Source organism: Acinonyx jubatus, chromosome E4, assembly GCF_027475565.1.
Source record: "Acinonyx jubatus isolate Ajub_Pintada_27869175 chromosome E4, VMU_Ajub_asm_v1.0, whole genome shotgun sequence".
NCBI classification, from domain to species: Eukaryota; Metazoa; Chordata; class Mammalia; order Carnivora; family Felidae; genus Acinonyx; species Acinonyx jubatus.
Window position 1 is genome coordinate 2588608 of NC_069395.1, and position 67406 is coordinate 2656013.

General features: G+C 57.3%; 3 protein-coding genes and 1 long non-coding RNA gene across 8 annotated transcripts in view; 1 reads left to right on the plus strand and 3 right to left on the minus strand.

Annotated features, from left to right (window-relative positions):
* Nucleotides 1-2136: 2136 nt before the first annotated feature.
* LOC128312995 (uncharacterized) lies at nucleotides 2137-5486 on the minus strand. The gene is made up of 2 exons (XR_008293055.1): nucleotides 2575-5486; nucleotides 2137-2327 (listed from the first exon to the last, which is right to left on the minus strand). It is a non-coding gene; the product is annotated as an uncharacterized LOC128312995 (long non-coding RNA).
* Nucleotides 5487-5492: 6 nt separating this feature from the next.
* On the minus strand, nucleotides 5493-10382 carry ETV3L (ETS variant transcription factor 3 like). The gene is made up of 5 exons (XM_027048465.2): nucleotides 9663-10382; nucleotides 9294-9531; nucleotides 8935-9121; nucleotides 8485-8605; nucleotides 5493-6128 (listed from the first exon to the last, which is right to left on the minus strand). Exons 1-5 carry the CDS (start codon nucleotides 9718-9720, stop codon nucleotides 5650-5652), a joined length of 1083 nt encoding a protein of 360 aa, XP_026904266.1. The 5' UTR covers nucleotides 9721-10382; the 3' UTR covers nucleotides 5493-5649.
* Nucleotides 10383-27171: 16789 nt separating this feature from the next.
* On the minus strand, nucleotides 27172-41802 carry ETV3 (ETS variant transcription factor 3). 3 transcript variants are annotated; one of them, XM_053209212.1, is made up of 6 exons: nucleotides 41704-41802; nucleotides 39800-39858; nucleotides 38941-39178; nucleotides 37583-37698; nucleotides 36670-36882; nucleotides 31754-31880 (listed from the first exon to the last, which is right to left on the minus strand). In XM_053209212.1, exons 2-5 carry the CDS (start codon nucleotides 39843-39845, stop codon nucleotides 36686-36688), a joined length of 597 nt encoding a protein of 198 aa, XP_053065187.1. In that variant the 5' UTR covers nucleotides 39846-39858; nucleotides 41704-41802; the 3' UTR covers nucleotides 31754-31880; nucleotides 36670-36685. The 3 variants fall into 3 exon arrangements, with proteins under 3 accessions (XP_026904212.1, XP_026904213.1, XP_053065187.1); XM_027048411.2 differs by lacking the exon at nucleotides 36670-36882 and having other exon boundaries at nucleotides 27172-31880; nucleotides 41704-41801; XM_027048412.2 differs by lacking the exon at nucleotides 36670-36882 and having other exon boundaries at nucleotides 27172-31880; nucleotides 39800-39855; nucleotides 41704-41799.
* Nucleotides 41803-65938: 24136 nt separating this feature from the next.
* The window catches only part of LOC106988850 (uncharacterized), a 4926-nt gene continuing 3458 nt past the window's right edge, over nucleotides 65939-67406 (plus strand). For 2 of the 3 annotated variants that reach the window (XM_053209215.1, XM_053209216.1), the window contains exon 1: nucleotides 65939-66444. In XM_053209215.1, coding sequence (XP_053065190.1) covers nucleotides 66372-66444 — 73 coding nt within the window. In that variant the 5' untranslated portion in view covers nucleotides 65939-66371. The remainder of the gene's footprint in view (nucleotides 66445-67406) is intronic. The other variant, XM_053209217.1, reaches the window with a different exon arrangement.

The window sequence follows — 67406 nt, forward strand, 5'->3', positions numbered from 1 at the left end:
CCGGAGCACCTGGAGGACAGAGGACGACCTGGAGCACCTGGGGGATGGAGGACGACCGGGTGGGATGGGAGAGAGTGAGGCGTTAGGGAGCCGCTGCCGCCGGCCTGGGAGCTCCGGAAGAGGTGGGGTGGGCCGGGGTCCCTGCCGGCGCAGGGGTCTCTCCATCAGCCCTCAGCAGGGGAGTAGGGGTGAGTGGGACGGGATGGCCGCACAGGCCTTGATACGCCGGCTTTGCTGTTCTGGTGACTCAGCCACCCGATGCCTGGGGACCTGGGATGGCTGGACTGCTACCCACCCCCGCCCCCCACTCCCTTGAGGAGGGCTGTTTGGGGCTCACCTGCTGGGAGGCAAAACCTCTGGCCCAACCGCAGGACCCAGGGGCTGAGGCCAGAAGCACCGGGCCCTGAAAGAAAAACAAAGAGTGCCCAGTAGCTGTTGTGTTAACATTTCAAATGGAAACGACAGCTCTCAGCCCCATAAAGGGAGGGCTTCTTTTTATATTTTAATTTTTTATTGTTTTAATTTTTTAACGTTTATTCATTTTTGAGTGAGACAGAGAGAGCGCGCGCGCGCACACGAGCAAGAGAGCACAGTTGGGGGCGGGGCAGAGAGAGGGAGACCCAGAATCTGAAACAGGCTCCAGGCTCTGAGCCGTCGGCACAGAGCCCAACACGGGGCTCGAACTCACGAACTGTGAGATCGTGACCTGAGCCGAAGTCAGACGCTTAACCGACTGAGCCACCCAGGCATCCCTTGGAAGATTTTCTTTTATTTGAGTTTTTTTTTTTTAATTTTTAACGTTTCATTCATTTTTGAGACGGAGAGGGAGAGAGCATGAGCCGGGGAGGGGCAGAACACAGCCGAGCTGTCCCCACAGAGCCTGACTTGGGGCTCAAACTCAGGAACGGCGAGATCATGACCTAGGCCGAAGTAGGACACTTAACCGACTGAGCCACACCAAGCGCCCCCCAAAAAGATTTTATTCTTAAGTCATCTCCACACCCAGTGTGGGGCTCACACAACCCGGAGATCAAGAGTCCAACGCTCCACCGACAGAGCCAGCCGGGCGCCCCTAAAGCGTCTTTTAGATATTGTATTCGTACAGATTAAAAACAGCGAGACAGCGGTCAAATGTTCCATTGCCCTCACCGTTGACTGAAGACCCACCGAAGACGACGGCAGAGATGGAACAGACTTCTCTCGCTGAGACGGGTGGGCCCCGTCGGGGAGAGCCCGTCCTTTGCAGTTGAGTTGACACTCTCGGCTGGCCTGGTGGGGGGGGGGGGGGGGCGGCACGGGCCGTGGAGCCCGCTGCCAAGTGCACTCCGGCTCGGCCCTGAGCTGGCTGGCCCGTCTACACCTGATGTTCTCATCCGGGAAGCGTGATGACGATCCCCCCGCCCCCCGCCAGCTGCCGTAGGCCTCGCGTGAGACACAGCACGGTTCCTAGCGAGTGGTGCGGAGACGTGGCTTTCAAAACTGTTACAACCCTTCCTGAGGACGGTTGGGCGGTGCGAATCTAAAGCCATTCAAATGTCATGGTTTTTGAGTCAGTAATTTCATTCCTGAGGAGGTATCTCGAGGAATTAATTCAAAAAAGAAAAAAAAAAAAACCAAGGCAACTTGGGACAAAGGTTTTGAAACCATTGTATTTACAAAGCAAAGAAAGAGGAACAACCTAGAAGGCCAGGGAAAGGCTGATGCTTAAATACACGCCGGGGCCGCGTGACCCAACGGTCGGCCGTGGCGAGCGGGCCAACGTGAGCTCCGAGCGCGCGCGGTGAGCTGTTTATGAAGTAACACGCAGAAAAGCGATCACGGACTTGGGATGTGTTTTGGTGACTTTACAAGCCGTTGGCACATGTTGCCTGACTGTGTGCGGGGATTAGAAACGCCTCCCGGGGGCGCCCGGGTGGCTCAGCGGGTTAAGCCGCCAGCTCTTGATCTCGGCTTAGGTCGCGAGCTCACCATTTGTGGGTTCGAGCCCCCGCATTGGGCTCTGCGCTGGCACTGTGGCGCCCGCTTGGGATTCTCTCTCTGCCCCTCCCCTGCTCGTTCCCTTCCTGGAAATAAGTAAATAACTCAAAAAAAAAGTCATTAAAAAAAAAGAAATGCTTTAAGATTTACTTTTAGGTATTTAAAAAAAATTTTTTTTTTAACGTTTATTTATTTTTGAGACAGAGAGAGACAGAGCATGAACGGGGGAGGGTCAGAGAGAAGGAGACACAGAATCGGAAACAGGCTCCAGGCTCTGAGCTGTCAGCACAGAGCCCGACGCGGGGCTCGAACTCACGGACCGCGAGATCACGACCTGAGCCGATCACGACCTGAGCGAAAGTCGGACGCTTAACCGACTGAGCCACCCAGGCATCCCTTAGAAGATTTTATTTTATTTGAGTTTTTTTTTTTTAATTTTTAATGTTTTATTCATTTTTGAGACAGAGAGAGACAGAGCATGAACAGGGGAGGGGCAGAGAGAGAGGGAGACACAGAATCCGAAACAGGCTCCAGGCTCCGAGCTGTCCGCACAGAGCCCGACGCGGGGCTGGAACTCACGGACCGCGAGATCACGACCTGAGCCGGAGTCGGACGCTTAACCGACCGAGTGCCCCGGGCGCCCCACAAAGTTGATCTTTAAATTAGGTGTCGAACATTAGGAAGAAGCTTGCCCCTCAGGCACGCCACGCTCGGAGCTCCCGCGGTGACTGCCAAGGCCCCGTCCCCTCCCCGGTTCACCCGAAGACCCTCCTCCTTTCTCGGCTCCCCCCTGGCGTCCGGGGCTCCGACGTTCACAGAGGAAAGTATCTCCAGGGCGGTTACCCGAGCCACAGGCAGCACGGTGCTCGGCGCGCAGCAGGTGTTTAAGCAGCGTTTGTTGAGTTACGTACGTACGTACGTGTGCGTACGTGTGAGCGCGCACACGTGTGTGTGCACGTAACACCCGCGGTCCTTGAACGTTTGCCCCCGCTCTTGGGCAGGGTCCTCATTAGGGACGAAGAGGGGGAGGGGAGGGAAGGACCTCACCGCCACTGACAGCTCAGGGCAGCAAATGACTCGCTTTTGTTGTCGAATCCCACCGCGGCCATAGTAAAAATCACGCAGGAACGACGTAAAATTTCCTTCTCCGTAGGTAATACACTCTCGTTTCTACGGGATTCGGGGGCGTCTTAAGCTCTCAGTCCACGTGATTGTGGTGAGGTGGGATGAACAGTCCCTGATACCTGGGGGACTTTGGTTTTACACGTGGCCCCTCCACACGCGTGACTTGGGGCAGGTGTCTTCCTCTCTCGCAAAGGTCCCTTCCGGCTCCCAACAGTCCAGCCTTCGTGAAGCTCGGGTTTGTGATTCCTCAGCCTGCCCGAACCCACGAGTGTCCCTGTTTTTGGTGCGACGGAGCGTCCAGGAGGAAGGATGGTTGGTGCACTGACTTTGCGTGTCTCGTCCTGGTTCCCGCTGCTGCTGGAGGAGGGCCGAGTATCCACTCTGTGCCCTTCCGGCCACAGGCGGCCAGGGAGCGTGAGGTCCAGGGTTGATGGCTGTACTCGATTGTCCCAAAGGAGCTGCTCACCTGCTGTCTGCTGTCACATGAGGCCTGCGGAGCCTTTGGGGGCTCCTCCGTGATCAGCCAAGGGGGTTTGAAGTGGGAGGGTTTCACAATGTGAAATTGCGAATCCCTAATCTGAGAAGACCCCAAGGTGCCCCGTCACCTCACACCTAGTCCTCCCCCGACGCCGGGCGTCGGTGGAGGCCCTGGCCACCAGAGGGCGCTCTCGCACCACGGAACCCTCGTACTTCCTGCGCTGGCACAGCGCAGGGCCCAGCTTTGCCAGAACATCTGGACTCCCTGAAGCCACCCTCAACCAGGGACGGTTTCCTCCCCCGGGGGACAGTTCACTGCGTCTGCTGGGGGCGGGTGCCGCTGGAGGCCGGGGATGTCCTAAGCATCCTGGAACACCCAGGACAGCTTCCAGAAGGGAAGACGAGGCAGCCCCAAATGTCCGCACTGCCAAGGTTGAGAAAATGGTTTATGCAGAGCAGAGCAGGGCACGCGCCCTGGGAGTTTATGTCCTCTGGACCCGCTGTGGCCGTGTCCCGGGTTCACCCACCGTGTGCCCTGCAGAGGGTACATGGGGTCCTCAGTACGGGACCCTGTCGAGGCGGGGCGGGGGGGGTGGGGAGGTGGCCTCTCTGAACAGGGCCCAGGCCCCATGACAGCGCGAGCCGGTTCCTTGTGTCAGAGGAGACCTGCTTTGTCTCCCAAACCGGGCAGGGTGAGGGGCAGGCCCGGGGCTGGTGGTTCCTCCTTCCCGCTGGGCTGGGGATCGGCCTGCGCCTTGGGAGCAAGTGAGAAGCGGGTTTTCACGGACCCCCCGAAAGCTCCTGGGAGGGAGACCCCGGGCCTGTATCCAGGGTTCCCCGGGGTGAGGGCCTGGACCCGCCCTGCTCTGGGCCTCTCCTCCCCCATTCCGTTGGAGGCCACCACGCATCTGCCGCAAGGAAGGACAGCAGGTGGCAGAAAGCAAAATGCGCACCCCCCCAAGCCCAGTGCAGACACACACACACACACACACACACACACACACACACACACACACACGAGAACCCCTGTGCCTCCTCATATCCTAGACAGGAAGTGGAGACAAGTCTTAAACCTGTAATCGGTGGCCCAGAGACAGGAGAGCAATGCGGTTCACTGGTCTTGGCTCCTGGAACATTCTGCCCTGTTGGCTTTTCCTTCATTGAGCAAAAGCCCCTCCCTCACACGGCCCCCTCCCCTGGCTGCCCCATGCTTCCTCAGCTCCTCTGGTCATTCTGAGGGCTGGGGACAGACGAAGGGCCCCCTTCACCCGCTGCCCCCTTGGTTCTGCTCACGGGTCCACGGCAGGCCCCGCTCTGCTCGGGTTCTGTCCTTGAGGCTGGTCCCCACGCAGCACAGGTGGCTCCAGACCACGTCGTCCGCCAGCTTCTCTCTCTGGGGGATGATGGCAGCACCCTGTCCCCTGCCCCCCCTCCCATGAGAGCCTGGGGTGACGTGTAGCCCCACAGCAGCTCAGGGCAGCGGGGACGCGGTGGGACGGTCAGCTGAGCGTGGTTGGCCAAGGTTGTTTTATTTGCGGGGAGAATTACAGAGCTGAGGAGGCCGGGTCCTCCCTGCCCCACTGCCTGGCGTCTTGGGGAAATGGTGGCTGGTAGGAAGTGCCCGCGCAAGACAGGAGCTCCCAGGGTCACAGAGACCAGAGGGCCGAGGACGAAGCGCACGGAGGGGCAGGAGAGAGACTGGGGCCTCAGCCCGGATGAGGGGGCAGGGGCTCCCCAGATGCTCGCTTTCTCAGTCATGTGGGCAGGTGGGGCTGGGGGCGCTCAGGCGACAGAATCCGTATGCTCGTCTCCTTTGAGGACAGCTGAGGTTAAGGATGCCTCCTTAATCTGATTCATAATTTGGTGGGAGGGGAGGAGAGGGGAGGGTCACCCTGCCTCAGTCCCCATCCCCCGGCATGCCCCCCACCCCCTTTTGTCCAACTCCTCCCCTTCAAAGCCTCCTGCAATTGAAACCTGTTTCCAGGCCGGGGAAGGTGCAAAGCCAGAAAGGAAATACACGGGAGGAGGCATGGACTTTGGGGGACTCCCCACTTCCCCTCTTCTCCCCAGTTAAGGAGGATCCAAGGGCCACACTGCCTTGAAGTTCTCCAGATGGGGGGACACGGGGCTTTCGTCCCCGGCTTTGGGTCTGTGTATCTCTGAGGAGAAGCCCTCCCTGGGGTCCAGGCGTCCCTTTGCCCCCATCATGGGATAGGGCTTTACCTCCAGCCCCGGGGGCCTCAGGGGCAAAAGCCGGATCCTCTCGCCGGCCCCCTGTCCCAGCCCAGCCAACAAGGGGAGCCCCGGAAAGTGGTGGGTCGCTGGGGGGCAGCCGGGCCCTGGCAGCAGGGTGTCTGGCTTGGAGGTCCCCGGGATCAGCCGCTCTGGGGGGACAGGGGGCAGGAAGGGCCCTGAGAGGCGGGTCCAGTCGGAAGGGAGGGAAGGCAGGAGAGGAGGGGCCAAGGAGGCCAGACCCAGCAGCTCCTCTCGGGGGCTCCCCAGAAGGCAGCAAGGGCCAAGCTGGCAGGGGGCTGGGAGAGAGCCAAGGCCTGGGGAGAGAGAGAGACAGAGAGACAGAGAGAGAGAGGGAGGGAGGGTCAGGAGGGATCTCCCTTCTCCACCTACTTCCTATTTCCTTTTCCTCTTGCTGGAAACTTCCTTTCCCTGCTGTGCCCCATCCTGTTTCCTTTGCTTCGGGTCTATTCCCTGGGGGCGAGACAGGTCAGCCTGGGGGTCCCCCTTGTGGCTCCCGCCCCTCTCCTCCTGGGCCCTTGGCCCGATGAGCGTGGTTACCCCCAGAATGTCTGCGCCCCCGGCTCTGTGCGCGCCGGAACCGTGCCTGTATCGCTGTCCCCTGGACCCGCCTGGTGCCTCCTAAGAGCTCAGGACGAGCGTGTGGGATGACTGGGTGAGGACACTGCTGGAACTCAGTGAGTCCTGTCTGCACTCTCTGTAGCGCAGGGCTCTGGCTCTAGCCTGTGGCCCCAAGCTTGTCCCTGAAATCCAGGCCCCGGTCTCCTCATCTGTACCGGCCCCTCTGCTGGCGAAGGTCAAGTGGGAGGCCAACGCGTGGGGGGCCCGGCCTCGCCTTCTCGGCCGGCTGGGCCCTGGCCTGCTCCCCCAGGATCCTTCCCTCCGCCCCTCCTTCCAGATCCTCCGGCCCTGCGGGCATCCTGCAACCCGGCGCCCAAAACCCCGGGGCGGGGGCCGGGGCTCGGGGCGACTAGCACAACCTCCTGGCACTGTCCTTATTTCCAAAAGCCCAACTCCGACCCCTCGAGTCCTCTCTTAGCAAGGCCACATCATCGAACTAGAAGAGTAATATCATCACATTGGTGGGGCTGTAGTGAATGAAAACCGGAAAGGCGAATTCGTTATTATTTAACATGCCCGACGTATTCGGAAGGAACGATGGTTCTGAAGTCGGACCCACGAAGGGAAACCAGTGGACAGGGTCCTGCATGAGGCAAAGGTGACCCCGAGCCGTCCCCCGGGGTCACTGCCCTTCTCCCTGGGTCTGGGGCTGCGTCCGCCCTCGGACATCAGATGGGGGCTGAGGAGCAGGTGAAGGAGACGGTCTGAGTGTCGGCGCCCCCCCCCCCCCCCCCCACCGCCACTCCCAGCACCGGGCCTGCAGCCTCTGCCTCCGGTTCGCAGGCCTGGCTACTTTTCCACCCAGAAGCATCCTCTCTTGGCACCAGTGCCCGGAGGGGAGGTGGGGTGAGGGGCCTGCACAGCCTTCAGATGACTTCAGCCAGGCAGCTTGTGTGTGTGTGTGTGTGTGTGTGTGTGTCCCCACAGAGGGCAGGGAGGTGCAGACGGCCCACTCCAAGCTGGGGCTCGCCGGGGACACTGTTTCCCCCTCGCGGTTCCCCAAAGAGAAAGCTCCGTGTGGGGCACTTCTGGAGCCAGGAGGGGGGTGGGGGTAGGAGCACAGGGGTGCCGTGCAGGCGCTGTCTCTCTCCAGGGGCCAGACCGGTGGCCGAGCGGGTCCTAGCAGGCCCTGGGCCACCCTCGCCCACAGCCTCGGCTGCACCCTGGGGCCCAGAGGTGCCTGGCTCTGGGGACAAGGCTAAGGCCCGGGGTCTCTCTCCCGTGAAGTCGCCCGGAGAGGAGGGGCAGGTCTGAGCCGTCTGTGTGAAGCCTCCGGCTGCTCAGGCGTGTCCGTGATCTTCCTCACGGACAGTCTGGTTTTGTCACTTCGCTGTTTACAGCCCTGGGAGAGCTGACCTCTGCCTACATTTCCACCCACCCCCCTGGGATCGCCAGTGCTGCCACGCTGGCCTTTCCTAGTCCCTCTTTCCTGCCCCGGGGCCTTTGCACACACTGTTTCTCTCTGCTTGCCGTGCTCTTCTCCCTCCTCCTTGTGCAGAGCCTCCTTCTCCACCTGCCGCCCGTGCTTTGTTCTGGTCCCGTCATCCTCCGCCTAGATGGTCCTCCCAAGCCTGCCGGTACCCGCCTCACGCCCCCTCCAACCCAGCTCCACCCCTCACTCTCTGACCACGGCCACTCACTGGGTCCCTCAGCGCCTCTACTCTTGCTCACAACTCCCTGCCTTGCACACGCCATTCCCTCTGCCTGGGCATTTTCTGCACCTGCCTCACCGGGGGCAGGGGCCTCCTCCTCCGGGATGCCCGCTCATCTCTGCATTCCCGTAGCGCCTGGCGCTTCCCTGAGTCTCTCCACACCACTTGCTGACTGTCCCTCCTCTACTCCCTTCATTCTCTGAGCATCTTGAGGGCCGTCCAGCCCCTCTGAGCCCCCACACCTAGGGAATAGCTGGGGCTCAGTTTGTTGAATGAATGAATGACTTTATTTTCCCTGTCTCAAGCCTCTGGCCCATGGGCTCAGCCAGGAGGGTCCCACTTGCAATCCCCTGGGCCCTCCCCGGGCCCGAGCACTCACGGGGGGCACCGCTGCCGCTCCCCTTCTTATCCTCAGAGGCCTCTGGCGGCCCTCGGGGGGTCCGCTGCCCGGCCAGCTGCTCCACTGTGGCCCAACGGGCGAGCAGCGCGCTGTGCAGGAGCTGGGGAGGGAGAAGCAGGAGTGAGGGTGGCGTGGGCTGGCCGGCGACCTGTGTTCCCCGGTTCATGCCCAGACTCCTCCCTGAGACCCCGCCCCCTTCCCTGGGGTCCTCCCGCTGGAGGGGTCCCGCAGGAACCACCCTCGCCCCCAGGTGCAGGCTGCACCCCCTGAAGGTGTTTCAGGGTGATGGCCCTGCCCCACCCCCCGGGGGCGCTGGGGGACCAGAAAGCAGTGGGAGAAAACCACTGGCCACTGCTGGGGCCCCCGAGGCGGAGAGGAGGGCTGGGGTCCTCCTGGGCGGAGGGGAGGGGGGGCCGCCTCCGTGCCTACCTCGCCGGGCGTGCCCATGGGCACCAGGGCTGGCTGAAACAGGGCAGGGGCCCCCAGCAGCAGGGGGCAAGGTGGTGCCCGCACCTCCCACAGAGGGTAGTTGACGACAATCAGCTTGCTGAAGTTGAACTTGTACGTGAACCTTTTGCCTTTGGTCTTGTGCAGGATCCTCTTGTTGTAGTAATACCTGTGGATTCCGAAGTTGAGAACGCAGTTGGGCCGGCCACGCCCCTCCCCCCGGCCGGCGAGCCTGGGGAGCCCCTGGGCACCCCACCAGCCTGGGGGGGGCGGGGCTGCCAGCACCCACAGCCCCGTCTTTGAGCCCTGACCTCTCTGGCCGCCTGGCCGCCCCTTCCCACCTGAGGGCCCGGCTCAGCTTGTCGTAATTCATCTGCGGTTTGCACTTCCTGCGGCCCCAGAGGCGGGCCACCTCGTCCGGGTCCTTGATGACAAACTCGCCGTACTCCCCCTGCTGCCAGGCGATGACGTGGCGGAACTCTTCCTTCTGCAGCAGCTCCAGGATGAAGTGCCACAGCTGGATCTGCCGGGAGCCTGGGGACGACTCGGCTTTGTAGGCCCAGTCCGGGAAGGCCAAGCCTGGGGGGAGGGGCGTGAGTGCCACAGCGCTGCGGGGGGAGGGGGGCAACCCCGCCCCCCGGGGCCGCCCCTCTGCGGCCGGGCCTCGAAGGGCGAAGGGCGGGCGGGCGGGCGGCCTGGCAGAGGCTCACCTGAGATCCAGGAGCTGCCCGCGACAGGGACGCCCTGGGCCCCGCAGCCGCAGTGCATGGTCGCCTCTGGGGCCGCGAGGGCCGCGTCTGGGCCTGGGGGAGCCGGTCACTGCTTAGGAGGGAGGCGAAGAATGAGGGAAAGAAAAGAGGACAGAGAGGAGGATGACAAGGACGAGGGGCCCTGAGGCAGGGGACCAGGTGGCAGGCGGGAAGCTCCCCCACACGGAAGGCAGGGCCCGGCCTCCTCTGGGGACGTCCTCCCCGGCCAGGGGCAGACCTGGGGCTGGGACCACTTATATGGATGCAGAGGAAGGCAGAGGGTCCTATAGCCTGCCCCCGCTGGGGGATTTAGACAGGACGCGCTCTCCTCTCAGGGCTTTAATAGGATTGGAGCTTTCCCCAAGAGAAGACCAGAGAAAATGTGATTAATCGTGGGCTCTTCGTAAACCTCGAGCGGGGGCAGGCGGAAGATACGCACACCCATACCTTTACGGAGCCGGACCCGCTGCAGGCGTCGGGCGAGCAGGGGGTGTGTGCTTCCTGCTCTGTCTTCCTGCTCTGTCCCCAGCGAGCCCCTGGCCCAGCAGACGCCTGGCGCGTCGCAGGTGCCTGGCGGTGAAGTGCTTGGCGGTGGAATCCGCGTGTGGGAATGAGGCTGTCGACGGGGTCTGTGTGCTTGTGTCTGTCTTCGCCTCCGAGTGGTGGCTCCCCGCCGTCAGGGGCCCCAGGCCAGCCCAGCACGGGCCCTGGGCTCCAGCTACTCTGTAAATATCCGTGGAGTTACTGAACCCCGGCCCCCGCCACGGAAGGAGGGGTCTTGCTGGTTCCCAGCGTGGCCCAGATGGGGAGAGGACTCGGGGGTGAGCTCCCTGATGCAGGCCACGGGAGGAGAGCACCTGTCCCTGTCCCAGACCTTCCAGATGGAGCTGAGGCCGGGCCGAGGGCTGGCTTCCCGTCCCCGAGGGAAGATGACCCCAGAGGCGGAGCGCCCACAGGGCCTGGGGAGATGCAGGGTGTGGGCCCCGCTCCAGGGTAGGCGTCACCTGTGAGGTCAGGACCCTGTGGCGAGGCTTACAGGACCTGGCTCCGGGCTCCGTCTCGGGGGGAGGGGGGAAGTCGGGATGGGGTGAGCCCTGCTCTCAGCCAGAACTTACTAGGCCGGCAGGTCTGGAGGGCATGTGAGGGCTTGCCTGGAGTGGCCTCCTCACTTTCCAGACGAGGCTCACAAAGGGAAAGCCACCCGACACACAGGCTCAGCGGCCACACCTCCACCCCTCGCACACGGCCCCCGCTCCTACGCCGTGTCGTCTTGAGACTTAGAACCCGCTGTCTATAGAAGTGCTTCTCAAACACCAAGGCGGAAGAATCCCGAGAATCTCTTCAGGACGCAGATTCTGATTCGGAGGCACTTGGTGGTACCTAAGACTCTGCATTTCTAACAAGCTCTTCGGTGACACCGATGTTGCCGGCCTGCGGACCCTGCTTTGAGTAGCGAGAGCCCGCGGGGTACCCCGGGAGTTGCTGGGGGTCAGGACGTCAGACACCTCAGCTGCTGAGACCCTCCCTGCCCTCTCCACCCCTACCCCCGCCCCAGAGGTCATCTGGTCTCCTGCTTTTCCTTTCCCAGGGGACAAGGCTCCAGGGGGTCAACCGACAAACCAATGGCCCCTTGGGGGCAGGTGCTCCTGGGGGTGCCCGGTCTGGCTGGAGCAGAGGGCACCTCCGGAAATGCCGGTGGATGGTGGTGAGGGGTGCACGCCGCTTGGGGTCTTCCCGCCCAGCCTTCCGCCTCTAAACTGACAGCTGACATTCTGGAACTTTGCCCTTTCCCGACCTCCCCCGAAACAGAAGGCCCCCACCCGTCTCCCACCCTCCTCCCCCGCCTTGTCCGTTGACAAGTTCCTCCTGTCTAAACTCAAGCGGGTTGGGATCCCTTCCACCTCACCTTAGGAAAATGGGTTGGGAAATGGGGGGGTGGGTGCTGGGGTGAGAGGTCCCAAGGGAAGACTGTTCCGTGGAGGGAGCGGTAGCCTCCTCCAGCTGCCTCCCCCCACCCCCCCCCCCAGTGCTGCCGGACCCCCACAGTGCCTGGTCTGGAGGATTGGAGACCTTAGGATAGCTTTAGGATCTGGCGCGAGGAGAATGATGAACCCACCACGGAGGGGGTCCTCAGTGTGCCCCGCCCCCAGCCGGGGAGCCCACACGCCCCGAAAGCTCGCGGGAGTATCTCACAAGATGGAGCTCAGAGGGGTCGAGGAACTTCTCCAAGGTCACACAGCTCTTAAGCGGAAGCGACAGCAACACCTTGATTCAAGATGTGTGCTATTCCGCCACCCAGGGAGGCGACCGACCGACCGACACCCCGCCTCTGGCCCCCAAAGGGAGAAAACCCCAAATACAAAAACCACAAGTGGCATCAGTGGGTGAGGTCAAGCCCCACCCGTCCCCGCCGTTCCCCATTTCCTGGTCTCCCCCATGCGTGTGGGGGTCCCGCCAAGACCCCCGGGTCTCTGAGGAGCTTGCGGCGGGGATGTGGAAGTCCTCGCTGCTGGCAAATCCTTCCTGACGGCCCCCCTCCAGCCCCCCCTTTTGCCCTGGGCCCCGAGGAGCTGACCCGCCCTCAGACGGTCGCGGCCTTCGTGCTTCATCTCGGTTCCTTGTGCTCCAATTTTACCCTGCGGCTCTGGTGGTGGTGACCCCAAGGCCGGGGGAGGTGACCCGCTCTGTCCCCCGAGCCCCCACCCCGGGCCCCCAGCTCCCTCCCTCCCGTGTGGTGAGCTGAGCTCGCAGGGCTTGGGGGGCCCCCCTGCCCGGCGGCTCTCGCAGCCCCTACAGCCCCGGCAACAGTGGGGTCTCAGAGGGTCAGCGTGGAGAGCTATAAATCAAAGAGGACCATAACCCAATCTGGAATGATCAGAGGGGCTGCTGTTAGGCGCTTTGTGTTGTTTGAAGGCTCGTAGCCGTGAGCGATTATTATTGTCACCGCCCCCGTCATTCTGGTTACTGATAACATGGTCGGTCTCCTTGGCTAATACGAGCGCTCGTTACCACACAGGTAGGTTTTAGGTCATTATTTAACAACGCGATATAGAGGAGCCTGGTAACAACGGAGAGCGGGCCTTAAGCCCCACCTCTCCCCTGTAACCCCAAGCAGGAGAGCTGCCCCCCCCTTGCCACTCCCCTAGGGGGGTCCCCAGGCGGCCCTGCTTCTCCGACACTTTACTTCTCTGGGCTTGGAGCCAGAGGAAAAGTCCAGAGCAGATCTTATCTTTCTGAGAGTTTAGTTACTAGAAACGGGCCCTTGTTGTGTCACAGCACCGGGCCAGCCCTCTCTTTCCACAGGTCCTGCCCCGAATCCGCACACAAGCCCCTCGACGTGGACCTTATTTCCCCCATTTTGCAAGCCGAGGAAATCGACGCTCCACAGAGTGGGAGCCTTGCATCAGATCCCCGTGCAGGTGGTGGAGCCGGACTCGGGAACAGGTCTATCTGACTCCGGGCTCCCAGCTGTAATCAGTCAATCAGGGCAGAGAGGCCGAGACTGAAACTTCGGAGCTGAGAGGGTGGTGGCGGCCGGGGCCCTGGAGGAGCCTCTCGGGTCTAACCTAAGCTGTGCTGGGCTCCTTGTCCAGAAGCCTGAGGACCGACAGTCAGACGGGAAGGGGATGAGAAAGACACGAACACACTCCGAATAAAAAAAAAAGCTGAGCGGTAAAGGCCCGTACTGCCTACCCATCTGAAAAGCAAAACTTGCATCGAGAGTCACTTTGCTGCTGGGCCTTCCAGGAGGCTGGCCTGGGCTGACGGCACGGTCGGGTTGACTGACCTCCACCGAGCCTTCCTGGTGGGTGAGTCCCCGACTGATTCAGGGGGACAGAGTCCGAGAGAAAGAGTGCCAAGGGAATGACAGAGAGGCAGCTCTGCGGTGTGTGTGTGTGTGTGTGTGTGGACACAGGTGAGGGCTGAAGGGTCACAGTGGGGAGACCAGCCCAGAGGGGGACAGTGGGAACACCGAGGTGACGGCCTCCAGGGGACACTGAGCAAACTGCACACCGCCCCCCCCCCACTTCTGCAGAATCCCCAATCTGATTAGAAGCCTCTGGTCTGTCCCCTTGATCTCTCCCCCAGTGGAGAGTGGTTAGTCCTGAGACCTCCCTTAATGCTATTAGCTAAAGCTGCTTAGTTAGGTAGGACTGTGAGGGGCTGGGGCCCGGGAGAAAAGCCAACCACCTTCTTCCCTGGGGGATTTGGGGGAGGGGCAGAGACAGAAGTTCTTTCTTCCCAGAGACCCCAGGGCATCTTGTCCCTCCTGCAGGTCCCCAAACTCAGGGGACCCGCATGGGGCCGAGGGGCCCCTTCTCGATGCTCCATGTTGGGAATGGACCAGCTGAGCCCCGCCTCTCCCCTGTAACCCCAAGAAGGAAAGCCGCCCCTCCTTGCCACTCCCTAGGGGGATCCCCAGGCGGCCCTGCTTCTCTGTCACTTTACTTCTCTCTCCAGGGGCCCTCGGGTCTCAGGTCCCTGCCCCCCAGCCCCTGGCAGACCCTCTTACTCTGATCTCTGTGTCCCTGGGGACCGTGGGCTTTAAAAGGTTTGTGCGACTCTTGGAGTAGAAATCCCAGACGCCCCCAGACCCCACCCCAGACGCGCGGTAGAAGGGCGGTGGGGCAAGTCACAGCCCCCTGGCCCAGGGTTGGGGGATGGGCAACGGGGGCCAGGAGACAGGCTCCCAGCCCCGCATGCTCCGCTCTCCGTCTGGCCCCTCCCGGCCTCTGTTTCACTTGGTTTGACCTTTTCATCTTAGCTCATTTCCTGCTTCCCGACTGCTTCTTCTCCCTTCTTTCCAGTCCCCAGGCCACCAGGCTTCTGAGTCTCCCTGCCCCGCCACCTCTGTGGCCCATCCTTTTCCGTCTCAGTGTCGAGGAGCAGGCCGGTCCCTTTCCGTCTTTACTTATGGGGACCAGGCCGGCTGCCTCACCCCATCTCCTGCTCTGGGCACTGCCTCCAGGCTCAGGCCCTGTGTCTTGCGTTTTCTTGCTTCTCTCTCTGTCCTGTTCCTGTGCTCTTTCTCTCACCCAGGCTTCAGACCTGGAAGCTGAGCCCAGGGCCCCAGCTCCCCGGCCTAGGTCCCCGCAGCCCCCTCCCACCCCTGCTCCCTCCCAAATCCCTCCCCGGGCAACCCCAGCCTCCTTCCTGCCATCTCATTCCTGTCAGCTGTGCCCTGGGGATCCCCCTGCCTGGACATCCCCGATCCTTCCCTTTGCTCCCCCCACCCCCCCACCCCCCCAACAAGAAATCCCCTCCAGCAGGAGCCAAGCCAGCCAGAGGAAGTGAAAGTTCTCATTCAAACGCTGATCTGGGACAAGTGGCAGCCAGACGGAGCAAACAGGGACCAGAGTGTCAGGACTTCGCCGGCTGGGGGGGTGTCGCCACCCCCAGACTACCCCCCCATCCCAGTCCAGTCGCAGCCTCCACCTCCAGCCTCGTGGTGCTCACCCCAGTCCTAGTGAACCCTGACTTGAACTTCACTAAGCCCCCTGCCTGAACGAAGCCCCTCTCCCTGCCCCCGCCCTCCCCAGCCCTCCTTCTCCTCTTCCTCTTCCTCCTCCTCCTCCTCCTCCTTCTCCGTCCTCGTCCTTCCGGAGGGCTGGAGGAGAGAATCACCCCTTCCTGCGCCCCTCCAGCCTCCAAGAGCCCGCACCTGCCCTCCAGCACAGGGGCTGTCCGGCTTCAGGCTTCTTGGACCTCGTTTTTGGGAAGGATGCCAGGAGCATGAGGAAGGGAGCCCGGCAGGCACACGGGGCAGAATCCCCTAACCCTGCCACAGGCTTCGGTCCGGTCCACCCCAGCCCGGCTCAGATGGGAGCACAGCCTTAACTCTCCCACCCTTGGGACCCCGAGGCCCACCCCCTGCTCCTCCATACCCCCGGGCTGTGATGCCCGCACCCCCAGTGTCCGGCCCCACCCTCAGCCCCTCCGATGGTGCGGTCAGCTCTGTACGGGCTGCTGTTTGTGTGGACGGCAGGGTGCAGGGATGCCCGAGCCCGTCCTTCCGCCGGCCCCAGCCTGACCTGACCCCATCCGTGCCAGGAGTCTCCTCTGCCCCGGCACGCGGACATCTGACCCCAGAAGCGCCTCACCTGGGGAGAGGAGACCAGCTGTCTCGATGAGGTCCCCACTTCTTTCCGCCCTGGCCCCCCAGCACCCGGCCCTGCGGCTGTCCCGCACCGGCCGCCTCCCGGGAGGCTTCTGCGAGGCCCCTGGGCTCTCACCCCCACCCCTGCCCGCTCCTCCTTACGAACCCCCTTCCCGGCTGCTCCACAGCTGGACCCACAGCTGGGGTGGGGCGGGGGCGAGAAGGGCCGTCCCTCAGGCCAGCCCAGCCGCACACCTGCCACCAGAGTCCCTTACCTTGGAGCGGTGGCCGGCCGTCCCCTGCTACGTCCCCTGCTTCTTCTGGCGCACGCCTCGCCCAGCGGCCCTCGCTCATCACACGCGAGTTAGGGTTACTTAAAATGAGAGCGGGATCTCCAAGCTCCCAGGGGAGCCGATGTGGTTTTCAGACAATAGCATTAACCCTTCGGGGGCCAGTGGCACCGCGGCCCGCGCCCCCTCCGCCTCCGTGAGGGCTGTGGTAGGAGGGGTGTCTCTCCTTCAGTCCTCTGTATCCAGAGCTGCCTCTGGGGCTGGTGGCTCCTACAGTGTCAGGCCAACACAGAGACTCGTGAGGAGGCCACCTGTCCTCCGTTCTAGGCAAAGGGACCCTGAACTGTGGGGAAGTCCTTCCAGCTGTCTACCCTTCCCTAGATAAGTCAGTCCCGTCTCAGGGAACTTTCTGTGCAGATAGAGCCCAGGCCTGGAAGAGAAGCCCCTCCCAACCTGGGACTGTTACCACCACCTGGTCCCCAAGTCCCCCTGGCTTCCAGGCCCCGGCTCTGCTCGGGCTCATGGAGGTTACAGTCCCCGAAATCTGGCGTTTTCCTCGAGTCTCGAGTATTAAATGATACAAATGGTTTACCCGATGTATTTTCTCTGAGGATTTTAAAGCACTTATTATGTCTCTGTCGTCTGGGAGTTTCGGAGTTCTGGAAAATGATGTTTTCTTTCCTCTATTAATATGACTGAAAGCCGGACAGCGAGAAGAACTTCCAGGTCAGGCACAGACTGGACAGGAGGAAGTGACTGGGGGGGGCATCAGATACCCTGCAGGGAAGGAGCAGGAGCAGGAAAGGGGTAGGGTTCCAGAATACACCGGGAGGGGTTGCGTTAGGCGCCTGGCATCGGGAGACGCTTCTCAAGGGGAAACGAGGGCCTCTGCCTTTGAAGTCCCGGGGAATGAGCCCCCCTGGAGCCTGTGGGGCCTGGAGCCCACGTCTCCAGTCTCCGGCGGGGATGAAAAGGTTGACGGCTGTCGCTGGGGAATCAATATGATTTTCTTTTATTCCTCCCTGGCTCTGGGAGGCCAAGTGTCCCTCCCCACCTCATTACGCAGCCCCTCCCGGCCTCGGGCTGAAGGACGTGGGGAGGGAGAGCCATGGAATTCAATCCTGGGGGTTGTTTTCTGGTTAAATCAACCGAAGCTAACATGACAGAAAGGTGAGGGAGGAGAGGATGATTGATGGAGAGACAGGTCGCTGGGGACCGCTGGCAGAGGGTCCTGGGGGGGACAGGATGCGTGTCCAGGTTGTTGGATGCAGGCCTAGCAAGGAGCAGGCAGGCCTGGTGCCCACGGGAGACGGAGCCTCAGCGAGGGGGCCGAGGTCGGCACTGAGACGCGATCCCGGCGTTTCCCTCAGGTGCCCTTGGCCTTTCCTCCCCTGGGCAGGTGGTCCTGCCCTTACACATGTCACCTCGCTCCATCTCCTTCCTCTAAGGACTTGGCACCTGAGTGAGGACCCGGAAGATGCCAAGGCCAGGCGGACACGGGCAGGAAGAGCTTCCTCTCCACGAAGGCCCCGCCCCTTCGAAGGAGCCGAGTCCAAGGCCTGGACCCCACGGCTGTTCAGAGCACCTGCTGCCTCCGAGAGATCCCCCGGGAGGCAGCATCCGGGGGGCCTCCGGGGAGGGCGGCTCCTGGCTCCCACGCTTGCCTGCCATGACCCCAGCTCCCAGGAAAGTCCCCCAAGTCGCTAACTACAGTCCCTTCGGGAACCAGAGCAGCTGCTTCTGCGACACTTAGGGTTTTCACCTTCCCTCTAGTGCCTTACACACTTCCCTGCCCATTTCCTTCCATATTCCCGTAAGCCCGATCAGAGCAGAGCCCCCACTCCCATTCACCAGGGGACAGGAGGCCAGGCCCTTGGCACCGACCCTGGCTCCCGGGTGGCACACTGGGCCTCCTGTTTCTTCCCCAAGACACAGGCAAAGGGCCCAGTGCCCTTGGGGATGCATCCCCTAACCAAATGCAGCCCTTCGCTCTTGCGAGCTTCTCTGATGTGTCCCAGGGCCTGGCCGCGGGGCTGCCTCACCAATGACTGCTGAGCAACTCACCCCAAAAGGACCCAACCGGCTCCCCCCACTGAAGCCGATCCCACGGCCCCAGCTCACATCAGCCTCGACACATTTTACACCGCCTCAGGGCCCCCAACTTCATTGCCACTGATTTTAGTGGCCCGCTCCAGGCCACCTACATTTTCTCAACACAGTGACACAATCATGGGCACCAAGCGGGGTGAGGCGGAGACCGCAGAGGGCGGCCCTTCCCACTCTGGGGCTGGAGCCGGCTCTGGGGGTCCCCCGGGAGTCCGCCCAGAGAGAGGAGTCTCCCCAGGGGGAGGAGGGTGGGCCTTGGCTCCCCAGCCACCCCCTAGAGCTTAGTGGCACAGGTTGGGGGCCAACCAGAGGGTGTTCACGTGAGCTTGGGGTCGAAGGTTCCCGTCCTAGTTAGTGACTTTTTCATACATGAGTAGCCAGCGTGAGCCTATGGACACTGTGTGACACTTTGGATCAAGACCTCATTACCCCACGTGGGTCCTCTTAGGCCTCATGTGGGCCCCTGTGACCCTCTAACTTATGACGGGCGGACAGGAGACACAGGGTGGGCTCAGCCCCCGGAGGCCTGATCGAGGGGCTGCACAGGGTGTGGGTCGGGGCTCAGAAATGAGGAGTAGGAAGGAGGAGAGAAAAGGGATCTGGCCCCGGGGGCCTGGCAGGCAGTGGAGGGCAGCAGGGGACGGGCGAGTTCAGGAGGGTCCATTGGCCAGTCCGGTTGTGACAGATGTGACTGAGACCGGACTCGGCGGGGGGAAGCGGGGGAAGGACACCCCCGAATAGAGGGATAAGGTCCCTGGTGCGACAGAGGAGGACTGGGGAACCTCAGGAGCGGGAGAGGAGGCGGCGGCCGGGCAGGGGGAGGGGAGGCAGCGCGTGGGGGTGGAGCCCGTGGCTGTGGTGTCCGTGCAGACTCTTCAGGTCCCATTAGCAGCAATGGAAGGTGACATGTGGGATCGATACCAATCGAGGCAACAGACTCCCAGTAATGAACCCATTTCACTCACGCTCTCCACCCCCGCCGGCCGCCCCGGACCCCCTCCCCGGAGAGCCTGCTCCCGGAACCGTCCCCGGGGCTGGGGGCCCCCAGCGTGGTGAGGTGGGCCTGGGGGGGCGGTGGTGATGTCCGGCTCTGTCAGGCTCAGGCCCACCCTGTGCCCCCCGGGGCTGAACTCACGTCCCCAGCCCTGCGCATGTTTCCAAGGCGGAACCGGGGAAGCTCTGGAGTTTGTTGAGCCGCTCACCCCGTGGGCGCAGGTGAAGGTGTCTCCGTGTTCCTGGCCCGCCCGTGCCCGCGCGTGGGCGTCTGCGTGTGTGGCTGTCTGTCTCCTCCGGCCTGCGTCTGTGCGTCTCCGAGGACCCAGGAAGTGGCCGTGTGTCTCCGTAGGCGTCTCCATGGCCGTGCGGTTTCACGCGTGGGTGTTTGCCACGTTTTGTGTCGCCGGTGTGTCCTTGCACGCCTGTCTCTGGGAACGTGGGTGTGTGAGCCCGGGTTCGCGAGTGTGTCCGCGATTCTGTGGGTGTCTGCTCTGGACGTGCGGGTCACGCTTTGTTTCCGAGCGTCTCTGTGCGTGTGTACCCGTGTGTGTGTGTGTGTGTGTGTGTGCGCGCGCGCGCACGCGCACGTGCGCCCCCCTCTTTGTCTCCTTGTACGAGTGGGCGGGTGCCGCCGCTCTCTAACCCTGTCCCCCAGCTTTGGCCCTTGGGCTGCACCTGAGGCCCAGCAGGGCCTGAGTGGTCTCTCCAGACACGGGAGTTTCAGCACTGAAGCTGACCCAGCCCCACGAAAACCAGGCCAGGGGTTCCTGCTTCGTCCAGGCCTGGACACCAGGAGGCTGGAGCGAAGAGCGGGGCAGGTGCCAGGGAGGGAGAACCATGGGATGTGGGGGCTTGAAGGGGAAGCTGGAAAGGTCGAGGCGCTTGGCACTTGAACGTTAGAAGAATTAGAAAAATTAGAAAAAATTAGAAAAATTAGAAAAAAAAAAGCTCCCCCCCCGCCCCCCGCAGCGACTCAGAGATGGGCCGGAACAGGCCCGGTGGCCCCCAGGGGGTGGGCATGGGTGGAGTGGGGGCCGCGAGGCTGAGCTGGTTTATAGTGTCTTAGGGTCTCTGAGCTCCCCCGGGGAGGCTCCCAGTCATGGTTTTCACCGTGGAACTTCCGGGTCCCTCCCTCCATGCCTGGCACACAGTGTCTCTGAAGATCCTGTTGACTAACTCTAGCTTTGCACCTTCTTCGGAGGGTGCTAGCTGCCCTCCTCTGGGGGCCCTTTAGTCCCCTGGCTGCTCCTGTCCCCAGCCTGTCCCTCCTGTCCCTCCCACTGCTGTCCAGGCCGCACAGGGGAGCACGGCCACCAGCAAATCTCATTCCTGCACCAGTCCCTGCTCACACAGGACCGGGCTCCAGCCCAGGGGAGAGATGTCCCCTGCTGTTTGATCTCAACGCAGTGCTTTTCAAATCGCCCTGACATTGGCCCTTTGGCACCTCGAGGTGTTTGGAGGGTTGTGCCAATAACCATGAAGACTTCATTGTCTTCGGAGGTCACGCAGGCTTTCATCTGTCTTATAAACCAAGCTCTCAGTGGAAGTTTTGAAGACGGAGCTCCAATGTTAAGTCTTTGCAGCCTGGTCCACTCCTGACGTTTGCAGGTGCTTGTGCAGGAGAACAAACAGGCGACCGCCCCCCGCACCCCTGCTCAGGGGGGCATGTCTGGGGCACAGACTGCTCACCACTCCATCATGTGGACAGGGGTCCCCGCGTGCCAGGAGCCCAGAGGGTGGGCTGGACGGAGGACATGGCTGCGGGTGGACACGTCCCCTTGGCCACAGACTCCAGACCCAGGCTCCGGTGGTCCTGCTTGCAAGTTACAATTTCTGTATCTGTGTCCATTGCCAGGCTGGTCTGTGACCTGAGCTTTGGAAGATGGTGCTCAAAATGACACTTGTCCAGGACCCTTCACTGCCTGCTCCCCTCTGGGCCTTGTCTTTTTGTCTTTTGTGTGGGTCTTTCTGTCTGGTCCTCAGATGGGTCTGTCTCTTCTGCAGAAGCCAGGAACTGTTGCTTCTCAGATGGGGGGCTCCCTGGGGGAGGGCTGTGAGCACCCTTCCCACGCTCCCCTTCCCCAGGCTGCCTGGGCCCTGGGGGCAGGGCACTGGGCTGGGTGAGGCTGAGGGGAGCAGGAGTTAGGAAGAGGGGCCCACACAGGGCTGCAGAGAGGGCAGGGCCGACGGGGTGCTACCGCCGTTGAAGAGGCCCCCGAGGAGGCAGCGAGGGGGCAGAGGTGGGGCTCCCAAGACCTGGTGATGCCCAAAAGCCTGGCTAAGGAGTAGGGGGTTCCGGGTCGCAGTCGGAGGGCAGCGGGTGGGGTGACGGGAAGAGGAAACAGAGGTCGAAGCCCATGGATTCTATTTCCCCAGCTCCTTTCTGGACCTTGGAGCTCAGGACAGCCAACCTGCCCACTATCTGGAGCCAGTAGGGGCTTCTGGAGTTCTGGAGAGCAGACGATTCAGGGGCTACAGGGAGCTCCATCCACCCCCCAACAAGCTAACCAAACTTTATATCTTTATATATATTATATATTATATATATATATATATATATATATATATATATATATATATATATATATTTTTTTTTTTTTTTTTTTCTGTGTTAAGGAGCCCTGTGTCAGGCTGATAGGAAAAACAAGAGGGAGAGAGAAGGGGAAGCCAGGAGAATGCAGAGCTCAAATGAGACCCGAGATAAAGCAATTACCTGATCAATACGGGTGAAATTGAGTAATCTAGCAGATCAATACTGTGGGCAGGAGGCTGGGGCGGGGGGGGGGGGGGTCCCCTGCCCTTCCCTGCTGCAGCCCCTGCCCACTCCTTGAAAATTCCTGAGTCTACCTCTGCATCTGGCCCCCCAGAGGATCACCCCCTGCCCCTCCGGCCGGCCCCCACCTGTGCTTAGGCTGCACCCTGGATCCTCCCTTCCCCTCGTTCCCCTCCCCTACTGCCCTCTCCTCCCCTCCCAAGCTGACCCCCTTAGCATCAGTCCTTCTAGGCTGCTGCCCGGGATGCCTCCCTCTCTTTCGCCAACTCCCCCTACTGGGGGCCACGCCCCAGGCCAGCTGGGGAGCCAGCTGCCCGCATCTGTGTCCTGGGGGCATCACTTAGGACTCTCTGAGGATAAGACCCAGGTTTACAGGGACCGAGGCTTCCCCACCGGCCAGACGGGACTGGAGGGAGCTGGGCCTCTGTCTTTGGACCTGACCTGACCTCTCCAGTGCTGAGCACCACCCAGCACTCCCGGTGCGCCAGGCCCAGGCTGAGCCCCACTTGGAGGTCAGGGCCGGGCCCGGAGGAGCCTGGAGGAGGCCCCCGCTGCTGCTGCTGCTGCTGTGCGTGCGGCTCCAAAGGTGGCTGTGAAGGTGCTGGCAGGGAAGGGCACCAGTCCATCCGGGGACTGCCCGGGGTCAGAAGGGGCACTCGAGGCTCTGGTTCTTTCCAGAAGGGGCGTGGGGAGAGTGGGAACTCCCCGAGTATTGTGGGAACACCTGAGTTCCTGCCTGCCCGGTCAGTACTGAAAATTCCCCGGGCCAGGAAAGTTGCAGCTTGCTGGGGAAGGCGGTGGCACCGTGGGGGGTGGCCTGCGTCTGCGGGGACCCCACCCAGGGGGAAGCTCCTGGTGGGTAAGGAGCATCTTTATTTGACTTTGAAAGCCCAGGACAGAGCCTGGCATGCGGCAGGCACTCAGAAAAGGCTAGCTGAATACATGCATGGCTACTGTCACCAGGCCACCGTCAGTTCATCATGTCAGCTTGTTTCCCGGGCCAAACCAGGAGTCCCCAGAGAACGGGGACCTGCTGTAGGCACGCATGGGCCGCCACGTGTTTTGTGGGTGAACAACTGACTGCGCCGTGTGGCCTGGAGCTTGTTCCAGAAGAGCCCCCTGCATTCTTGATTCCTGATTCCACAAGTCCCCTTAGGGACATCAGAGACCTCTTTGAAGCCACCCCCTTGCCCTCCTTCCAGCTTCTAGGCTCTGTGTGTCACGGCTGAGAGGCGGGGGGTGGGGGGGGGTGGTGCACGGACTTCGGGGTCGGAAGTTCAGGCTGAGTCCTGGTTTGGCTCCTCGACAGCAGAGTTGACCTTGGGCAACTCACTTGACTTCCTTGACCTCTGCTTCCTTCTTCGTCTGCAAAATGGGGACAATCATAAGTACTTTCTGCAGGGGGCAAGTCTGTGGATTTGGACAAGACGGTGGTGTTATTTTCGACACGGGGGTCGGGCGGAGTTGGGCAGCAGAAGGCCAGAGCTTGAACAAGCACGGATGCAGACACTTTCCAGCCGGGCCGGGAGCAGGACAGTGAACAGACCTCGTTACCTGTGGTGGCACGAATGGAGAGCAACACCACCAGCCCGTTTCCCCTCCCCTTTCCTTCCGCCAGTTGCCAAGAGGACAAACGTCACACAAAGACGACACATCTCAAAACACCAGGTGAGGCCGGCTGCCCACCCTCTCACCTGTTTATGTCACTTGGAGGGATGGGGGAGGGGAAGCAATTCGTAACGACACACAGAACTTTGGGTCCTGCCCGGCCACCGCTGGACCCCTGGTTCAACGTTGTTCTCTGCCTCCTGGAGGGAGGGGTCCCTCCACCCTCCTGCCTCCTCCCTACCCCTCTCTGGTGAGGTCCCTGCAGGGTTCCAGGGGCGAGGCCCTGTGCCTCCCTGCTGGTTAGCTCTCTGGGACCAAGGTTGGTTGCAGACCGGCCTTTGGATAGAAGTTGGCTGGGACGGGCACCTGCCAGCCGAGGCGAGGGGCGGCGACGCGGGCCGAGGCCTGGGCTTCTTGTCCGGGCTCAGTCCAGTGTCCGGGCCGCATCCCACCCCGTCGTCTGCCCGGACGCGCCCCCACATCCTGAGGCCTGTGGTCGGAGACCCCGGGGACTGCTCCTCCGGGTCGGCTCGTCTGCGCTGGCGAAGGGTTCCATCTTCGATCTTTCTCCCTCCCTGGTCGGCAGGCAGCCCGGCCCCTGGAGCCTGTCTGACCAGAGCCTCCTGGGCTCCAGACTGGCCCGACAGTGGAGAAACACCAAGGCTGGGGTCCCCCCACAACTTCCTTCGGTGTGTTCATTCTTGCCTCAGAGATCCGAGGCAAGTTGGGGATTTGGAGTCCGGAAACCTGTTTAAATGGCTGGGACAGGTCACCTGTGCCGGGTCTCCTTTCTCTCATCTGCAAACCAGGGATCCTCTCGAGGGGCCAAAGGGGGACGAGAAGGCACTCAGCCCTGCAGAGGAGAGGAGCATGAAGACAGAGCCGCACCTCAATGAGGAGACATCCGGTCTCATTAAAAGAGTGATTTTGAGAGGTGCCTGGCTGGCTCAGTGGGTGCCACTCTTGACCTCGGGGTTGTGAGCTCGAGCCCCACGTTGGGCGTGGAGATGACTTAAAAATAAAATCTTTACAACAAATGATGTTGAGTACTAAGTGCCTTGTGTGCATCATTCGGTCTCCACAAAATAGGGAAACTGAGGCACAGGCAGGTTCTGTAACCTGCCCATGTCCTAGCCAGGAAAACGGCGGGGGGGGGGGGGGGGCAGCCGTGGAGGCAAGGCCAGCGCCAGCTCACCTCCCCTCCTCTGGGGCTCAGCACAGCTGGCCACAGGACCACGACTGGGAGGGGATGCCGGAGTGGGGGCTGTCTACACAGCAGGCCTTCTGGGGATTTTTAGCTGCCTTCTCGCACACTCTTAAAAATTTCTTTCTGTAGGGTCAGGGGCAAGTGAGTGAAGCTGGAATGTGTGAGTCAATCCTGGCCAAAGGGGCGGGAAGGGAAAGACCCCGCTGGGCTATTTAGGGAGCAGCCTTAGTGGGAGGGGTCTCGGTTCATTTTCCTCCGGCTCACGTTCCACGTGGGCGTGAGTTTGCAGCACACACGTGTCGGTGCCCCGGGGAGAGGCAGGTTTGCCGGGAGGGGGGCTCAGCTGCAGGGAGAGGAGACAGAGTGTGAAGAGGCAGGGGGAGAGGGAGCCGCAGGGCACAGCGCCTTCCGCACGGGGACTCCTCCGGGCCCGGAAGCTCGTCACAGAGACACCGTATGCCGCCGAGTGCCACTGTCCCCTCGTCCCTTAGCCTGTCTTTGTATCCCAGGCCTGTGTCCCCTACCCCAGGTGAACACCCCTCGTGCGTCTCTTGCTTCCCGTCTGTCCAACAAACGCTTGTCAAGCATCCTCAGGGTTTGGCAACGTGCCGGCCCCCGGCTTCTCCACCATCCTGTCAGCGGCCAGACCAACGGCACCGGTGGCAGCGTGAGGCCGTGGTTCAGAGGCCGGCACGGGGGCAACGGGACGCCTCAGGGGAGCCAGGGAAGGGCGACGGCGTGCGAGTGGAATTCTGAGGGATGAGATGTCACCGGCCAGGGGTAGGGGGAGGAAAAGAGGGTGTCCTCGGTCAGCAGGGCCGAGAGGCTGAGCGCACGGGTGGGGCTCGCATGGGGGCCGCACCAGTTAACAGCGCGACTCGGTGTCCCCTCGGCACGATGGGAGCAAGCGGCACCTGCCTCACAGGGTGTTTAAAGGAGCCGACGCCAGGAGGCCCGGCTCGGGCGACTGCTCTGGTTACAACGCAGGCTTTGCGCGGGGCTGCGAGTGGGACAGGGAGGTGACCGGGAGCCCGCCCACCCGAGGGGCTGAGCCCTCCCTCCCCCCTCCCGCCGCCTTGCCCCGTTCACCTCTCTCTCTGCTCAGCATCTAGCAATCCCACAGTTCTGTGCACGGAGGCGGCGACACAGGACAGACCGACCGTGTTCTGACCAGCTGCCTGGCTCCCAGCTCCAGGGTCTGCACGCACGCTCATTCCCAGCCTGACCGGGTTTGCTTCTGGGCCTCGAGCAGCCACCTTTGTCACTGTCCCTTCCCCTGCTCTCCGTGGGCAGGGGTGCCAGCAGGCTCGGTGGGGGGCGGGGGGGAGGCTCTCGAGGCCGGGACTGCCACGCTCGGAGGCCGGCCCCGACTCCTGTTAGACACGGGGTGTGGCCGCGGCCGGCCCGGGAGAACGTGAACCCTCCAGGCCCCTCCTGAGACCTGCGATCCGCCCTGGCTCTGCGGGCCAGCCTCGGCACCTCCTCCATCAGGGCCTTCCCGACCCACAGGACGCTCTCGCAGAAGTCAAACCCAACACCTGGCTGGGCTTCTGCGAACGTGGGGGGCTCGGGGGTGGGGTGGGGTGGGGGGGGCGGCGACGAGATTACAGGGCGTGGTACCATTTTTCTCAGGCGGTGTGGCAGGACATTCGACATCCCACGGGCTCCCCTCCTGCCTCCGGATGGTCATCTTCCGCTGGTTTTCCCGGAACCGGAGCCAGCTTGCCACGGAACCACAAGCTAACAAAACCGCCTTCACGGAGGTACAACCGCAAGCCACGGGGTTCACCCCTTCGCAACGACCGCCATCCCGCGGGCTTTAACAGATCGTCGTTGCGAGTCCCGCCAACTGCAGAGCGCTCCTGTCCCTCTGGGAACGCGCGAGGGGTCACAGTCACGCTGCCCTCCTCGCAGCCGCTCAGCCAGGCTGCGTCTCCAGACTCGCCTCTCCCGGACGCTTCGTAGAAATGCAATCGCACAGCACAGCCCGCGGCCTGCGGGGCCGGCTTCGCCGTGCACTCTTCTTCCCTTTTTTTAAAGTAAGCTTTAGGCCCGACATGGGGCCTGAACTCGCGACCCCGAGATCAAGAACCGGAGGCTCCACCGGCTGAGCCGGCCAGCGCCCCGCCACAGACTCTCACCAGACCCTCCCAACAATCCCGAGGTCAAAATTCCCCCCGCGAACTCGTGTCCCCGGCGTCAGCTGTCCTTCGTCTGGCTGCAGCCGCTGCCGCCGGGGTTTCGACAGCCCCCGAGGCGGTTACAAGACCTGCCCGTCACCGCGCTGGCACCCCGTGAGGACGCGTGGGGCAGGGAGGGTGAGCGGGCGCGGCTCGGCGAGTTCTCTGCCACGACCGCCCTGGCGCGTCAACACCACCGACACCCCGCAGGCGTTACTTAAAAGTATTTTTTTATTTAACTTTAATTTCTGAGGTAAAATACTTTTTCTCTTTCAACTTCCATAACAAAATACAGAGCTATCAGATACCCCTGGAAAAAATATGTATATTATACATATATTTCTATAACATTACATCGTATATATATATATATAATATATATGCAAAAAATTTGAAGACTTTATAGAAAGAGGAACGTCTAAAAGGCACTGCACGATGGAGGCGGTTACTTACACGTACGCACACATGCACGCTGGTTCTGCTGCAGCCACGCCTAGAAGTCCTCCCCCACGCGTGAGCGCCTCACTCCCAGATCCCTGCCTCGCAATTCTGTAACTCAAAGAATGCTTAGCTATGTCGGAACGAATGAGCCGTGACTCCCCCCACCCCACCGAAACGAGACAGAGAACTGCTCACGAAAGGACGGGTCAAAAAGTTTCTTCTAAGCAAATTTAAAACGTATGTTCCGTTACCCTTTACAAGATAGAAAGTATAAACATAATTATGGAATAAATTAAAAAAAACCCCCAAAAACAAGGGACGAACAGCCAACTGACTACCTGCTTGGTGAGAAGTGATGTACTTCAACTACTTTTTAATGCTTCGCAGGGTCTCTTGGCCCACAGAGGACTAGGGCGCGGCATCTCCCTGTCGGCTGGCGAGCTGGGTTTAACGCAGTGCAGCTTGAAAACTGGGGTGAAGGGGCCTGGTGGATCGCCTGCTACACACCTAGCCATCCTTTAAAGAAGAAGAAGGAGCTCAGCAGCGCCGGATGCCCTTGGGAGACCACTACTGTTCCCTCTATAGTCAGAAAAGCAAACTGTTTGCATGAACAAGTTCTTGATTGATGAAATCCAAGATGTAGATCTGCAAAGTCTGAAAGGTTTGGCGCAGCAAAACGTGGGGGGAACAGGAGAAACAGGCCCGGTCTCGTCCCCCTTTCCCCGCCTGCTGTGGGACAGGGATGAATGCGGCGCAAAGAGCTAGGACTGGCTTTGTGCCGGGCCAGGGAGACAGGTGCCTGCCAGAATGGGTCCCCTGGGGTGAGGAGGCACCTCCCACCCCACTGCCCCGGGAAATGTCGATGACTTCCCCATTCCTGGTCCCCTTCCTGAGCAAGTCTGGCTCTGTAGGAGGACCCTTCCCGACGCCAGCCCGCACACAGTGCAGATCAACCAACGATTTACCAGAGGAATGGCAGCCAAAGAAAACAGTAAACACCAAACAATTTCTTAAAGCCAAAAAACATTTCTCATGGAGTTGAACGTTTTTCGAGTGTGTTTTTTCAAGTGTAAAAGCAGTGACTTTTTGTTCACACAGAAGCAGCATCTAGGAATTAATTCTGGCACTTGGGTTCCAGGGGTTTCCAGGTATGCATCACGGATTTTCCTCCCTCTTATTTTAAAGGCCTCGAGTTTCTATTCCTGAGTTCATACCGACACGTGCTGGCCCCCCCTCTCGTGGACAGGGAGGGGGGCTGGCCAGCCACCCTGGTTAGATCGGGCAATGCCACGCAGAGATCCTTCCTCCACCTGCCTGGGCTTGCTTTCTGATCCGAGGTAAGAGGTGCAGAGAAAGAAACGGACAAAAACATAACCAACCCCAAGGAGGCTGAACGGGGAGCCCTCTGCAGCCTGACCAAAGCCTGAGTTGATAGACCACTCTCCTGAGCCCTTCCTAGGGAAAGACAAGTCACTATTTGGAAATCTGAACGAGGACACCTGCCAGAGAATAGCACGATGGACTCAAGACATCCCAAGCCACCTACCAACCCATTCACCTGCTCTGACCTTCCCCCGCCCCTCCTGCATGCACTCTTTTAAAAAAGACCCCCCCCCCCCCCCCCCATTAAAAGACAACCTTTGAATGCTTCTTAGTATACGGTTTTCTCAGGCTAAGGTGCAGTCAGGGATTTCGCCACTTCCTAGACAGCGTCCCTGTGCCCGCTCCCTGCCTCCGTCGGATAGGGAGTCGTCTCCTCTCTCCCTGCCTCCTGGACGCCGGGCAGACGTGAGCCGGTCCGGCGTCTCGGCACACCTCGCAGTTACGCATGTGCGCACGCGGGTGGCTGTGGCTTCTCTCTGCCCCCAGTCAGGTCTCTCTCACTTCACGTAAGAGCAGTACTTTCCCGTTCCTTCGTGCCGAGGGAAGGGGATTCCCCATGGAGAAACCGCTCCTCGCCGTCTGTAAACTGGAGTCTCGGGTGGGGGGGGGGGGGGGGATGGCCAGCTGATCAGGAGGATTAGAACAATCTAGGGAAATGGGTACACCAGGAATGGCACCACCACGACAGGACGGACACCAACTCCCGCGCTCCCCCCAGGCTCTTGGCATCTGGCCGCCTTCTGTGTCTCCGCCCGCCTCGCCCTTCAGTCTCCGCCGACATCCACTCGCACCCCGGCTACCTTCTGAATTTCCAGGTATCACCTGCCCCTGTCGCCCACAATCCCGCCGTCCTGCTTCCCGTCCCGGTGACGCTCAGGGGAACAACTAAATGCCAACTCGAAACTTAACCCTGTTTCGACGCTCCTGGCTTGTCTGCAAAGTTGTCCGTGCCCTTCTCTGGGCTTCTGCTGACAGACCCGTATCAGGTGAAAGTATGCTCATTGTTAAGGCTCGACTTAAGAAACAGCCAGAGAACCAGACGCAACGCAAAGACATCTCCCACGTCGTGCTGCTCAGCGTGCCCACGGCCACGCTGCAGCCTGGCTCTCCAAACCCACGATGGAGAAGGAAAGATGAAGATCATTTTTGTACGTGTTTTGTTTTTAAAGGCATTGGGTTATGTCCTCCCGCCCTCTTCTTGCTTCCCTGAACCAGAGTTTACAGCTCCTCACGGGCTCCTCACTACGGGAAGCAGGGGTAAGTCGGAGAAACCTGCAGTGGGGCCCCCGGCCCCACCCCTGTGGAACCCCCAACCCCCGCCTGTGACCGGCGCAAACGTCTCATGTTTCCTGCAAACGTTTTTTTTTTTTAAAGCAAAGGAAAAAACGCCAAACAACAACAACAAAGGAAAAGAGGAAAAAAGCAACATCTGAACACGCCCCCCCGTCCCAGTAAGACAGGTTATCTCATTCCTCCCCTGAAATAATTATACAGAAACATCTCAGGCGACACCCATAGTATGAATGGGCTCTCCCCACTCACCCTCCTGATCACGCCCTATTCCCTTTTACGTGTATCTCTCAGAGCAAAAGAAATTCATTAATGGCTTTCCATATATAAATACAATAGAAAAGAAGTCTGGAACCTGAACTAGACGGGGCCAGGCATAGCGAGGCCCCCGAGAGACTTTGTCGGGAAGTGTGAGCCTCCCCAAGAAGCGGAGGCCCCTCCTCCTCTCAGTTCATCGACCTCCCCGCGTGCTACTCACCAGGGAAAGTGTTCATACCCCACCTAATTTACAACAGAAGATGCCCATCCCGTCTCCCAAACATAAAAATACAAGTCTATGCCCCTAGAATGATCAAACCAGTCTAACTCCCTCCCCCCACCCCCCCCCCCCAATCTCGCTACATAAATACACGGACGCGTGTGACTAGAGTACAAACGGTCCCCGACCCCCCGCCAGTTCTAGGCGTCGGCGGCCGCGGCCAAGCCCCGGGGTCCCGGCCCCCTCCAGAGGGCCGTGCCGTTCTTACTCGGCTGGCGGGCTCCAGGGCCATCGTTCCAACGCCGCTTCAACCGGAGCTTGGGGGGCATCAGGGCGTCTTCTTTCTTCTCAGGCGCGTTGGGCTCTCTGCCAGGCCTGTCCTCACTGTCTTCAGCCACCTCTAGGGGCTCTTCGCTCGGGGTGCCGACGGGTGCGGAGGGCCAGACCGGCACAGCCGGGCGGGCAAAGAGGGTGCCCTTCTCCTCCTCCGTGGTCCTGCCCGGCACAGGGCCCTCTTCCTGGGAGCGCTCCTCCTCCCGCGCCAACTGCCCGAGGCTCTCCGGATCCTGGTCGGAGGCCGGCTCCACCTTAATTCTCGGGGGGACAGGAGCCACGGGGGGAGCAGTGACGGGGGCGGACTCCTCGCTGCTCTCCACCCTCTCCCGGTTCTTCCGCCCAGCTGGCGGGGGCTGCAGCTTGATGGAAAACTGGGCCGACTCCTCAGGATGCATCTGGCACTGCAGAGGCGGGACCACGAGGCCCGGGTAACGGGGGAATGTCCGCGGACTCAGGTGGTAGTTGAACACGGAGCAGGCTTGAGAATGAAGGTAGTGTTTCATTTCCTCAGGGTTGAAGGAGAAGCAGCCGCTGCCGGCGAAGGGGCTCAGGCCCGGGGACGGGCTGTAGGAGAAGATGGTGGGCGTCAGGGACAGGGCTGGGGAGATGGGGACGTTGAGAACGCCTCCACGGCCAGGGAGCGGAGAGACGGCGAAGGGGCTGTGGGGGTCAGGGTACATCCCGGGCCTGGTGAACAGAGGAAGCATGATGTCCGGCTTGCGTTTCTGATGGCCGATCCCTCCCGCACCGACGGCACTCCGCGAGGACAGGAGGTCCACGCCCCGGCGCCAGTCGGCGGCCGAGCCGTCGTCCAGCTCCGGCAGCTCCGCCTTTCTCTCGGCGCCGTTACCGGACTCCTGGCCAGAAGCGGCGAGGGAGCTGGCGCAGAACCGCCCGGGCTGCACGTCGCCCGTCGGAGAATGGGTGTCCAGAGGGGGGAAATGGAACCGGGAAGAGGCCGTCGGCACTGGTGGCGCACTCTGGGGGACCACACCTGTGGGGGCGGAGGAGACAAAGGCCACTTTAGAGGACTGGTCACCCACCGCCGGCACGCTCAGCCTGATAAGCAGCACCCTGATAAGCAGCACGGGGGGGGGGGGGGTCTACAGCTCGTCACAGCAGGAAGCACGCGCTCTGCCCCCCCCCCCCCCCCCCAGCAGCTGCAGCTCAGCTCCCTCCCCAGGAGGCGGCTGCTGTGGGCTCCCCTAGCCTCCTGCCCGCCAGGCGTCCGAAATCACATTTCTTATTTGTCTGTCCTCCAACATCACGTCCACCACGGTGGGGACTCCCCGTTGTTTGCAAATAGATGTAATAAAGCAGCCGGGGGTCAACGGGTTCGTCGGGGCCCAGTCTGGGTCAGCGGGACGAACAGATTGGGCACACGAGCCTTCTCCTCGGCGACTCAAACTACTGTGCGTGTATCACCTGTTGCAATTCTCAGCTTTGCAAAGAGTCTTTTTTTATTTTTATAAAAAAATGTACTGAGCCCCTCAGGTGCCCCTCTTTTTTACTTTCATAGTTTGGGCTGTATCAATAAAACAAGCGAGCAAATCAAACACAAACAAAACTGGAAAGGACATGTATGTAAAGCAATGCATTAAAAGCCCAAAGACTCTGCACCTCACATACAAGGTCACGAACAAGACCATATTTAAGAGCAAAAACAGCTTAAAAAAGAAAAGGCCACGTGTTTACTAAGGTGAGTTGCTGTGGTAGATCCTTTGTCATTTCTGATACACAATCACTACAGAGATTCAAGTATTTTTTGATGTCTGTAAATCTATTTTCCTCTAACAAATTCCATACAATGCTCTCCGTTCCCATCCTGCTTTCAAGCACTGAAGAGGCTGGGAGAAAACGGAGGACCTACCACCCCCTCTCCCACGTCTGCCTGCTGGTACCGAAACTTTAACTGATGCAAAAACCAACAACACACTAAACATCAGCCTCAGAGGCCTGCGAGTTCTCAACTCCCCCCAAGGTCCTTCTATAAACAAGTCAGAGGAAAGGGATGCCATCTGAGGCCTCAGAGACCCTTTGGGCCCCTGGGAGGTACCAGTGGCTTCTATCAGTGATGATGTCAGGAGGGCTTTCTACACTCTTGAGGCAGAGATACGGGAGAAGGAAAAAATAAGAAAAGCCAAGTAAATGAAAGTACCAGACCAAGGAGAAAAAACAAGAGGGTGTAAGGCCTGGTGTGGTCGGAAAGCGCCCCCATCAGTTGCCCCCTTCCGTTGCTGACACAATGCGCCATCCTCAGCCAGGACTGTACAGGTGGCCAGGCTGTGCACTGTGGCTTTCTAGGCACACGCGACTGAGGAACTGTGCCAGAGTAGCATTTCCCAAACCGAAGTTTCGCGGAAACGGCTCCGTAGGGCCTTTTTCCCCTAAAGCCAGTAACTCAATCTTACAACTGGAAAAACTGGTAGATGACCTTGTATATACAATCCGAGTAGCATCAAGGTCGTCTCAGGCCAAAAGGATCTCTTCTACCAGCCTATTAGTGGCTAAAATTCTCTTTTGGACTCATTTGCGTCTTAATTTTGTATTAAGAGCACATGTACCGAAAAGCAAAAAAGCTGCTTCTATGTGTTCGGAAGGTGTGTTCTGGGGAGCGGCAGGGAGGGAGGAAGGTCCTGTCTCCTAGACAGTCTGTTTTTTTTTTTTTAAAACTTCTACTTCCTTCTTCACACAGGCTAAGGTATGCTGATTTGCAATAAGAACAGAGAACACACGTGCTGGGGCAGCACTATGGGCCCTCACCTCCCACGCTGCGTAGCAGCAACACTTTCCCATGGGGTAGATGTGCTGAGAGAACAAATCTAAGATTTTGTTTGAAAAACTGAGCTTGCTGCTTAAAACACTTTGAATAACACTGCTTTAGGACAAGACCGCCTTCGAGGAGCCACTATGAAATCTGGGTGGCCAGGCTGGAAAATCTGGGTTTGAATCTCAGTTCTGGGGGCACCTGGGTGGCTCAGTCAGTTGAACGTCCGACTTCGACTCGGGGCCTGATCTCGCAGCTCATGAGTTCAAGCTCCCATCGGGCTCTGTGCTGATGGTGCACAGCCCATTCTGGAAACTCTGTCTCCCTCTCTCTCTCTCAAAAATAAATACACATTAAAAAAAATAAAAAAAGACATTGAATCTCAGTTCTGGCACCTTCTACCTTGTGACCTGTAACCAACTGGCTTTTAATCCCCTTTTGCAAAATGTAAATAACAGGACCGTTGCCTACTTTCAAACCCTCGCCCTACCACTTATTAGCTGTGTGACTCCGGATAATTTACTCATCTTTCTGTGCCTCAGTTTCCTTACCTGTAAAATGGATAGTAAAAGGACTAATCCTCAGGTTATAAAAACTAAAGGGGTTGCAGCACCTGGGTGGCTCAGTCAGTTAAGTGTCTGACTCTTGATTTCAGCTCAGGTCATATAATCTCACGGTTCGTGAGATCGAGCTCCGAGTCGGGCTCTGTGTGGACAGCACAGAGCCTGCCTGGGATTCTGTCTCTCTCTCTGTCGCTCCCTTATTTGCTCTCTATCTCTCAAAATAAATAAAAACAAAAAACTTAAAAAAAATAATAAGTAAAAGGTTTAATATTTTTATAAAGTCCTTAGGATAGTACTGGCACACAGCTAACTACGTTAACTATTTGTTACAACGAGTAATTTTTTACTATACAGTAATCATCGTTTAAAAATAAAAACTGTAAAAGACATGTAGTTTGATTACGTACCATATGTTAGACAAGAGTATTAGAGCAATGTCTTATTTCCTGGGTGTGTTAATGTTATTGTGGTTGTGGAAGAGAAGGTCCTTGGACCTACGGGGGGAACATGGGAGAAATGTCGTGTTGTCTGCAACTTAACCTCAAAAAGACTCGTTGGTGAGTTTGAGCCCCACATCAGGCTCTGCGCTGACAGAGCCTTCTCTCTCTCAATCTCTCTTTCAAAAATAAACTTAAAAAAAAAAAAAAAAGAGAGAAAAAGCAAATGTGGCAACGACGTCGACCATTAGTGAATCTAGATGGAGGAATCACTGTTCTATTTTTTGCAATTTTTTTTTCATAGGTTTAAAGTTTTCCAAAATAAAGAGAACTGTAAAAACCCAGGCTGGGGGTGGGGAGGCACAGAGTGAGAGCTCTCAAATCCCTCCTTGGAATGGCCTGTCCTGCCCACCCCCCACCCTGACAGGTAACCATTTTCACTAGTACCTTCTGCATCTTCCCAATGTTTCTTATGCAAAGACAGTAAACGTTAAAAGACACATATACAATAACGTATTTCATAGCACGCTTTCAAGATAAACACGAAATGCTGTACGTAGAAGTACTTCTGATGCCACCCACACGTTAAGCACCCTACCCTAAACTGTCAACAGCGAGGACTGCCAGGAAGGGAAAAGAGTGCTCACTCTGCTTTTCACTCTAAGTTTCTGTATTATTTGGGTATGTTACCATCAGCATCTACTGTTTCCTAAAAGCACACACATATCGCCACCATCTGGACATGACCCGTCTGACCTCCAGAATCAAAATCCACAGGGCTCTGCTACGGAGAGTGCTTATCACATTTCACACCGTTACTCCGAATTGTGCTAGACCTCATATATCTGATCTCTCCCGCTAAATTTTAAGTTCCTTGAGGGAAAGAACTCCTCCGTAATCTTTTCTTTTTGTCTTCAGGACTTAACACGTTATCTGTTGAGCAAACGAATGAATCCCAATTTGGGGGAGGAAAGTATGACCTATTAATAAACAAGAGTGAGTGTCAATAGCTCGGTCTCTCAGGAATTGTTTCCTGAGAAACTATTCAACAACTCTGTACAATAACTCTACTCAACCTGCCCTCATCAATCTCTGACTTTGCCGTCATCCGTCATTTTATCATCTGTAAGATGTGAATCTGGAGATGTATAGTTTAGTAGGCTGGGAGAGTTAAATGACAGAGTTCATAAACACACCCAGCAGAAGTACCTCCGTTAAGCAGTTGTTCAATAAATGTTACATTTCCCCGTCATCATGAAAGTTAAACTTGAAACAACATTTGGTCTGGGTAAAAGTCCTTTATGAACTGATGAGTCCAGTTCTTTGTGGAGTCATCTGTACCCAGGACGTATGCAACCAAGAGGTATACACAAACAAAATGTATACTCTTTTCCTTTCCCTGTGACTTTTCATTCGATCAGGGTCCTGAGCTTAGTTAGTTAAGGATCAAGGTTTTGGTCCGATCGCTTTCATCAGGGAGAATAGGCTGTGCTAGGCCAGTACTGTTGGGCTAGCACACCAGAGACTTCAGAGTGAGGGGCCCGATTTTCCTGCCCCGGAAAAGCATAGAACTCCCAAGGGCTACTGGATGTGTCCCGTTCCAGGCTCTTCAAGTGGCTGGCTGGACTTCAGGGTTTTCAATAGGAAAAAATGGGTCCAAACAAAAGCAGTGAACCTTTTTTCAGGCAGGAGGTATGGAACACCAACATTTTCTTCAAAATTGTTGGTGTACTACCCATCCATAGTCTCAATTCCCTTAGGTACGCAGAAGGGGACAGGAGCGAAAACAGAGGAAACAAGATTCCAGTGACTAGAATAGGTCTGATTTCCTAACACCTCTCCCTCAGGCACAAGGAAAGAAAACAGGTTGTAATTAGAGAGATGCATTCCAATACCACTTTTTTTTTTTCAAGCGCATGCCCCAGGGATAGGAGGGAGTGGCTACAGGAGAGACAGGACTTTACCGATAGGAGAGTCAAGCTAAAACTGCCCTAACTTGTTGTGTGTAGTAATTACCTATCTACAATGGATCTCAGCAGTATAATCTCCCGGCCACACCCCCGCTCTGATTTTTCAAGTTTCTTCCAACTTTTCTCTGAGAACTCAGAATCTGCAGAATTACAATCAGATTTCTTTGCCTTAACACACAACTCCACAAAAACACAGTATTGATGGGCTGGTCAGAAACTAAATACAATCTGTTTTCTTGGACAGGGATAAGACTTCCATCTGAAACAAAACAAAAGCAAACCCGTTCTAAGAGGGTGCCTTCTGCACGGGCAGAGGCAGACCTCAACTCTTCGTGAGGAGTGGTGATGGAAAGTGGTTAGAGGAGAGTCTAGAGGGAGCCTTGCTGCACGTAAGAGGAAAGAAGGTCAAACAACCCCAGATCTTAGTCTCTGAGGAGTTGCTAGTGCAGATCAAAGACCCTGCTTTTCACTGCAAACATATGAACCTCCCCTTCTGTGATTAAGGATGCTGTGGTTTTGATGATATTCACTCGATAAGGGAGAGCTTGGTAGTTTCATAGAAAATCGGAAGTGTTTGTAGAAACAGGCCCTCGTCTATGAAAGAGCCTCTGGGCAGGGTGTTAACACTCTGAGTTCTGACCTCAAAGATGAACACAGACCTGTGGAACATAGTTCCTAAAGAAGACAGAGCAAGAATATCTGGGAAGATACAAAGAACATGTAGAAAAGGGAACCAAAGACACAACTAAACACACCTCTTCTGAGGCTGCAGAGGCTGTCACTCTCTGTACGGGACAAATAGGGAAACCTGAACAAGACCCTGGAGGCAATCCACCTGACTTCAGCACTTCTAAAAATCCTTCAACATGCCAGGTCTTAGACTTGGGCTTTTAAAATCCTTTCTCAATTCAAAATTCATCCCCCCCGCCCCCTGCCCCCCAGAACAGTCTGCTTCTTACCACTTGACCGGATGTTGATGAATGGGTAGTTAGGCATCACCAGCTTGTTGAAGTTAAATTTGTAAGTAAATCTTTTCCCTTTTGTTTTATGAAGGATCCTCTTGTTATAATAGTATCTGTAAAAATAGGAATACGTGCCAATTTACCTTCTAGCTACTGACAGTTCTTGATACGCTTCGGTAACCGCCGAGACAAACGGTTCTTGCTCTAAATTACATGGAAACATCACTATCCTTCCGCAGCCTGGCCTTCAGGTTAGGGCTGGGAGACCTAAGAGCTTCCATTTCCCATTCCATTTTCAAACTAGGCTCTAGTGCCTGGCTAGGGCTTTACAAAGACAGTCGCGCTCTCAGATCCTGAACACCTATCCCAGCCCCAGCCACCTTTTTGTCGTCCATCGCTCTACACTTTCAGTTCCATTCTCTCTTTCCTTCCTATCCCACTGTATGTCGCCGCCTTGCCCAGGTGGGGGCAGACTAGTCTCTTGGGAGACCTGATAAGGCTAGTCTGGAGACCTGAGCGCAAAGCGCAGACCCAGAAACGCAGAACCGTTTGATGGTGGCAGGTCAAACAGTCGTGTACCCTGATCTGGGAAACAGCTGTCGGCCTGGCCTGCCTCATTTTCACGAGGATGAGAGCGGCTCCAGCACAGCTGCCGCAGATTTGATGCTCAAGGTCGCTAAGAAGGAAGAGAGGCAGGGGCTTCAACGGACCCGGAGCCTCTGGCATGGCATCTATTCAGCAGCACGGGTTATAACCTACCTTCTGGCCCCTTGAGGGCTAATGGGTTATGAAATGTAAAAACTGACAAGGGGAGAAAAAAAGAACCCAAGAAACCTTGAAGTGGTCAATCTTTAGACCTGCTGGAGCGACCTCTGGACCGACAACGGAGCTCCCAGATACGGCTGCTGAAAGGTGAGGTCACTGCCATCCAGCGAACCCTCCTCCCGTGTGCTTGCCTCACTTTTCTGTTTCTTCTAGGAAAGCCTAAAGAGAGAAAGTCTAACCAACCTCTAACAGGGAAGTCTAAACTCATCCTTTGGATTCTAAGTGAGCTCCAATCCATGTTTCACCACACGCCCTCGCCCACTGCAGAGCGGACTCGGTTGTCTGTCAGGATCCGATGCCAACCACGCTGGAATCCCTCCTACATATGACCAAAGATATGCCTTTCCCTCCTGTGCCTGTGCTACTCAGATCCAGAAGCTCTTACACTCCCACTTTAAAGCCACACGTTGCTATTCAGTTCGATAGAGCAGTCTCTTACCACCTGACACCCTTTCTATCCAACATTCACCCAACTGCTTCGTCTCCTTCCAATCTCTTAAAACCGTGGATCTGGGAATCCTTTCCCTCACCTGAGGGCCCGGCTCAGCTTGTCGTAATTCATCTGCGGTTTGCACTTCCTGCGGCCCCAGAGGCGGGCCACCTCGTCCGGGTCCTTGATGACAAACTCGCCGTACTCCCCCTGCTGCCAGGCGATGACGTGGCGGAACTCTTCCTTCTGCAGCAGCTCCAGGATGAAGTGCCACAGCTGGATCTGCCGGGAGCCTGGGGACGACTCGGTTTTGTAGGCCCAGTCGGGAAACTGATACCCTTTAATGTGAAAAGGGCAAGATCAAGGTAGTCAGGAGTCGGGCACACACCTATCAGTATCCCCGACCTCGCACCCCGACGCTCAGAATCTCGGGAGTGCTGTGCAAACATGCCATAAACACCCCCTCGGTCGGCTGGGGCTGACACAACAGGGGAGGGGAGAGCAAAGGCGCGTCACCTTCCCTGGGGCAATCATCTGATCTGCTAGAGCTGGACTGGCGCACCAAGGTGTCCCAACCTGTCGCCCTTTCCTACGCTACTAAATCTCACACCTACTTTCCACGAGGGCATGAGAGTTCCAACAGAAACAAACGGGAAAGACAAACTAACGTTTTAGGAAAACAGAGCTGAAAGACCCCTTACCCTGCCCCCCCCCCCCCCCCCGGGTGGAGCTGTGTCTCCAACAGGGAGGAGACTCAAGCCCGGGATAAAGGTGTGGTGACCAGACACGTTACATATACTTTCATAAGAAACAAGCCCACAACTGTGCCGGCGGTACCCACCCAGTCAGGCTGTCTGGTCACAGCCTGACATCTGTGAACAGGGAGAGCCCCAGTGGAGAGAAAAGGAACCCCGGGAGGAACGTTCCAGGTACATCAGAGATGATTAACTTTTGCTCACCTCCACCTCCTTCTGGCTTTTCCACGATGCTACAGCCTGCTTTCATTTTCACACTCCTGCTGAGAGACACAAGCCACATCAATTACTTTAAGGTGCTATTTGTTTATTATCCTCCCAACGTTTTCCGGCACAGCCTTTTCCCCACCTTCCTTCCCTGTCTTCCCTCCTTACGTAGCCCACTTTCTTTCGAATAGGTCACCTCCAAACTGCTAATCCCCAAGTCATCGAATGATGGTCCTCGGGTCATCGGCTTCAAAGGCCATAATTACCTCTCACCTGACTTCAAACCACAAAGTGCAAACACCGTCTTTAGTATTTGCTTTCTTCCCCCAGACCGGCCCTTCAGATGTAAAAAAAAAAAAAAAAAAAAAAAAAAAAAGGAAGAGTGCCGTGAAATGGGTCCAGAGAGGCAGCAAAACAACCCAAACCGTTCTCTTCGATTACCAGACAGGCCCAGATGCCAAGACACACATGCCTGAGTTCACCCAGATGTACCAGTTTAAAAGGGTGAAAAAAATCCAAGTCCCTGTGCCACTCAAGAAAACATCTGATTTTGATTTATTTCGAATTATATGAGACGGGAGAAGGAAACTCCTCCCATTCGGAGACTGCCCCCTCCTTCTTGAAAAACACCGTGGGATACAGGAAGTAAACACACCACATGTACAGTTACGTTACTTGGAGAAGTATTTTTACATCTTCTCCCTTTAACGGGGAGGGGAGAAGGCGGGCATTTCTGAGAAGCTTCTGTTGGGGAGGTGGAGGAGACTGGCTGATCTGAACTCATTCCACCCAGACTTACAGCTCCTCGATAAGTTTCCTGTTCCTGGCAGCAAGCAGCTTTGTGTCGGTCAACCCTTTAGCAAAAAGGAGGGAGGGGTGAAGCTGCCTCAGGGAGATGCGGGCTGGAGGGGGCAGGGCCACACTCTCGGTTCCCCAGGGTGGATGACAGGGCCGCAGCACCCACATCAACAAGAGCGCTCAAGGCCGGAATGTAGGTGCCTCAATGGCCTCAGGGTGGGGTGGGGTGGGGGCGAGTTCCTGATCTTGGAAATTTCATCTAACCAGAATTCCTCTAGATCCTTTGAGCTCTTTTTCTCACCATATACGTTAGGATAATCAGTAAGTTTCAGTCTATAAAACGACCAGGGAAGGAGGGCGACAGAAACACCCCAAAGGAAGGAGAAAACAGACACAAACACAGACACGCAGTCCCACACACAAGATACACAATAACAAGGCCTCAGAGCTCAGAGGCCAGCGCTTCCTCTCCGGGCTGCTCCTATCTCCGCGACCGCGACGGAGGAAAAACACTGCTCTCCGCCGCTCCAGGAAGCTGCCCCGGACTCTGAGCCCCGGATCGCTCCGTCGGAACGCGGGGCCCCCATTCTGCCGCAGGAATGCCCTCCAACCGCAAGACTCGGGGGTGCAAGTCCCGCCGCGGCAAGGACCTGACCAGGAACCTTCCTCCCGACCCCCCGGCTCCCCGATCGCCCCCTCGCAGGAGCCCGGAGACGCCTCTCCCTGCCGCCCACAGAGTCCCCGCGAGGCCGCTCGTCGCACGTCTGCAACCTCCGCGGGCCCTCGCCCTTCCACAGCTCGCGGCCCGCCCGGGAGGGCGAGGCGCGCCGAGGCCGGCGCTGCGGCTCCGCGGCTGCGGGGTCCCGGCCCCCGGAGCCTGTCTCCCTCCTGCCTCCGGCCAAGCCGGCCTCGCCCCGGGGCCCCGCGGAGCCACCACACGAACGCGCTCCGGCTCCCCTCACACCCCGGGGCCCTGCCGCCCCCGCGCTGCCGGCGGCCCGGCCGGGCCTGTGCGTGGCCCGCTGGGCGGCCCGACCCCGGGGATGCCGCCCGCGAGGCTCCGGGTCGGCCCGCCAAGGCCCGGCGACGAGGCCGGGGCTCACCTCTCCCCGGCGCGGCCCGTCTTCGCTCCGGTCTCCTCCGCGGCGTCTCCGGCTCCTCCTCATCCACCCCAGCAGGAAGTGACCTCGGCGGCCGCTGTCGTCACTTCCGCTCAGGGCAGGGGGCGGGAAACGGGGCGGTGCCGTCCGGCCGGGCTCCCCGCCTGGGCCGCGCCCCCGTCCTTCTCGTCTCCGCAGACGCCGACTTCCGCCGCGGCCGTCGCCCCGCCCCCGCGCGCTCCCCCTCCCGGGCGCCGCGTCACGCCGCGGGGACACGTCACGCACGCTGGCGGGGGGCGGGGTGGCGCGGGCGGGTCGGGGGAGCCGCGCGAGGGGGCGGGCCGGGCTGGGCCGTCGCGCGCGGGGGGGGGGGGGTGGCGTGCGGCAGATCCCCCGCGAGAGTCGGGGCGCCCTGCCCGCCGAGGGGCCTCTCCGAGCCCGGGGGAGGGTCGCCGCGGGGACCTTAGGGGCGGGCCGCGTCCGGTCCTGCTGTCCGGAGCCCGCTGGCTCGCCTCCTCCCTAGGTCGTTCTTGTCGCAGGGATAGTTCGCTGTGCGGGGCCTCGGGCAGGTGGACCCCGCCTCCCCCAGCCGCGCGCGGGTGCGGGCCTGTGTCACCGGGGGGGGGGGCGGGGGGGGGGGAGTGGGCGGTCGGGAAGGGAGGAGGAAGGCCGGATAAGAGCGGCAGCCCCGGAGGAGGGACCCGGGACTGAAGGGGAGTTGACCGACCGGCGTGTGGGGTCAGAAGAGGACACTTCGTGTTGTCCTGGTGTTCCCCTGGTGCCTTGACATACCCAGGCCACAGACGCGTGGGGACGTCAGCATCCCGTGTTGGAAAAGGTGGCTTCCACTTGTGAATTTGCCACTAGCCATTCTCTAGCTGTTGATCGATTAACTGGACCTCAGGTTGCCTTTTTTGTTTAAAAAAGAAAGGATGGGGCACCTGGGTGGCTCAGTGGGTTGAGCTTCTGACTCTTGATTTCAGCTCAGGTCAGCCCCGGTCCCGCTCCGTGCGCGGCGTGGAGGCTGCTGAAGAGTCTTTCTCTCCCTCTACCCTGTTCCCCCATTCTGTCTCTCTCTCTCTCTCTCTCTCAAAAACAATCACCCCCCCAAAACAAAAACCACAAAAGGACAATAGCATTGAGGATGTAAGGTCTTTTCTAGTTAGAAAAGGCTACGATGTAGGTGAATAAAATGAGCACAATTTTAGTGCCATAGAGACGATTACCAATATTACCAATACCTGCAGCTATACCCTGAGCTCTTTGTAAGGAACTGTCTACAATCTTTTGTATCTTCTACATAGTACCTAGAACAATGTCTTACACGTAAGTATCAGATGTTTGGTTGAACATTCTTTTTAAAATCATTTAAGCGGAATGATGTAAATTGTTGGATCCTAGTGCCTTCATGTACTAGCTGTGTGACCCCCCCCCCCCATTAAGTTATTTAACTTCTCTGTGTCAGTTCCTATAGTATCGGCTCATGTGGTTGTATTAAATGCGTTAAGACGTGGGGGGGGGGGTTAAAAAGAGCACATTGTAAACATGGCAGGTGAACAAATATTGGCAGAAATAATCATAAGAATCATTATCATAAAAATCCTCAAATTCTCACACCACCCTTGCAAATTTTATTGGTTGTGTCAGCTCAGAAACCAGCATGATTGGGAATGAGCAGCTTCCTCGGAAAGTCTGAAATTGTTAACTTTTGGCTCAGCTCTCAAATTGTCACGGTTTGAGCCAGCACCTTATCTCCCAGGACCCTTTCTGCAAGGGGCCGGCACCTAGAGGATAGGCGCTCTTTCTGCATATCGTTCACCCTGGTCTCCTAGTGGTTCTTTGCCGCTGCTTCTCTGACTACTTAGGGTCACAAGGGATGACGAGTCAGTAAACACAGTTAACGGAGAGGAACAGGTGTCTCTACCTGGCTGCAGTTTGAACCGATCCATTGACTAACGTTTATGTCCCAGCAGACCTCAACAGTCTTCACGTGAAGAATCTCCTCACTGGCCTCAAACTCAAACAGGAAGATTTGGGTTTGATAAAAAACAAATCTTGGGAAGTCTCTAACAATTACTGGGTCCAGATGAATAAGGTTTGCATTGGCAACCTCCTTGGGTAGTAGAAGCTGGGGAGATGGGGACGGTTTGAGACCCCTTGCCCAGCACCCTCAAGGTCCCCGTCCTCTACGCCTTCACCGTGGCACCTGGCCTTCTTCTCCAGACAGGCTTGCACAAGGTGGGGGTCCTTGTTTCTGAGACACACACAGCACGAGCTTTCAGAAAGCGTGGGGGTGGAGACACCTGGGCATAGTCTGAGGAGTCAAGGCAGGTTGTGACCTCTCTTGAATTTCCACTTGCTCAAGGCCCTCTTTGTCCACTGCCCCGCCTCCCTGCTTCCCCATCTCCGTAGCTGTTCCATAGGCCTGGGACAAGTTCTGTTCTAAATCCCGCGCTCTCCCCTCTGCTCTTGCCATGACACCGCCACACCGTTGTTTCTTCCCTTTCAAAGAAGAGAAAAGGAACTCCTCAGGTTTATTTTTCCTTCCGAGAAACCCTTCCCGGATCGGTGTGCGCATTTGCTTGTGTACGTGTGTTTCTTCTTTGCCCAGCTTGCTCTCTTTTATCGTTCCCGTTTTTAGTTGTGCCCTTCAATTCTCTACATCCCAAACTGATCTGGCCGTGTGTATGCTACAGATGCTTTCCTCTCTACCCCTGTAGGGGATTAACACGGCAGATCTGTCACCGCAGTAGATGCCATCTATGTGTCGTGAGCATGTTTGTTCTTCTCGGTGTGTTGGTGTTAGATTGCAGGCCTTCAGAAGCCAGAGCTGCGGTAGACGTCACGGTGCCCAGAGCAGTTCTGTGTCATCACTTGAAATGCCTGGTGACGGTAATCTTTGCCAACACACGGGCTGGGGTGCTGCCGGGACTAGCTTCTTCCCACCTTCCCTTAATCTCCTCTAGGTCTCCCAGTAAAAACTAGGCGGCCTCTTTCCCCCCAAAGGGCGTTCTCGCTGAACTTGGATACGGAAGGCCTGAGTTTCAGTCCCAGTTCTGCCCTTTGCTAACCGGGTCCTCTGACAAGCCGCTAAACGAGTCCTGGCCTCCTCGTCTGTAAAAGGGACGCTGTTGATGTCCTTGATGAGGACAGAGTGTGATGGCAGCTGCACATTCGCACGCTGTAAACTCGTTTTTACATTTATTTATTTTTTGAGAGACAGAGAGCACAAGTCAGGGCGGGGCAGAGAGAGAAGGAGACACACAATCCGAAGCAGGCTCCAGGCTCCGAGCTGTCGGCACAGAGCCCGACGCGGGGCTCGAACTCACGAACCGCGAGATCAGGACCTGAGCTGAAGTCGGACGCTCAACCGACTGAGCCCCCCAGGCGCCCCCGTACACTCTAAACTCTTTACGAAGGTCATGGACCGTGATGCCTCTTTCTACCAGCCCCAGACCCCGCACTGTTCTTGGTATCCAGAACTTGAACTAGACAGCCATAATCACCTCCTTTCACAAACCTCAAGTGAACTTAATGCTTCAGACCTGGGTGGCAATCTAACGGAAAAGAATTTTGCTTTGAGAATTTGGGTTCTTGAGTTTCTCATCCAGGCACGATATTTTTTTGTCAGGCTTGCCTAAAACAGTCCATTTCAGTCACTCTGAGCCTCAGTATCAGTATCCCCACCCGTAAAATGACCACGACAAGAAGTTTCAGAAAGAAAAATACTATACTGTTAGAACGTTATTTATATCAATAGAGCCAAAAGCTGGAGGGTGTACATGGAATAAACTTACTTCCTCTCTTTGTGACTCAGGTTCCCTTTCAGTAAAGTGAAGACAAGTGATTATGAAAGAATAAACTTCGGCTGTGGATTATTTGTATTTTACCACATTGGACTCAAGCAGATCATAAGATTTTCGTGTTTTGGTTTATTCTTCCCATCAACCTAGGGTTGTTGTAAAGATAGAGGAGTTAATGTCAGTAACATGAGTGGGGATCCCCAGATTAAAGGTTAAGTGAGCCCAAAGGAGAAGTAACTTGGCCCAGAGTCACAGCTCAGCCAGGAGGGGCAAAGCCTGTGTGTTTGTTTAGCAGTGACTCGGGGACTCAAGGACTCTCCCCGACTCCACATCTATCACAGTCCACAAATACCCCTTCCTCTCATTTCCCCTTTTCAGGTCTTGGTTCCCCCATCTCAGATCAGCACGGGGGAGACGGTAGTGAGAGATCACGAAGGAACAGAACAGGAGAACAGGATTGACGTGAGGAACCAGCCACTCAGGCTATCTTGACTTTTTTCTTTTTCTTTTTCCTGGCGGCCCGGGACAAAGGTTCCCCTAACCAAATGTACGATTGCCAGAATCTAGATCGTTCTGAAAGTTCGCTTCACCCAGGAAGCCCACTGAAGTTAACTGGAGCAGAGGGCCAGCTCCTGATCTTGACCCACCCAGGGCCCACTTCCCAAGGTCCTTGCGTACCTAGTCCCCACTCCTGTAAGCCTGAAACCTTGCCCTGTTTGCTACGTGAACCTTTTTGCTATCTTTTGTATTTGTTCACTGTTCGTGTCCGGCTCTTACTGTATACTCTTTACAACATTTGTTGTCCTAAGAGGGCAGACACTGTGTCTATCTAATTCTCATTACACAATGGCAATAAACATGATAATCGCTGTAACAGAGACTTGGGATCATAGTCTAGCAAACGCCCGTACTAATTGCGGCAAACAATGGAACGAGGCCTCGACTCAACGTTAATTAAAAGGCAATCATCTTAAAAATACTTTTGAAAAGCTTCCCTTTAATAATTGCCCACGTATTTTCGGATGTGTAGAATCTTAGAGATGGACTGAATGTCAGAGGTCATTACCCCAACCCCTCACTATCAGCCTCTGCCTGGACCCTTACTACTTTGTAGCTCACCACTTTACCTAGCACCTAGTCAACCTAGTTATCTTATTGTAAAACATATCAGACCTACAGAAGAGTATATGGAAATCTACGTGTCAGTTGAAACACCATAATAAAACAAAGGTGCTTAAGTACCTACCACTCAGGGAAAGAAGCTACCACACCCTGGGATTTTCTTTGCTTCTCCCGTTTTCATCCACGTTCAGCGTTTAGATCACCCTAACTGTGGAAGGCTCTTCCTTATATGGAGCTAAAATGTGTCGCCCTGACGTGACTACCCATGACTCCTAGCTCTGGGCGCTGGGGCTGTGCAGATTAAGTGGAATGTTTCTTCCATGTGACAACCCACCAGCTCTTTGAAGGCAAGTATTATGCCTTTTGTAAGGAATTAGTGGAAGAAACATCCTTATTTCCTTCCCTCTTCAAATGTGGCTTCAGTAACTAAACACAGCCCTCCTCTGATTAGCAAAGTATGGAGTGGGGCTGTTCTCTCTTTGTTTGGACACTCTCATTCCCTCTCTTTTCTCCCTTTCTCTCTCTCCCTCCTCTCTCCCTCTCTCCCTCTCCCTCCACCCCCCACCTTAAAATGGCCTTGGATAAGATTGACTGTTTCAGAGGCCATAGCGTACTGCTGAGTAGACAGTCAAAATCTCTATGGCTTTCTTACGAGAACTGTCCAGGTCTTCTGTTAAGTCGTTTCGAAGTCTAAATGCCAGAGTTTACATTAATTACATTACTTCTTGTCAACTTTATATGGTTGGTTTTGATCTGTTATTCATTCCAGCCTCCTGTCTATATCATCTGGATTTATTGGAATATATTATTGTATGATGTCCTGGTAGAGAGACTCTACTTAGAGCAAGCATGAAACAGACTTCTGCAGAATGCATTAAAACGTCGACGTGAACCTACTCCAAACACAATCAAATATTTTCTGACGGGTTCAGAAGTCACTGCAGGATCCCGTAGTGTGTCCTCAATTATCGTACCTTTGATCTGCAGGATGCCAGTTAGTGGGGTTGGAGGTGATGGGATTCCAAATAGCAGAGTGCTTAGTGCGGGGGACTCTGGTAGAGAGTTAAAGCCACTGTGGAAAGTAAGAACATCAAAGGAAAAGTACTCGTTATGCTGGCCGCAGGGAGAGGGGAGTGGGGGTTCATGTCAAGTAGTTGGACATCGTAAGGAACTGGAAATCTATCATATTTTGGCATCAATTAAGAAGGCGGAACTTCTCGATGCATGTGCCGCCAGGACATTTTTGTCTGAACAATAGATTCTTGCAATGGGCTGGGTTAATGCGCTTGCAAGAATGCCTCAAGACCAGGTTCCTTGGCACAATTAAACAAACCAAAACGAAGCACCGTCATTATAAAAACAAGTCTTGATTTTGCAGCAAAAGTCTAGGCTGCTAATATTTGAAGGAGAGAAGAAAAACTTGAAACGCGGAGGGAAAACACCCTGGTGGGCACGTCCTCCTCCTGGCTGTTGGGAAAACACCCCGGGCGCAGAGAAGGGCGCTGGAGACGCGCAAACACACACGCACAAGTGCCGTCTTGTCGGGCTTCGACGCTGTGCAGACCGAGCCCTCTCCTGCCCCTACATGCCAAGCTGGTCCCGAACCGGGTTACTTCCTCTCAAGTTCCTCGTGGAAAATATTTTGCCCTGAGACGCTAATTGAGCCCGAACGTTTTAATTGAACCTCATTACTTGAGCCCTGTGAAGGAGGTGTGGGTCCCCCGGGTCTGCAAAGGGTGGGAGGGGACAGCTCTGGGCGACTCGGTGGCCTCTGGGCGCGACACGCCCCGCCTCTGGGAGCCCGGTTGCTTGTGGCAACTTTCTGCGTCCCTGGTCCTCATTTATTTCACGTACTTCACGCCTTGGCCAACGGAGGCCTTCACCTGGATGCAGAGAGGGAAGTAGCAATTACATGGGAGTCACGAGAGGCTCTCTACCGTTGGGGAGGCTAGAATTTGGGGAACCTCCACCCGATCAGCCACGTACCCCCACAGCTGATGCCGTTCATTAGTTAGGTGCTCGGTTCTTCCCTATTCTGCGGAACACGAAAGGTCAGACACGTGGAACAGTGGAGCAGTCTGTTCTGTGGAACAGAACTGGCATCCAGCGGCCAGCACGCTTTGTGCAGCCGGGTGGTATTCCTCCCGGGACCGCACCGAGCCAGAGTCCCAGCCACTCACAACAGCTCAGCTGCTCAGGTTGCTGGCATAGCCTCACTTCTTGGATGAAATAGCTCTAACATCGTGGGCCTGTTGGCCGAGATCGCGAGGACCGTTCTTTACCAGTGGAATAAAAATAGGTGATGTAGGGGCGCCTGGGTGGCTCAGTCGGTTGAGTGTCCGACTTCGGCTCAGGTCGTGATCTCGCGGTCGGTGAGTTCGAGCCCCGCGTCGGGCTCTGTGCTGACGGCTCGGAGCCTGGAGCCTGCTTCGGATTCTGTGTCTCCCTCTCTCTGCCCCTCCCCTGTATACAGTCTGTCTCTCTCTCTCTCTCTCTCAAAAATAAATAAACATTAAAAAAAAATAGGTGCTATAAATGCCTGACACGATAGCCCCTTTACAAGTGCTGACAGAGCAGAATGCATGCCTGGTTCTAGAAGACATTTTGTCCAGAAAATATGGTAACTCTTTAAATTTGTATGACAATATTTTTTCAAAGAGTTTTTAAAATGTATTTATTTTAAGAGAGACAGAGCGTGCGCGGGGGAGGGCAAGAGAAAGAGGGAGAGAGAGAATCCCAAGCAGCCTCTGTGTCGTCGGCACAGAGCACGACGTAGGGGCTTGAACCCACAAACTGTGAGCCGAAATCAAGAGTTGGTTGCTTAACCGACTGAGTCACCCAGATGCCCCTTTCTTTTTTTTTTTTTTCAACGTTTATTTATTTTTGGGACAGAGGGAGACAGAGCATGAACGGGGGAGGGGCAGAGAGAGAGGGAGACACAGAATCGGAAACAGGCTCCAGGCTCTGAGCCATCAGCCCAGAGCCCGACGCGGGGCTCGAACTCACGGACCGTGAGATCATGACCTGGCTGAAGTCGGACGCTTAACCGACTGCGCCACCCAGGTGCCCCCAGATGCCCCTTTCCAAAGCATTTTTTTTTTTTTTTTTAGTAATCTCTATGCACAATGCAGGTCTTGAACTCACGACCCCGAGACCGAGCGTCTCACGCTCTACCTATTGAGCCAGCTGGGTGCCCCAGCTTCTATATTTTAATTTTCATGTATCCATTATTCGTCCCACAACAAGTCCTGCATCAGGTGCCAGCACACACACTCTGCCAGACTCGGGAGGGACGCGGCTCACCGAGCTTGTTTTCCTCTGACTATAGAAACAGTTCCGTTAGTAATACTCCCTACAGTCTTTCAAAGGTGTGAACCACAGGCTATGTAAGGCAAGCGTAGGGACAGAGGTTAATATCCTAATCGAGTGTCACATATACAGGCTCATCTGGTTCATTAAATTCTACGTGTTCATTGCTTCAGTAGATATTGGCTGAGCACCTGTTGTGAACCAGGCACTGTGCTAGGCATTACGGGCACACAGATGATCGTAACCCCGGTTTCTGTGTCAAAGGGCTGAGAACCCAACGGGAGAGGTGGACGCGTAAGCAGGCAGCTCGAAGTGGTGTGCCACAAGGTGCCAGAGCCCGGCAGCCTGCCCCACACGGTGCTTCCCGACACTTTCCTTCCGGCTGGCAGAGCTCTCTTCCCATTACAAAGTGCAAATGCTTTCCTAGCTTCCCTTGTAACTAGGAAAAGGGCATGTTACCAAATCCTGCCCTGTAAATTTACTGGAAGGATTCTGGCAAAGATTTTCCCTTGAAGAGAGAGATTCCCAGAGAGGGATTTCCGACCCTGCATCTCCCACTGTTAGGACTGAATTGTCCCCGCTCTCCCCCCCTCCTTATGTGGAAGTCATAACTCCCAGAACCTCAGAACGTGACCATGACTGTAGTTGGAGATAGGGTGTCTACAGAGGGAAGTAAATTACAATGAGGCGTTTAGGGCCAAGAGCCTTGCAGACACGCTAACTTAGAACCTTGGCATCACTGGATCAACTCTGGAACCATCCGCTGTCGCGTTTGTCGTGAAGAGACAGTAAAGCCCCTGGTGTCTAAGCTGCGTTCGATGTGGGAGTCCTGAACCACGAGCATCCTGACTGATGACGCAAGGACGGAGGCCGTGTCGTACGGAGGTGGGTATGGCAGGGACACCCCGAAGAAGCGTCCAGTGGCAACTCAGCCTGGGTTTTTAAAGACACGTAGAGGGTGCCTGGGTGGCTCAGTCAGTTAAGCACCTGACTCTTGGTTTCGGCTCGAGTCATGATCTCACGGCTTCGTGGGTTCGAGCCTCACGTCGGGTTCTGCGCTGGCAGCGTGGATGGAACCCGCCTGAGATTCTCTCCCTCCCTCCCTCTCTCTGCCCTTCCCCCACTCATGCTGGCTCTGTCTCTCCCAAAATAAATAAGCTTGATTACAAAAACCAAAAAAGTAAAGATACGCAGAAAGTCATCAAGTGAGAGGCTGGACAAAGGGCGTTTCAGAAACGCAGGGTCACCCCAAGAGCAGAAGCCACCAGCTTTGCGAGAGAAATGAGGTAGCTATGAGTCTTTGGTGTCGTAGGAGGGGGTGGGCAGGGCTTGGGTTGAGGAGTGAGGCCTTGACCCCCTATGAAGGGTGTGCCTTCCCTCTGGGAGAGCCTGACTGTTCCCTCTGGGAGACTTTGCTGTTCCTTCTGTGGCCTTGGCCAGAATGCCATGAGCAGAGGCAGGGCTCCCAATCAGGAGTTTCAGGAGAGCTCAGGAGAGAGGAGGGAGCAGAATTCAGGTGGAATAGAGAGGGGGAGGGAAAACCGACAGCAGGAAGTTGAACTGTATCCCAAATGCCAAACGTTGTCCCTTTGTGTCACTTTTTATGAAAAATCTAAAAAAGGACCGCGTACTTCCCTGTCTTTTTTCAACGGAGTTGGCTAGATTTCAAGTAGCCTTTTCTTGCTGACTCATGGTCGTCACTAGGGAAGAGAGGCGTCACGGCACAGGAGAAGGGTGTGCTAGACATCGTAAGATCTGCCTTTACTCCCAGCCCCACGCGCGCTAACCCGTGTGGTCAGGGAAAAGGTCACTTCGCCTCTCTACTTCTCTTCCCCTTGGCCACCTACTTCACAGGCTTGCTGTGGGCATAGACTCAGAGAATCCGTGTGGCAGGGCTGGGCCAGCCACCAGACACCGTCTTCGGAGGCATTGTGACGCTTTTCCTGGAGCCAAGCGGCCTATGACACAACGCCGCGTCCGCCCTCGACTCCTACTGTCTTTTGCTGTTGGGTTGTTGGCTTTCTCTTCCCCGACCAGACGCTCGCCTCGCTAGAAGGCCTTTTGCCCACGCCCCACCTTGGCCTCCCTGGACCACGGGCTGGGAAATCAGAGGCCAGCCTCTGAACACTTTGTCTGGCGTGGCTCAGTAAGTAAGGCTCTGTGTGGAGGCCTGAGCACCTGGCTTTGGTTCAAGAGCTTTGTGTCAGCTATTTTGGGGGCCTAAAGGCCTTGTCCACGTCTGGATTGGCTGCTGCGTTCCGCAGAAATGAGTTCGTTGGGGCCGGGCCTCCGGGGTGCTGGGACGACCGAATGAGGTGTCCAGTGTACATCCGTCCTGCTCAGTCGGTTCTCTTTGTCTGTCGTGAGGCCGGGTGCGGATTTATCCCCACCACGGATGCGCCATGACGCGGAATCGGTCCCAAACCATGGCTGCAGCTGCTCCTTGGATTTCCTTCTTGAAGGATTTAGGGTCCCCGAGTTCCCTCCTTACCGCCTTTGCCGTCTAAGGGGTCCTTGATCAGCACGTTGAGGGGCTTGCAGCCTCTCCCACTGACAGGGAACTTGGGATGTAAGGCCCAGGCATGGGACGTGGGTGGTCTGTTGAAATAGAGAATTCAGTGAGTCAGTGTATGGAGAGTGTTCAACGCCTGGTGCTCATAGCTTAGGTGTGTTTGCGTCATCTGAGTCTCAGTTTCCTTACCTGGAGTGCGCGGCCAACGCCTCGTTGCAAGGAGCCACCATCATGAAGCTTCTAAAGCCCTTAGCACAGACCCTGGTGTGAAGTCTGCCCACGAAACGGAAGGGGGTGATGCTGGTCTGAGAAACTAGTCCTGGGAGACAGTGAGGCTGAGGGGCACAGAGTCTGAGCTCCTTAGGACAGAAGGGGAGCACGGGAGCTGTTAGGACACAGAGAGGGGTGTTCAGAGAAGAGGGCTCGGTGTCTGTGTCGGGCGGGCTCGAGACCACAGTCTGGATTTCGAATCATCCAGTGAGGTAACTCCTGGGATCTGGGCAGGTTGGGTTCAGGGTGCAGAGAAGAAACATCCGGGAGGCTGAGGTGTTTGGGGACCATGGCCAAGTCTGAAGGTTTCACTTTGTATCAAGGAGCTCTCTGTGGCCTTTTGCATCCTGGGTGTCCTCCCCCACATCTTTCCTGCCTGGTCCCCATCAGGTTGCCCTGTGTGCCCGATTGCAGACGGCCAAGCGTTCTCCCACGCTCCTCTCTGCAGAGGTGGGAGCTATTTCCACCGCTCCTGAATCTCGGCTGGTCTTCGGCTGCTCTGACCGACACAGGACAGCCGTAGCGACTCGGAGTGAGTCCTGGCTGAGCCTTCAAGAGGCTTTGCAGCTTCTACCTGTTTCTCTCGTGGCCCGGAGACACCGCCCGCCAGAGAAAGCACACACAGAGACCCCAGACTGCACGGACAGGGACAGGCACCGGCCTTTCCCCCATCTCAGGCAAGACACCACACACATGAGGGAAGTCATCTTGGACCCCCCAGCCTAGCTGAGCCACCAGCTGAAACCACCGGGTAACTCCAGTCTGAGCAACAGGAAGCACAAGAATTGCCCCGCCGGGTCCTGTCCAAACTCCTGACCCACAAAATCATCCAATATAGTAAAACAGCTCTTGTCTTAGGCGGCTAAATTTTGGGGTGGTTTCCTACGCAGCAAGAGAAAACAGAACCAAAGAAAATAAGGCTTATTTGCAATGTTTTGAACGGGAACAAGGAGTTTCAGGGATCAGAAGGACTCCTCATGGTGTCTCCATCAAAGTATTCCCAGAGATAACGATTAGCATACGGCAGGCTGTCAACCCCATCATTGTTGCTAATCATGGACCGAAGCTCACTGACCAGAGAAAGCCGATGAAGGATTCGCCTCATGCCTGCTACTCAAATGATCTCATGTGTAGACGGCAGAATTTGGGAGAGAATCAGGGCATATTTGGGAGAGGAGACCTGCCCCTCGCCTCCCACTGACTATGGGAAGAGGGTGGAAGGCATCTGGGCAGAAAGGACTGGACTCAGTTTCCAGAACTCGCCAGCTCTGTTTTCCTTCAGTCCTAAGTGGACAAATACAAACTCAGCCCTCGGAGGGCGAGCTGTAGGCACAGCCTGGGATTGGTGGGGACCACTCCGTCCCCGCACTCAGAACCCCAAATCACGGACGGCTGAGTCACGGAGAAGTTCTGTGCTCGGGTCACCCAGCACGTCGGTGGGAGAGCTGGACGTGGGGTCCTGGCTCTCCTGGGCTCTCTTCCAGGGGGATTTTCTAGGCACTGTGATGCTTCCTTCACTCCCGTTGGTGAGCACAGGAGCACACTTCAGTAATAGTCATCCGGCAATTTTCTAGAACCCTGATTCCCAGAGGGTCAGCCCTCTTTTCTAAGCGTTACCTTCCGTCACTCTGAGGAGGTAGGTGGGGCGGGCGTTGGTCCTTGGTTCGCCGTCTTTGACAGGCAGTGGGCTTGCACGGAGCTCAGAGCTCAGCAAGAGGCGGCTGGGTGCCGTGGGGAGAATTTCGAAGGGGTCAGTCCAGTCCTGGGATATGGCATCTGCTTCCTCCGAGTGGGTGGGGGGAGGCAGGGAGCCGCGAGTAAGCAGGCTAAGCAATTAGAGTGTAGTGTTGCTCCTGGAACCGGGCAGGGAAGGAGGGCAGACGTGCTGGTCACAGGAGGCCTCTCAGAGGAGGTGACAGGCACGGATCGGGAAGGAGGAGTGACAGCGGGTATCTAGGAGCAAACGTTTTGTGCAAAGTTGCAGAAGCAGAGACAAGCACGCTCATGTGCGAGGCCTGATAAGAAAATCGCCCGAGACAGAGCACAGGCTGAGGAAGCAGAGACACGGCGGGAGGTCTGGACTGTGAGGAGCCCGTCCTCTGATCTGGGGTCCCCAGGTATGAGGCATCTGGTCCCAAGGCCAAACCTCCATCCACGCCCCCGACTTCCCTCTGTGGCTTTAGGCCTCCCGCTAATCCCGCTAATCCCGCTAATCCCGCAGCATTTGCGGAGAGCCCAGAGCCGGGCCCTGCCTGAAGCCCCGTGCACACTTCTCCTGTGACTGAGGGGAGTCTGCGCTTGGTCCGCAGGAGGCCGGAGCACGACAGCGCTGGGAGACAGGGTGACACAGGCTTGGCACCCTGCCATGCGGAGCCCTCCTCGTTCACGGTGGCAGGGGCAGGGCGGGGAAGGGGCCCAGGCTGCCGTGGCCCCCTTGGCATCGGAGGGATGGCCTGCCTAGGGCGGGCTGCCTCATTTGTGGGGCCCGGGGCCCAAACATCACTTCAGGATGGAGACGGCGAGTCCCGGTCCTCCTGAGTGAGGGACCCAGCGCCACCGTCTGGATTGCGGCCCTGGAACGCAGCGGAGGGTCGCTGTGGAGACGAAGGAGGGCCAGACCTGGGTTAGCGGTTACTCAACGCTGTGCTTGGGAGATCGCTCAGCGCCCTCCTTCAGGGAGGGCGGGCGGCGGGCAGGGAACTGGTGCTACCAGATGGGAGCCGAGGGCAAGGCCGTCGTCTGGCAGACCGTCCTCAGAGGACCTGTAGGTCCTGGAAACGCGGGGAGGGGGGGGCTGCCCCCCGGTGAGGCTGGCGGTGCACCCAGCCGGAGTCTCACGCTGTGTGTGGGTGCGTGCGTGCCCGGGACACGAACGTGGGAGAGCATCTGGGCACTTCTGTGAGCCCCTCTCCATTTAAGGAGCCCTTGTGGTGCGTCTAGCCCTGTGCTCAGTAAGGAGGCCAGGAGGCAGAGACCCAAGGGAACGGACAGTCAGTGTTCCTGGCCTCAAGGGATGTTTGCTCTCTGATCGTGGATATAAGGGTTCTAAACATTAAATGATTAGAAGATGATGCCAAATAATGTGTAATTACGCTGTCAGTTAAATACGACAAAGCCCCAGAGTACGGGCCACCAGGGTTACTTGCTGAGCGTGTCTGTAGAGGACAAGCCAGGTGGCTCTGACGAATCAGCGAGAGGGCTTCCTGAGCAGTGCAGCCCGGAAGGACTCTGAAAAGTGGCCGGGGCCGCTCAGAGCTGGCGTGGGAAGCAGGGGAGCGTTCACAGCTCGGGAAGGGAGAGCCGCGTGAGCCCTGCAGGTGACCAGACAGGCGGGGAGGGTACCAGGCAGAAGAGAAAGCTCCCAGGAGGCACAGACTTCTGGGAACCAGGTGCGTGGCCTTCAGCATCATGGCACCTCTGTGAGCCTTGACTTTCTCCTAAGATGGTAATATCTGCTGTTCAAGGGTGTTCTAAGGATTGGACAATCAACATAGAGCCTGGCACAGAGCTGGGGAAAAAAAAAAAACCCAACAGGTTGGCTGCGATGACAATTATTTTGAAGACACAGTGAGTAGGGTCAGGTTATGGAACGGTGCCCTGCATCAAATCCTGGCTCCGATCCCCGTCAGCTGGGCTCATGTGCATAATCTACTTAACCTCTGAGCCTGTTTCTTCATCTAAAGCCAGAGTTGAGAGCGTGCCCATCTTGTTGGGGGAGTAAGTGTAGCACTCTACGTCACAAAGAAACACTTAGGAGGGCGCCTGGTTCCTGGTGACCAAGAAACGTCAGCTCTCGTGATGGTTCATCCCAGCCGCACGGCGAGGCTCCAGTTGTTGAGGAGGAAACGAAGGCTCGGAGGTTAAGTGACTTGTCCAAGGGGACCCAGGCAGCTTCATCCCTTCTAGGACGAGAAGACAGAAACGGTCCACACTGCCTTCCTCCTGCCCCAGATGGAAGCAGCGATCTGTGCTGCCCAGGTGATGCTCAGTACAGTCTGACCCGCAACGCGGTGACTCCCTCCAGGGTGACTGCCTGTGTCTTACTCATCCTTTGTGAACCGGCACCTGATGTCAGCCGGCCCCCCGAAGGTGCCGTTGACTTGAAAAGAAAGGAGGTGCTCGGGGTTGGAGCCCCGGAGCGGAAAGGGCCTCATGTGTATCTGGGGTGTCAGAGGAAAGAGTCAAAGGCGACTCCCAGGGACCGAGTCCAGGTTGGGAGGACAAGGGCGGAGCTGTTGGCACAGAACCAGAAGTTGGGAGAAGCTGATGGCTTGGGTCAGAGAGGAAAGTGAGGAAAGGGAGACACAAAGGTCAAGTTGAGACAGGTGGTGGTGGAGAGACCAGGGCCATTCACTTAGGATTCTGGGCTATGAGAGTCCACTGGCAGCTGCCCACCCCCTCCCTGGGGACCAGCCTGTGACCTGGCCTCAAGGTCCGTGCCTTGGAGTTGTTCCTACAGGAGGGCCCTGAGACACATCCAGGAAACCACAGTGTCTAGAACACTTGCACAGCCTCCTGTCAGCGCCCAGAAAAGGAAAGGGAGTTGGTCACTCCGAGGAGAGGACGAGGAGCTGTGCATAGGGGGTGGGGAAGGGCTGGTCTAGAAGAGCTTCCCGGAGGAGGAGGGACAGGAGGAAGAGGAGGGGGAGGAAGGCAGGGCTCAGTTTTGGCCTGGAGGCAACTGCGAAGGAGGAGAGAATCAGGGGGAGATGCTTTTGGAGGGAGGATGGAGCTTCCTGCCTGTGGCTGGGACTCTGGGCATGGTCCCCAGGCCCATCCATCTTGGGGGGGGCATTGCTGGAGGAGGAGCCCATCACAGCTGTCGTGAGGGGGCCCCAAGGAGATCTCTAGGGCAACAGGGACAAGAATAACCATTGTAATGCACCGTTCCAGCTCAGCTTGGCTGCCTTCGCTCCCTGTGGGGGCTTTGCTTTCAGACTGGAGGACACCCACGCTCCCTCTGCCTCCCCCCTCCCCCCCGCCCTGCTCTCTACTCCCCACTCTCCACCTGGCTCCAGTGTGCGGGATGGCTGGCCTTACCAGCTGTTTGCGCCCTCACCTCAGCCCATCACGGTCCCTTCCTCCGATCCCCTCCTCCGTGGCTGCCAAGATGGGCGTCCCACCCTCTCCCCCTCCAGCTCTGACTCTCTCTGGGTTCGCTGAGAGCCATATCAGCCCCATGTCCATGGAGTGAAGGCCTGGAAGAGGCCACCTCTCTGTCCCTCTTGGGCTGCTGGCCCTGGTCCGTACCTGGGTATCTCCCAGGCCCTTTGCCCTCCTGCCACTCTACCCCCCCACCCCCGACTTTGCCTCAGCACCACCCCCTGCCCCTGTCCCTACTGTGCTGCCAGGGACACACAGCAGCTCCCTGCCCCTGGCCCAGGCCAGCTGTGAGTCCCTGGGGGATAAGGGCAGTTCAGCTTCTGGGATTTCCCCAGCCTGGGCCAGCAGGAAGTCTGCATGGAAAGGGAAACCTTATTCTTGGCCTCAGGCCAACTACGAAGCCAGACCAAAGTTCAGGCCAAGAGCCTGTTTCCCTGCTCAGCAGGGAACTCCCACCGACCCCTCCTCTTTAGGTCTGGAGGTGAGGCCTCAAGGCTCAGAGGGCAAGGTAGGGTGGGGGCAGGAGAGAGAGGAGGCGCTGGGCTCATGGGTGGGAGACACCCCGTGCTGACTCCGCCTGCATCGCCCTGTCCTGCCCGTCCCTGTCGTCAGCTGTCCAGCAGTGAGGTGGACGAGGTGTGGGCCGCCTCGGCTCTCCCAGCAGGTGTGTGCAGGCGGGGGTGGCCCGGACCTACAGCCTTGATCAGGGGGGTGTGGCAGCAGCAACCCCCCCCCCCCCCGCCCCGGAACCCCAGTGTGTCCACGGAGCAGGGCTGGAGGGGGGCGTCCTCCACACGACTCTCATCCAGGACACGCAAGAATGAGGGCACCCAGGAGAGGAGGGCACCTGGCAGCCGGCCCTGTCCTCTGGTGCCTCAGTTTCCCCTTCCTGGGCTGTTGTCTTTGAGAGGGACAAGCCCTGGGAGTGGGGGTGGGGCCATGGCACCTTTCCCAGTGGTTCTGGCAGGTTAAGGGCCGCCTGTCACCCCACTCTTCCCTGCTCTCTACTCTGCTGCCCTCGCTCCCACCCCCTGCCCTGTTCCCTGGCTCCCAATGAGCCCCCGGGGAACCCGCAGCGGCAAACACAAGAGGAACCGACAAGGGCCAGCCCCAGAGAGCGCGGGGGACAAGCTGACTGTGCACCCTGCACCTGCCCAGGCCGCCCTGGGGCCGCCCTTCCTCATCCCCCTCCCCGCTCCGCCCTGCAAACCAGGCTGGCTGCCCTCAGGCCTCTTCCCGGGCCCCAACCGGAGGCAGACACGGAGACCCGGGCAGCGAGGCTGGGAAGGGCCCTGCGCACGGGCTGGGCTGCGGTCAGGGTCAGGGTCAGGATCAGGGCGCGGGCCAGGGGCGCCCCTGAGTCTCAGCCTCAGCAGGTGCAGGGCCTGCGGGCAAAGCTGGGCCGGCAGCGCCCCCTGGCGGAAGGAGCTGCAGCGGCGGCCGCGCGCGGCCCGGTCTCCCAGCCCCGCCTGCAGGGCCCAGGGAGCAGGTCTCTCCTGGACCCTGAAGGTGGCCGGCACAGCCCTGCACCGGGCCAGGCCAGGTCAGCTCCGGCCAGACCCGCGTCTGAGCAAGGCGTTCAGGGGACAAGTTCTCTCCGGGTGCCTCGGGGCGCGCGTCCCTCCTGTTCCCTGGTTCCTCAGCCGTCCAGCGGGTGGTGGGTTATGGGGCAGCTCCGAGGCCCTTCTGGCCCTGGGATCCCAGGATTCTAGGTCAGGATGCACCCGATCTGGCTCCCTGATACCTGTCTGATCCCAATCTCCCAACTGTCCTGTCTGGGCTCACGTATGCTCTGGGCACCTGACCTCTGGCTCCTGGAGCACAACAGCCCAGGTCCCGCCTGAGGCCATGACACGGGCTGTCACCTCTGCCCGGAGAGCAGCTCCCCAGATGTCCACGGTCACTCCTCACCTCCTCTGGTCTCCTCTCAGAGGCGTCGTGGGGAGGCCGCTCCGACCTCCTGGTGTGACCTCGAAACCACACTCCCAGGCCCTGAGCCCCCCCCCCCCACCTGCTCTTTTCTCCAGAGCCCCTCCCCCTCTGTGTTGTGGGCACCGCCCACTGCCTTTCTCCTCCCAGTACAGGGAGGGGGGCGGAGCCCGGGCTGGGGGCTTCCTGCAGGGGTCTGTGCACCCAGTAGGAGCTCAGGAGCAGGCGCAGGCGTGGAAGGAACGAGTCCACCGTCGGAGCGTCGGGTTGGGGGCAGACGGTGCACCCTGAACAGCTCGCGGTCGGTGCCTGCACGTGGTCCTGCCGCTGAGACCAAACAGGGGTCACCAGACAGGAGCGTGGGGGGGGGGAGGGGGGGTGCGTCCAGGAGCTGCCCTGTGGGGACAGAGAGAAGGGGCTGGAGGGAGAGCCCGGCCCGGCCAGGCCACTGTCGCTCAGCGTGTCCACACGCCGCACCCGGTTTACCTGCATCGGGGACTCCGGGTGCGAGCGGGGAGGGTGAGTTCTGCGGGAGGCTCCTCAGAGTGGGGGCGGGGCACGATGTCAGAGAAATGGGGGAGACGCAGCAGACGGGTCCCTGCTGACCTGTTCAGGGTCCGACTCCAGCGGGAACGGCGGCAATGCTCTCATCCGGGTTTCCCGTCATGGGGGACGCAGAATTCTCACTCCTGTCTTCTGTCTTTTGGAGCAGAGGTGCTATGGGCTCCTGCTACGCCAGCGTCCGCTCGTCGCCTGCCTGGGAGACGCCACTTTCAGGACAAAGCTCCGCGCTGAGCCGGGCACCGGGCCTTGGGGGTCCCTTCCCGTCTCTCCAATCTAGCACCCCCCCCACCCCCCCAATGACGATGCTTCTCCTTCCCGGGGATTCTCTGTGAGTCCCTGGACCTTTCCGCCCCTCCCACCCCGGAGCCAAACTCAGCTCTCACCCCCTTTCCGCACCCCTGTCTGTGTGCTGTCTCCCCCGTCCCTCTGCTTACTCCCCCTGCGTGAGGTGTGTATTTGCTCCGTTGCCCCCCCACCCCGTGCACCTGCTCCTGCCCCGGGGGGGGGGGGTAGGGAGGGGCTGGCTCCGGGTCCCGGTGGCACAGGAGCTGCTGCTGTGGAGCAGGACGAGTGGCCCCAAACGGAAGGACGTGCACGGCTCCTCGTCCGCAGGGACAGCAGGTCCTCACGGGCTCTGGAAGAAGGGGGCCGTGGCCCCTCCGGTTCCCCCAGGCCCCCCTGAGTCCTTAGTATTTTCTCCCTCAGCGACCCTCTCTCCACAAAACGTAGTGGTCTCACCACCCAAATATGACGGGATTTTCCAGTGGATCATGTTCAGGGATGAGTGTAGAAAATCAGAAAAGAGAAAATACAAGCAGCTCGGAAACCTGGGGCTCATGTTCCAAGTTGCTGGTGTTCTAGACACACAAGGGCGGTGAGTAGGGAGGAGTGTGAATTGTTCCCAGCATGTGCCTCGTCACTCACATCTATGAGTAAATCGCAAAAGGAGGAAAACAAAAATCTTGGTAACAGGACAGGGATGCCCCGGCCACCCAGGAGTCTCCCTGTGTCCTCAAGAATCCCAAAGTCCCCGTCCCCAGACAGAAGCCCTTGCCCGCCTCTCTCCAGTTGGACCACCTCCACAGGGGCACAAACGGGATGGTTGAGTTGGCCTGTCACTTCCCGGAATTTCTCTTGAAGAGAATTCTTGTGTTTCATCATTTTGGCTAGTTTTCTGTCCCTTATGAGATTTAAAAGTTTGTGATGTGCTCTGCACCTGTGAGCACTGCTATATTAAAGGGGTGGGTCATACACTGTCATACACTGTCCAGGGCCTGACCCTTCCGGAGGTGTTTTTTGGAGAGGGTTACTTGCTCTCTGTTGTTGTGACTTTGGTTATTTTATTTCCCTGCTCGTTAGTGTTGTTTTGGACCTTCCACCAGGTGTGCTTTGATTTGTTCCTTTAGCCCTGGAAAGGAACACAAACAGACAGACAAACAGGAAACAAAAACATGCAAATTCACAAACAAACAAACAAACAAACAAAAACAAAACTAAAAACAATCCAAAAGCAAAAAAAACAGAAACACCAGCTACAAGTAAAGAAGAGGGTGGAGGTGGTGTTGATGGAAGAGCACATACAACGAGAGAAATGACGGGGGCAGAGGGAAAAGGAGAAAATAAACATTGGCCAGGCAGAGAGACCAAAACGCTTAATTCAGAGAGAGATAAAGGAAAATAAGGAAGGAGCCGGGGGGGGGGGGGGTCTCTCCAGAGAGAGAGAAAAGAGCGTAAAGAAGGAGGTGTAGAACATGTACCAAGAGAATGGATTAAATAGGTCTGTTTAGACAAACCAATAACCAGAGTAACCAGTCTAGAGGAAGGAAGAGATAAAGAGGAGAAATGGGGGGGAGAATATACCTGTGTAACAAGAATTGTCCTAGAATTAATCCCGGCACCGCTGTAGCGCTGGCCTGGAGGAGGGGGTTGTCTGGTTCCACACCATCTATCCAGGTCTGGTAGATATGCAGTTATCCAGCACGGAGGGGTGTGGTTTAGTGAAGGCTGGTCCCGCCTCCACTGTGGGCCCTAAGAACCAATCCCTGAGGCCCCGCCTTGGTAGTGGTGGGGAGAAAAATGGTGATCCCCCCCCCCCCCCGCCTTTTCTCCATGACCCGGTGTCCCAAATCACTCCTTAGGAGCCATCGTCACTGTGCTGCGGGTGCAGACAAGGCTGTCTGTCTCACTCCCACAACTCTTTTGCCCTGGTGCTTGGCTGGGAATTAAACTCCTGCTCTGTGTGCCCTGGTACTGGGGAAGTGGCTCCCGGGGTGAGGTCTTGGCTGGTTTTGTCCTGTGCCGCAGCATTTCGGGGAGGGGACCAGTTTCTCCTGCTGTGGACTGCGCCCCTGATCTATCACCGAACCCAGAGGTGGCTCCCCTCCTCCCCAGGTGTGCGAACAGGGCAGCCGGCCCCAGTCTGAAGATGGGATCTGCAATTAGAGATCCTCTAACCTGCAGTTAGAGGTGGGATCCCTCTCCGTCCTCGTCCGAGATTTTATTCCCTTTTCCAGATACAGTTCTACACTTCCCCAGCCACTCTTTCTCTTCCCTTTGTCTCTCCACAAAAGGGCATCCCTCCCCTCTGTACCTACACGGCCCGTTTTATCTCCCCCAGTTCGCAATCACCCACCTGTTGTCCATCAGGTTGTCCCAGTTTCTCCCTGGTAGACTCAGTCTCTTTTCCTCCCAGACTCTTGGGGTTCAAAGTCCTTTGGCTTCAGCCCTTCTTTGTTTGTGGGAAGTATGGATCCCCCTACTTCTCTGCCATGTTGGCCCCTCCAGCGATGACTGTAACTTTATAGGAGGTCTTGAAGGCGGGGGTGTCGGTTGTCCACCTTTGCTCTTCTGTAACATGGTGTGGGCTCCTCTGGGTCATTTTCTCTCCAAGCAAACTGTACAATAACGTGATCAATACCTACAACATAACTTGCTGGGATGTAGATTGCAGTTGACCAAATGTATAGATCAAGTTAGGAAGAATGGACATCTAGACAATATTGAGCATTCTTATCCATGAACATGGTCTATCTCTGCATGTATTTAGTCTTCTCTGATTTTGTTTATCAGGTCTTGTAGTTTTCCTCACAAAGATCTTGTGCATATTTTATTAGATTTGTACCTAAATAGTTCACTTTTGCATTGTCAGTGTAAACGGTACTGTGTTTTCAGAATCAAATTCCATTTCTTCGTTGCTGGTGTGTAAGTGAGTAATTGAGTGTCAGGTAGGAAGCTTGTGTTTCCTGCAACCGTGCTATCATCCCTTGTCAGCTCTAAGAGTGCTTCTTATTCTCGTGTTGTGTAGATTCTTTTGGATTTCATACATAGAAATCCATATCACTTGTTCATCAAGTTAGTTTTATTTCTTCCTACCCTGTCAGTATACCTCTTAATGAATGCTCTTGTCTTATTATATGAGCCTAGACTTCAGGTACAACCCTAAAAAAGGGCGGTGACAAGGCCATCCTTGCCTCCTTTCTGGTCTTAGAAGGAGCACTTCCAGTCTCGTGGTTACCTATGATGTTAGCTGTGGTGTTTTTGAGTTAATTTTTTTTAATGTTTTTATTTATTTTTGAGACAGAGAGAGACAGAGCATGAGCGGGGAAGGGGCAGAGAGAGAGGGAGACACAGAATCTGAAGCAGGCTCCAGGCTCTGAGCTGTCAGCACAGAGCCTGACACGGGGCTCGAACTCACAGACTGTGAGATCGTGACCTGAGCTGAAGTCGGACGCTTAACCCACTGAGCCACCCAGGTGCCCCAGCTGTGGTGTTTTTGGAGATGATCTTTCTCAAGTTAAAGAAGTTCCCTCCAATTCCTAGTTTACTGTAAGTGTATTATCATGAGTGAGTGTTGGGCTCAGTCACATTAGGAGTCAAAGAAAACAATAAAGAAACTTAATTTTGTAGAGGAACACCACCTAAGGAGTTAATACTAATACTTATCTGCCCAGGTAGACCCTGTCTTCCCTGCTTACTGAGACACAGAGTAAAGCGGAGACTCTATTCCACTCGGACAAATAGCATATATACCTTCCAAGCCACCAAAAATAATTTAGAACAGTTTATTCATTTTAATTTTTTTAAAGTTTATTTATTTATTTTGAGAGAGAGAGCGAGAGAGCGAGCACAAGCCTGGCAGCAGGGAGGGGGAGAGGGGGAGGGAGAGAGGGAGAGAGAATCCCAAAGAGGCTCCCTGCTGTTAGCACAGAACCCGATTCAGGGCTTGATCTCATGAACCCTGAAATCATGACGGAGCTCATATCAGGAGGTGGATGCTTAACCGACTGAGCTACCCAGACGTCCCAATAGGCTGCCTTTTTGATTTGTTGATTTTCTTTGCTGTGCAGAAGGTTTTTATGTTGATGGGGTCCCAATAGTTCATTTTTGCTTTTGTTTCCCTTGCCTTCGGCAACGTGTCTAGTAAGAAGTTGCTCTGGCCGAGGTCAAAGAGGTTGCTGCCTGTGTTCTCCTCTAGGATTTTGATGGTTTCCTGTTTCAGTTTAAGTTTTTCATCCATTTTGAATTTACTTTTGTGAGTGATCGAAGAAAGTGGTCCAGGTTCATTCTTCTGCATGTCGCTGTCCAGTTTTCCCAGCACCGTTAGTTGAAGAGACTGTCATTTTTTCATTGGATATTCTTTCCTGGTCTATTGACGATGAGTTAACCATATATTTGTGGGTCCATTTCTGGGTTTTCCATTCTGTTCCATTGATCTATGTGTGTGTTTTTGTGCCAGTGCCATACTGGGGACAGCCTTTTAGCAGGCTGTCCCCGTTACGGGATGGGAGTGGGGGAAGAAGGCGGTGTTGATGCTCTCTTGTCCGAGGAGCGCAGAGCAGGTCGGGGAGCCCAGAGTGGACGGGTTGACTCTCAGAGGCCACAACGGTGGGAAGGGACGGGGGCTGGGATGTTGGGTCTCAGAGATCACGGTTAGGAGTCCAGTCCCTGCTCCGCCCTGCTGAGTGACCTGCGATGGTCGTCCACACCCTAAGGATCGGCTTCCGCATCCCCAGAAGGGACTTCCCAGCCCATAGGCCGACTACCTTCAGTTCGTGTCCCTGGCCATCCTGGGGTCCAGACTTAGGATCCGAGGCTCTGAGCAGCTGGGGGGAGCCTCCGTGGGCGGGGAAAGGGCACGGCCGGCGGGGAGTTATGGGGCTGCTCCCCCAGGGTCCATGGGAGACAAGGTTCTCAGAGGTCGTGGGGCCCCATCTGGGGAGAAGAGGCCTGACCCTCAGCAGGTGGCCGTGAGTCTGAGGCAGCTGAGCCTGTGGACGGAGGAGCCCGTCCCTGCCCCCTGCCTGTGTGTGAGAGCGGGCCCAGGGCTGGCAGAGCCTTAGGGGGACGCGCTGGTGGGGTGCTGCCCCGTTGGGGGGGTTTGCCTTGTGTGGGGGGGCAGGTTGGGTCTGGGTGCCCGGAGGGCCTGGGTGCCGACCAAAGGGAAATGCCCGTGTTTGCACTGGGGTGTGGGGGTGGGCCCTTCCCACAAAGCGCTTTGTTCTTGGGCTCAGAGCGACTTCGACCACGGACAATTGAAGTGTAGAGAAAGTCAGAGAGGAAACATGACTCGTTCATGGTGTAAAGACAAAGGACAGGCCCAAAGCAGGGGACCGGGAGGGGCGTGTGCTTGGTACAGTGGTTTGTGCGACTTTGGGCCTGGCCATCGGCTGGCCCTGGGGAGCAGGGCTGCCTGGGCAGAGTGTGAACCCAGGGAAACAGGTAAGGGGTCCCAGCAGTGCTGGCTGGGGAGCTGAGATCACCAGGCTGGTCGTGCCCACAGGACGGGGCATCTCCCACACAGCGCCTCACCGAGGGGGGGTTCCTATGTTTATTCCACCATCGTTCCCCGAGGGTCCCTGCAGGTGCCAGAGAGAAGAGGAAGCATCTGAATGGCTTATCTAGACCAGCCAGCTTGTCCTAGGCAGTTAGCTCCGCCCTTGGGGTGGGAAGAGCCTAAGAGTGTTCTGAGCAGAAGCTCGCCTCTTCTCTTGCCTCTGCCTTCTGGATGTTTCCTCCACGGCCAACTGGGCCCAGACCAAGCCTGAAGGAGGCAGCCTGTGATGGGAGCCCATTCAGAAGACCCCCAGCTGTGCTGGGCCTCCCGGCTCCTGGGGTTCAGCAGCCTCGTCCTCAGTGAGTGGCCCGGGCTCCCCGGGTGGGAGGCCGGTGTGCGGGGCAGGGAGGTGGGCGTCCCGTGTGTCTGATGTCTGTGGGGAACAGCCCGAAATACCAACTCTGTCAGGGAGCACGAGGGGGGCATCTGGCTCTGAGCCTATGGTTCTCGCTCCTGTAAACTAACAGGAAAAGCCAAGCACGGGGATAGGCTGTAAGCGGACGGCTGACAGCTGACAGAAAAGCAGATCAAACAGTCATGTGACATGGCGACCAGGGTCTTTTGCAGGAGAGACGCTCGTTAAAATATCACGTGAGCGGATTTTTCCTCATCTATTCCGCAGAAGGCAAAAAGTTTGGTTGTTACATGTCGGTCGCTCTCAGGACGGCACTGAGGCAGGCCTGTCCCCAGTACATGAACCTGCCTTTGGTGCACTGGACTCACCCACTCGGTTATCCCAGCGCATGCACGCCTATGTGTGGTGTATGTGTGTGCGTGATGTATATACCCCCGTATATGGTGGGTGTGCACAGGTGGGTGTGTACAGAGGCTGGGGTACGTGCATCCACTTGTGCACAGTCTCCAATCCAAGGCTACTCAACGCGACAGCGTTTGTAGAGACAAGAAAAACGAACTGTCCGTCACACGTGGAGAGAACTCCAGTCCACGAGGGGACGTGTGCAACGTTAAATGAGATCCTTCCATGTGTACGGACTCTTCACACGGCTAACCCGAGGCTGCCCTCAGTCCCTGCCAATGGCCGTCTCCACAGTGCAGCCCCCAACACGGCACTGGGGTTGTCACAGCAGCGAGAGAAAGGGTGTGAGCCAGACGGACGTCTCACTCCTGTGAGACCTGCTGTCGCTGAGTGACGGCCATCACTTTAGCTGAGCTCCACTCCAGAGCAAGTCACAGGGCGTGGCCCCCACTCCAGGGCCGGGGCTCCCACAGCGTGTGGGCAGCCACGGTGGAAGCTGCCTCC

Excerpts from the sequence above, each read along its gene's own strand:
- ETV3 (XM_027048411.2), bottom strand. The coding sequence starts at position 39,845 with ATGAAAGCAGGCTGTAGCATCGTGGAAAAGCCAGAAGGAGGTGGAG. Across the intron at positions 39,179-39,799 it reads AAAGCCAGAAGGAGGTGGAG|GGTATCAGTTTCCCGACTGG; the intron begins GTGAGCAAAAGT and ends TTCACATTAAAG. Across the intron at positions 37,699-38,940 it reads AAGCTGAGCCGGGCCCTCAG|ATACTATTATAACAAGAGGA; the intron begins GTGAGGGAAAGG and ends CTATTTTTACAG.
- ETV3L (XM_027048465.2), bottom strand. The coding sequence starts at position 9,720 with ATGCACTGCGGCTGCGGGGCCCAGGGCGTCCCTGTCGCGGGCAGCTCC. Across the intron at positions 8,606-8,934 it reads CCATGGGCACGCCCGGCGAG|CTCCTGCACAGCGCGCTGCT; the intron begins GTAGGCACGGAG and ends CTCCCTCCCCAG. Across the intron at positions 6,129-8,484 it reads GAGCGGCAGCGGTGCCCCCC|GCCTTGGCTCTCTCCCAGCC; the intron begins GTGAGTGCTCGG and ends CTCTCTCCCCAG.